The 70,178-nt window shown below is 38.8% G+C and overlaps 4 protein-coding genes and 4 long non-coding RNA genes across 15 annotated transcripts; 5 read left to right on the forward strand and 3 right to left on the reverse strand.

The window, feature by feature from the left end:
* Window positions 1-3,739: 3,739 nt before the first annotated feature.
* Window positions 3,740-13,440, reverse strand: LOC126600163 (uncharacterized). Of its 2 annotated transcripts, XR_007615371.1 has the most exons (3): window positions 13,297-13,440; window positions 12,841-12,918; window positions 3,740-4,853 (listed from the first exon to the last, which is right to left on the reverse strand). It is a non-coding gene; the product is annotated as an uncharacterized LOC126600163 (long non-coding RNA). The 2 variants fall into 2 exon arrangements; XR_007615370.1 differs by lacking the exon at window positions 3,740-4,853 and having other exon boundaries at window positions 12,588-12,918.
* LOC126600162 (DNA glycosylase/AP lyase ROS1-like) lies at window positions 11,313-21,677 on the forward strand. 3 transcript variants are annotated; one of them, XM_050266712.1, is made up of 20 exons: window positions 11,313-11,659; window positions 11,760-12,289; window positions 13,334-14,998; window positions 15,088-15,495; window positions 15,762-15,852; window positions 15,935-17,282; window positions 17,380-17,459; window positions 17,604-17,688; window positions 17,764-17,855; window positions 17,938-18,006; window positions 18,139-18,175; window positions 18,258-18,340; window positions 18,670-19,191; window positions 19,481-19,517; window positions 19,627-19,690; window positions 20,031-20,170; window positions 20,299-20,364; window positions 20,461-20,575; window positions 20,662-20,700; window positions 21,267-21,677. In XM_050266712.1, the coding sequence occupies exons 2-20, from the start codon at window positions 11,920-11,922 to the stop codon at window positions 21,380-21,382; spliced, it is 5,427 nt and encodes a 1,808-aa protein (XP_050122669.1). In that variant the 5' UTR covers window positions 11,313-11,659; window positions 11,760-11,919; the 3' UTR covers window positions 21,383-21,677. The 3 variants fall into 3 exon arrangements, with proteins under 3 accessions (XP_050122669.1, XP_050122671.1, XP_050122672.1); XM_050266714.1 differs by having other exon boundaries at window positions 11,763-12,289; XM_050266715.1 differs by having other exon boundaries at window positions 11,314-11,455; window positions 11,763-12,289.
* On the reverse strand, window positions 17,263-18,785 carry LOC126600165 (uncharacterized). Its single transcript, XR_007615373.1, has 2 exons — window positions 18,652-18,785; window positions 17,263-18,459 (listed from the first exon to the last, which is right to left on the reverse strand). It is a non-coding gene; the product is annotated as an uncharacterized LOC126600165 (long non-coding RNA).
* A 1,483-nt stretch (window positions 21,678-23,160) lies between the features above and the next one.
* On the reverse strand, window positions 23,161-23,721 carry LOC126600164 (uncharacterized). The gene is made up of 2 exons (XR_007615372.1): window positions 23,557-23,721; window positions 23,161-23,467 (listed from the first exon to the last, which is right to left on the reverse strand). It is a non-coding gene; the product is annotated as an uncharacterized LOC126600164 (long non-coding RNA).
* Window positions 23,722-35,396: 11,675 nt separating this feature from the next.
* LOC126600166 (salutaridinol 7-O-acetyltransferase-like) lies at window positions 35,397-38,983 on the forward strand. Its single transcript, XM_050266716.1, has one exon. The coding sequence runs from the start codon at window positions 35,834-35,836 to the stop codon at window positions 36,506-36,508; it is 675 nt and encodes a 224-aa protein (XP_050122673.1). The 5' UTR covers window positions 35,397-35,833; the 3' UTR covers window positions 36,509-38,983.
* A 923-nt stretch (window positions 38,984-39,906) lies between these two features.
* On the forward strand, window positions 39,907-43,998 carry LOC126600167 (uncharacterized). The gene is made up of 3 exons (XR_007615374.1): window positions 39,907-40,634; window positions 42,977-43,260; window positions 43,355-43,998. It is a non-coding gene; the product is annotated as an uncharacterized LOC126600167 (long non-coding RNA).
* A 3,763-nt stretch (window positions 43,999-47,761) lies between these two features.
* On the forward strand, window positions 47,762-50,534 carry LOC126600168 (uncharacterized). Its single transcript, XM_050266717.1, has 4 exons — window positions 47,762-48,206; window positions 48,822-49,203; window positions 49,347-49,910; window positions 50,037-50,534. Exons 2-4 carry the CDS (start codon window positions 48,823-48,825, stop codon window positions 50,283-50,285), a joined length of 1,194 nt encoding a protein of 397 aa, XP_050122674.1. The 5' UTR covers window positions 47,762-48,206; window position 48,822; the 3' UTR covers window positions 50,286-50,534.
* Window positions 50,535-53,381: 2,847 nt separating this feature from the next.
* Window positions 53,382-60,699, forward strand: LOC126600169 (serine/threonine-protein kinase CTR1-like). 5 transcript variants are annotated; one of them, XM_050266720.1, is made up of 16 exons: window positions 53,384-54,060; window positions 55,187-55,488; window positions 55,576-55,717; window positions 56,164-56,267; window positions 56,663-56,701; window positions 56,804-56,871; window positions 57,939-58,325; window positions 58,479-58,519; window positions 58,608-58,676; window positions 58,787-58,887; window positions 59,041-59,125; window positions 59,239-59,337; window positions 59,597-59,665; window positions 59,745-59,876; window positions 59,978-60,072; window positions 60,160-60,699. In XM_050266720.1, exons 1-16 carry the CDS (start codon window positions 53,560-53,562, stop codon window positions 60,266-60,268), a joined length of 2,343 nt encoding a protein of 780 aa, XP_050122677.1. In that variant the 5' UTR covers window positions 53,384-53,559; the 3' UTR covers window positions 60,269-60,699. The 5 variants fall into 5 exon arrangements, with proteins under 5 accessions (XP_050122679.1, XP_050122677.1, XP_050122675.1 ...); XM_050266719.1 differs by having other exon boundaries at window positions 53,385-54,060; window positions 56,663-56,871; window positions 57,939-58,064; window positions 58,167-58,325; XM_050266718.1 differs by having other exon boundaries at window positions 56,663-56,871.
* Window positions 60,700-70,178: the final 9,479 nt, after the last annotated feature.

Consider the following 70,178-nt stretch of genomic DNA (forward strand, 5'->3'; position numbering starts at 1 on the left):
CAAAGGACATTAATTCGATCCCACCAACTAACACTTACTAAACTTCACAACATCTAGCGCTTACTCGCTCTCTCTAACACGAACTTCGAATATTTCAAATAACTTCAATAAAGATGTGACTCTGCCCGTTATTCCTAAAGAACGCATGTCGCACAGTGACATCACCAATTCAGATCTTACAACTCAAATCACTTAAATCTTTTCGTTTCACGTTAGATACGACTCTGCCCGCCCTTCATAGGGAACGCATGTCGCATAATAACATCACTGTTTCGGGTCTTCAGTTGGTCTTAACCAACTCATACCACAAGTATTTTTCGTTTCCCAAAACTCGTATGTAGATCCGACTACGCCCGTAATTCCTAAGGAATGCATGTTGTAGAGTGGCATTACCATTTCGGATCCTCAACTGGTCTCAACCAACCTTCTTCTAACTGAGATTTTCTAAATCGCGTCACTTCAATGTAAACACTAAATCTTCCCGTAATTCCTAGGGAACACATGTTGCAGAGTATCGGTCTGATGTTGAAAGTCATCAAACAGTCCATTTCTTCACCGATGAGGCATAATCCCGACACGAATTTTCTTCATCTTCAATAAGATGTGACTAATCATGCAGAATGAGGGTTGCACAAACGTGTCGAAAGACAACAAATCCGGAAGTCTTGACATCTAAATGACGTCATGACCGACACATTACTACAGTAAAAGAAGATCCTAAATATGCTTTGCACAAACCACATTCTGATACCAAATTGACAAGCCTGACCCTGATATTTTCTAAATACTCGAGGTAGGCACGTGCTGGCCAACACCCGAAGGTGACGAAGCCATACTAACATGCATGCAAAGTAATGAACATAAATAAAACTTGTAAATTTAATTATAATGAATAAGCAATTGTGGATCGTGTTCAGAGCATACAACTAAATCGAGACATTGGAAAGGAAATAATATAAAATTGAATGAACAAAAAGATGGGTCCTACACCGAGAGGACTCGAAGATGCCAATGCGGGAATGTCTTGACACCAGGATTGTACGCCTCGATTCTAAGTCATGAGGGGGCACAAAAATTAAACATGAGCGGACCAAGTTGATTTATAAAGTGTAAATATAATTTACTCATAACACGTAACCATTAAATCATGTTTTTCATGTATGCGTTTCTACTATTAAAACATGCATTTTAGAAGAGGTCCACTCATAGTTACTTCGCCGCAAACTAGCGAAGACGGAAACGTCACAATAAATGTACCTAAGCACATAGAGGGTCCAATTAATAAAACACTATCAAAATGATTGAATTTGGGAAAACAGACATCAAAATGGATTCAGGACGTCGAATTACCCTAAGAAAGGTCACGGGTAAATTTTGAAAAACTTAATAAAAAGTTAAAACGAGAATATTCCATCCGGGTCGGGTCAAACGGGCCACTGAGTCAACGGGCAAGGTCAGCTGGGCTGGACCTAAAACTGAGCCAAGGGTTAATGGGTCTAGGCCTAAAACTGAGCCAAAGGTTAATGGGTTTGGGCCAAGTTCCATTTAGGTTTGGGCTTAGGTGGTTAGGGCTGAGCCGGGTAGTTAATTGGGTTGGGCCCAGGGCTAGGTTTTGGGTTGGGTTCAGGGTGGTGGGTTGGGCTGCCTCGGGATGGGTCTGGCCCGTTAAGCTCGTGGGTCAACGAACCTATCGAAGGAAAAGGTCGGATTTCGATTGGGAAACTCTTAAGCTCCGATCGAGCTCAAATCTTAACCAAACCAAGTCATTCCATATATCAAAATGAAGCCCGGAAGACCAGGAATCGAACCATACCTTTGGTTCCCACAGTCGTGCCCGGAGTTGGCCGGAAAATGGCTCGAAGCCACTGGATACTCGCCGAAAGCCTAGAAGAATACTTTTCGAGCTTAACTATAATCAAATCATTCCAAAATCGTCTCAAACATCACCTAAACACCCTAATTAACTCTATCTAGGTGTAGTTATGAGTGGGATCGACTTACCTCAAAGGAAGAACACGTGCATAGTGATTGTGCACAGTGCACAGTATAGAGAATAAGAGAGCGTGAGATTGAAGAGGTGAGGGAGAGAATGGAAGGTCTGAGTGGTAGTGATGGTGGTGTGATGGTTGCTGCCTGTGTGTGTGTATGTTTATGTGTGTGAGTTCGCCGGTGAGGAAGGAAGAGTGAGGTCGAGAGAGTGTGTGCTATGGAAAAGGAAAGAAAAAAAAGGAAAGGAAAATAGGCCGAGGACAAGAATCAAGGGTGAGCTCCTTGGGCACACCAAACCAATTAAGGCAAAAAATAACCCAATTAAAAAATATCTAGCCCAAGCACAGGGAAATTACGAAAATACCCCTTCATTCTGTAAATTTCGGGATGGGTTGTTACAATATCCGACATAGATTCCCATCTTTCGTTGAGGCCCTATTTTTGTACGTAAGGGCGGCGAAATCGGCACATAGACTGCACAATTAGAAACTCGCAGATGCAATATGTCGGGTTCGTATCTAGTAACCAACTAAATGGCGCTATATGGTTGGGTCGCAACAGGCTTCAGGCGGACTAACATGGCTGTGTGCAATATTGCATGGCCCCAAGCAGTGATCGGGAGCTTGGTACGTATGACCAACGATCGAGCAATCATTTGTAAGCATTTAATGAATGCCTTTGCCAGACCATTTTGGGTGTGAACATGGGGTACTAGATGTTCAACTTCGACCCCAACCAACATGTAACAATCATCAAAAGTTTTAGATGTGAATTCTCCAACATTATCCAATCGAATAGATTTGATCAGATAATCAGGATGGTGAACCCTGAGTTTGATAACCTGAGCCAACAGTTTGGAGAATGTAGTGTTCCTTGTGGACAACAAGCACACGTGTGACAACATGTGGAAGCATCGACCAAACCCATAAACTATCTAAATGGTCCGCATTGAAGGTGAATCGGTCCACAAATGCCCCCTGAATCCGTTGTAGAAAAATGGAAGGATTCAAATGAATCTTGTCATAAGAAGGCTTAGTAATAAGCTTTCCCATTGAACATGTTTGACATGCGATTCCTTGAATCGAACCTAAACTTCAGGTTAATAGATGCCCGTGTGATGATTTGAGGAGACGGTGCATCACTATTCGTCAAAGATTTCCCAAATGATCATGCCAAATTGTAATTTCGTGCGTGGTCCCAGAGGTAGGGTCGGCCATATAATGGTTCTCTATGAGGCATATGGTCATAGTATACAGACCACTTGGGATACGCTTCATCTTCTCTAGAATACGCTTCTAGACATATTCATAGAAAGTTATGCATAGAAATTCAACTCCATTTTCTAAATGGGTTTCATCGTGGTAATTGTTATCTTTAATGTCCTTAAAACTCAACAAGGCTCTTCCGGAACGTGGAGAAAAAAGTGTCTCATCAATGGTCAAGATTGTACCATTTGACAACATTATACGTGCCTTACCGTATCCTTCGATTAGGTTGGATCAGCCTGAGAGGGTTGTCAGATGTGCATTATTAGGTATGAAGTTAGTGAAATAGATGCGTTCATACAAAACGGTGTGTGTGGTTGCACTATCTTCCAGACAACTAATTTCCCCACTAGTCATATGTAAAATGAAAAATTAATTTGAATCGATCACATGCATAAAAGTTCTTAAAACAAATATCCATTCAAAATAATTTAAGTATTCAAGGCCGAAAATTAATTAAAACTTAATATCCAAAAAAAATCACCAACAAATAATCCAAACATAAAGGAAAATTGTTCAAAATTAACCAAAAACAAGGAAGGGGTTCGGCCACTACTATGGAATTTGGCCTCATTGTCTTATTTTAACTAGAAAATAAGTTTATGTCTAAGATTCTAATCTTTCATAGGTGTGGTATCCTCTTGAAAGACAGAAACCACCATTTTGGTGCTCTCCGGTTCATCCACTTGCACAAAGTTTGATTCAAACTTCTTACGACGAGAATGATATTCGGCTATAACCTTCTGGGGAGCTCAGCAAACACAGAACCAGTGGTCCTTATAACCACAATTATAACACATATCTGCATCCATAGTTTCATGTGCTTTACCCTTATTCTTGAAGTTTGGCGCCTTGAGAGCAAGGTTAGGGCTCTTTTGGGCTTTGTTTCCTCCCTTAGATGGGTCTTGGCTCTGTTGAACTTGACGGGATGGCTTCTGGCCGCCCCTACCACGCCTCTTTTAGTGTTTTGGGCGTTGGTTCGTGCTATAGTGTGCTTCAGGCACATCAGTTGTCCTAGTAGGTCAAGCTTGATGATTCTTCATCAACAGCTGATTCTGCTTTTCAGCGAGAAGTAAAACAGAGATCAAATCCAAGAACTTGGTAAACTTCTAAGCTCTATATTGTTGCTGCAGGACAATATTAGTAGTAGAGAAGGTCGAATATGTCTTTTCCAAAAGATCATCTTCGGTCAAAGTTTCATTACAAAACTTAAGAAATGATCAGAATCGACAAACTTCAGAATTATATTCATTCACAGACTTAAAGTCTTGGAAATGCAAATGTTGCCAATCATGTCTTACTTCCATTAAGAAGATGTCCTTTTGGTGATCAAAACGATCAGCCAAAATGACCCATAATGCTTGTGGATCCTCCTCAACAAGGTACTCGATATGTAATGCGTCATGAATATGTCTTCGGATGAAAATCATGGCAGTGGCTTTATCAGCTTCGCCAGCCGGGTTGTCCGTCTCATCTTTAATGGCAGGATGCAAATTCTTTGCAGTGAGGTAGAGTTTCACATCTTGGACTCACTTGAGATAGTTCTTTCTAAAGACCTCTAAAGCAGTGAAGTCGAGTTTGTTCAAATTTGATATGTTCCTATCAAAAAATAAGTGGACAAGATATGGTTAGTGCAATGGAGAAAAAAAAAATCAATTCATTCACATAGGAGTAGAACATTCAGGTTCTAAAAGACATGTATTGGTTAAAATTCACATGAAAAAGCTTCGGGTTTTCATGAGTGATGTTTTTAATGAAAACTTCAGGTTTTCAAACAAGGCATGTTTATAGAAGCTTCAAGTTTCGAAATAATTATAAACTTCAAGTTCATATGTTCCTTCAGATAAACGCAAATATATATATACATAAATATACAACAAGGAAATATGCAAATAGAACCTCAGGTCTATAATTATAATTGAATTAATTATTTGGACCTTGGACCAAAATTAAAGTGTGGGTGAAAAAATATAAAACCCATTAGGCTTAAAAATAATTAGGCAATTAAATACGAGGCCCAAAATAAAAGGCCAAAGCCCACGGGTGGGCTAATGAAAATAGGTGTCGTGCATCCCACGCCCAAATATTGAACGGGTTTGGTTTCGGGCCGAGTAGACATGCAGGCCCAACATCACAAAGTAAGCAGTTATATTCGCAAGCCCAAAGTAGAAGCCCGTGAAAGGTGCGGATTGGCTGCGATACGACGCATGTGAGAGACGGCAGGAGCCCAGATAGATCTCGGGCCAGATCATCATTAAAGTCTAACGGGTTGGTGATGTGGGTTGAAACTCACGGCACAAGCATGCCCAATAACATGGGTGATGTGCGAATAGACCGAATGGAAATTGAGGCCCATGAAGGCTCAGGTTGGGACCTTCAGGCCACCCCATTAACACTGGGTGTGGTGATCCGCTGAAATTAAGTCGACGACTCCATGGTCGGTGCAAGCTATAGTTCATCGGAGAACCAAGTTTTTGTCGACGGAGGTGAAATCTCAACATCGGGGTAGGGAGAACCGAAAGAATTCAATCGAATTCGAATAAAAACTCATGAAATTCTTCTGGAATTTCGAGAAATCGTTGGTAAAAACTATGAGTTTCGTCCAAATTACACGACTGCCAGTCGTGTTTCGTTGGAAAAATCAACGGGGAAGACCTAGGCTTTAGGCCGAGGGTTGGGACAGTGGTGCCTCAATGCACCGTTATGATTTTTGGGCTTGCAACCTGGGTTTCGATTCTGGGCTGGGCTTGTCGAACCGTTGCAGGTTGCTGGCTTGGTGCTATCGACTTGCACGATTTGAGGTGAGGTGTTCTAAGAACCCTAGCTTTCCCAATTTCAATTTTTTTTCAATTTTTTCAATTCAATTCAAATATTTTAATGCATGGACATATATTTGATGCAATTCATGGCACTATCAAATTCACATAATTCAACAATTATGAATATATACACAATTGATGTAGAATCTCAAATTCGAAAAACGTAAAGTTGGGCCATGCATTATGGTGAATATTCGTGCTATTAGGGCTGCAAAAATATCGAGATAAAAACCGTTGTTTTGGAAGAACCTGATTGCATGATGATATGGATTAACTGGTTTGATGCAATAAAAGCTCCAACGTCAGATTCCTAAGCACATCGGTAGAAACGTGCTGATAACGTGTTGTAGCCTATTTTATCTGACTAAGGGGAAAAGGCTAGCAGCAAGGGAAGAGAGAAAGGAAAGATGTGTTTGTAGAATCGTAGGGGAATGTGTGTTAAGGATGTGTTATCCACCCTACGTGGTGCCTTTATTTATAGTAATAAGAAGGAGAGGAAATCCTTCATCCCCAAGGAATACAAGTCCATATAGGAAAGAATAACTATATCCAATATAATCTAGGATTTACACAATCACACTTAAACTAGGAAAGTTCACAACAAGTTTAAAATGTGTCTAATTATATGTACGTGTATTATAAACTAACAAAAAATTTATGTTGTCACATGTAAGTAATGTGTTCGCATTGATGACAAAAGTTCCAACACAATGAGTGACGTAATCAATAAAGTACGAATAATTATGTTTTATATAAAGACGAGTGTTGACAATACATATTTTAAATTGTGCTGATGACTACTATTTTAATGATTCGTGTTGACAAAGTATTTTCAAACAATCATTGTAACCATCATGTCAAAACGACCGGGCTCTAAATTTGGTGCCATCAAACAAAAAGAAGGATTCCAAACCAATGAAATGGTACACATATTGATGAAGTAATGGTCTTTTTATGTAACACCATTTCAACTTCTTTCCAAAATGGTTTCAAGTAAGAAATAAGGAATGAAATTTCTAACAGACTTACTCAAACTATTTCTTGTTTTAATTGAGAAAAAGAAGAGGTCGGATTGTGTTTACATGAAATTAAACAACTAGATTTTGGAGTTTTACAAAAGAGAAAAAGAAGGGGAATATAAAACGTGAATCTTACTTTTATGAAGAAATACAATATGTATTACATGATACAAATAATTCATGTTATTTTAAAGTCGTTCTACTTGCATGGACATCGAATGTCAAATCCGCATTTACAACAAATCTCTAATGTGTTCACAATGACGACAAAAGTCCCAAAACAATGAGTGACGTAACCAGTAGAGTGCACACAATTTTGTTTTTTTATAAAGACAAGTGTTGACGATACATATTTTAAATCGAGAGGACGACGATTATTTCAATAATTCGTGTTGACAATGTATATTCAAACAATCATTATGACCGTTATGTCAGAACTACCGCAGTCAAAATCTTGAGCAACCAAACAAAAAGAAGAATCTCAAACCAATGAAATGATACAAACATTTAGATTGTCTAACCCCACACCAACACAGATATTTAATCCCTAACCCTAGTAAAAAGTAGGGGAATCCTCCAACCAAGTTGCATATTTTATTTTTCACTTTTGGCCATGAGTGTTTGGATAGTGTTCTTGGGTACCTGTCGAGTTTTGTTTGCTTCCCCCGCCCGAAAAACCTTACAACCAAAAAGCACGACTGCAACCAATGCATGCCACTTTTACTTTTTTGTTCGGTCGGCATGCATGACACTTGCACCCAACAAAACACCAAACCCTAACCCTAATTTCAGTTCCATATTTATCCTCATCTTTTCAGTAATTTCCCTAAGTCAGCACGGCACTACGAAATAAAGTTGTCACCTACGCGAATTTAATTTAACCAAACTCAGTACGAAAAGACATAAATGACACTGAAAATACAGAAGCAAAGAAAGGAGAGTTCTCAGGGCTGGTTTGGTATTACTGTGCTTTGAAAAAAAGCTACTGTGAGAATAAGCGGCTATGCTGTGAGAATAAGCGACTGTGAAATAAATTAGCAGAGTGTTTGGTAAACTTTTTTGTAAAAGTGCTTTTGGAAAAAAAAAAATCTAATAGTGGGTCTTTTCATTAAAGGAGCACTATAGCTCCGTGTGCTTTGAAAAAAAACCAATTTTTCAAAGCTACAAATAACAGCTTCAGCTTTTTCCTTTGATTTCAGCTTATTCTCACAACAACTTTCAAAATAAGCCATTTTTTTTCAGTTTACCAAACACCTAAAACCCTCACAACTTTTTTTCATGAGTGCTTTTTTTTTAAACACCTCACTCCCAAACCACCCCTCACTGTCTCCTAAACACAACCAGCCATATGTTATTATATCAATGAAGGAATACTTAAAAAAACTTTCTTTCGCAAACAATGCTACTATTACCGTCTATTTATACTATCACACAAATAAAGATAAGAACTACACACGTTGACGAATCTTACTTCTATTAAAAAAAAAAATATATATATATATATATATATATATATATATATATTAAGTGTAGCGTTACTCTTCTTCCACATACATAAAAATCTATAACGTTTAGCCCCGTATACCAAGTCCATTAAAAAATCTTTCAAAAAAAAAAAAAGACCGCAAATACATGTAACTCAATTGGTTACAAGTATTCACTATTACAGACCAATGTCGAGTTCTGATTTCTCTAATTCCTCTATCACCTAGTCAGAAAAAAAGAGGACACGGAAACTGTGACACTTGTCACGAAAAGAGGCATGTAGCATGAACATAAGGTGGTGCGATGGGTGATTGTAGCAAGCGCTTTTCAAGCAGAATAGTCAGGACAGAAACTTGAAAAGAGGGGAGATAAGATTCTTTGAAATGGCCTTGGAGTCGAGAGTCACGAGCGGTGACCGACAGATTTGGGAGTACGGTCAAGCAAATGGAGGAGTGAGAAAGTAGAGAGAGAGAGAGACAGAGATGACGAGAAACGATTGGAGCACTTTACTCGCATGAAAACCATGTGTTGCGGTTGCTGGCAAAAGAGCAAACCACCAAAATTATATTTCACATTTCTTCACACACCTCATCACCCTTAAATTTCGGTTTTGATCAAATGGGTTTTTGTATCTTAGCTACCAAAACCCTATCCCTTTCTCATCCAAACAAAAATAAATAAAAGAAAATATTTTCCAATGAATAAAAAAACCAACCAAAAATCATAATCCAGTTAATTACCTCTTAAAAGCAGTTTTCAAAACAAATTGATACACATCACGAACAGTAATAAATTTTATATTCAATTCGCATAAATAATAAGTTTGATATTTAATTATTATAAATTATTTATTGCACCACGTGACTCAATCATCTTATAAACAAAAACCACCTGAAATATGCTAGCATTTATATATATGTGTGTATTAAGATGCTTGTATGTGATGTGATGCAGTGATAGTGCTTATGAAGAAATGTTAGGTTTGAAGATCCCAATAATATGTTGACAGTTAATGTAGTTGGAAGCAATTGGTTTTTCATTTGTGTGAGTGAAAAAGTAGAGACACTAAATAAAGTTAGTGTCTGAAAAAAAGACGGCGCGCCAGACAAAAGAACATAAATATTTTTGAATAAAAGACGCATGATTAATTAATGCCTTTATTTTTTTATAAAAGAAGCTTCACATTCTTCCAATCATCATAAGAGACAGGTGAAATGAAAACAGTATATATATGTTTGACTTTTGTCTAGCAAAATCTTATTGGAATCTATTGATCATGTGGGACCCGTTTAAGATTTCATCAATTTTAAAACTCAACTATGACCCGTACGACACACCGTTACGTTGATGTTCCGGAAATAAACTCGACACAACTACGTACAAAAAATGCATGAACATATAAACTTTCAGATAGGGTAGCCCTATAATATGGTAGGTTAACTAATCCTCAATAAATCATGAATTATCAAATTAGCACTAATCAAGATTATATATCCTCACACAAACTCTTTAAATTTCTTAACGACCCACCACGGAATGACCATCATGAACCAATTCCACGCGGGCCAAATTCAATCAACACGCAAAAACCTCCCCACCTAGAAAATGGTGAAAAGGGTGCACCATTTTCTCATCCAATGAGGGGACCACTAACGCCGTAACCGATGGCTCCGTTAGCTGGAATCTGCCGTGAGGGTAGGGGCCAAAATAAAGCAAAATACAACCCGCCTAACTAGCATTGTGTTAATCGCCCAATCCCTAACCGTACGACGTCGTATTCATGCTAAGCCGGACCCATTATTGACTCTTCCACGCCTGCTTGTGCCAAGTGTCAAACTTTGGGCCAACCTCGCCCAGTAAAACCTCTTTAATTTTCTGTTAGGTCTCGTGTATCAGTCAGGATTCGACGCTTCACACGCCGTGGTCGTTGGTCCAAAACCAACTTCACATATTACCCCTGTAGTATCATGTAATTACACTACTACCCCATGTGTACGAATTACACTTTCCATTTCCTAACTGATCCTAAACAGTCACAAATGTAGCTCAAGTAATATAAAACATTTATTACTGTACTCGTGGTCCTAAGTATGATCCAATGTCCTATGTATTAAAAAAATAATTATACAGAGGGCCAACCTGATTTGTGGTATTTGCCCTTTTTTTTTATTCAAAAATTTTAGGAGCAGAGGCTACCCCGTTTTAAGTTTGGGCATACCACAAGCCTTCGTGAGAATTTGCAAACAAGGTCTTAACTTTTTTATTTTTTTTATTTTACAGATCATCACCAAGAGAAGTTACCGACAGTGAAAACTCAAATGTCTTTTGAATTTGACTCAATTAAATAACGAAGATAATATATTTTTTAGTGCATGAAAATCAATTAGTAGTAAGTCTAGTGTATTTTTCTCCACTCAATCATAAGAGGTCTCAAATTTAACCTACCGAAAAGACGACGGCTATATATAAACATATATATATATATATATATAAACACACACATATATATATATATTTGAGTGAGCGTAATACTTAGTCGTGCATGCCGTGATTGCATGGCTCTATGACACCGTGAGTAGATTATAAAGTATTTGTTAATTAATGTACAAATACACAGAAAGAAACAGAAAAGTAAAGTAAAATTAGTTTATATAATTTCGTGTTTAGAATTATTATATTAATATAATAATATTAAAGACCAAGTCGTTTACCGGGAAAAGGTGTTATCAGTTATATCTATTGGTTCCATGGGACTTTGTGTTGTTTGGCTTCTTTCTTCTCTCTTCACATTTCTCTCACTCCCTTCCTCAATAACTTTTCACCATTTTCGATTCTTTCTGAGAGTTGAATGAGATCTGGGCAGTCACTTAAATTCAGGGTAGCTCTATAAATCCTCTCTGTTTTTGCTAATTTTTTTAAAAATATTTTTCTCTGTTCTGAAGATTTCACCAAACAGCAGAGAATAAAGTGGCATTATCCGTGGAGATTTCTGTTTTTCCCATCTTATTCAATAAAACTGAATTTTCAGTGATTTAAAGATCTGAATTTTTTCAACCAGATGCTGCTGGGTGTAATGTTTTTGGTGAGCTGGGTAAACTCTGATGGTTTGTTGTGTTGTTAGCTCAAAGCTGGGTTTTTTGAGCTGAAGATTCTCAAAATTTGCCTTTTTTTTTTCTTTGTAGCAGGTGATTCGATAAAATGGGGAAGAGAAGGATGAAGAAATCTTGATTTCGAGAAATCGAAATCGAAAAATCCGCCTTGGGGAGAACGGAATTGAGCGTGTTAGAAGAAATCTAAGAACTTAACAGGTGGGTGGGTCCCTCTGAAGGCAGAGGGATCGGTATGGGTGAAGAGGGAGGAGATCGGAGTTCTTGCTGTTGGATGCCACCAACACCTTACAGGCCTATTGTCCCAAGACCGGAGCCCAAATTGCAGCCGGAGATTGCGACGGCCTCGAGACCCTTGGCCTTCGGGGTAGAAGAAACTCAAGAGAATAGAGTAGTTATAGACTTGGATCCGGATCCGGAGGAAGAGAGCGGGTTTGTTTACCATGGGGCTGGGGCCGGAGCCGGAGCCGGCGTTGAAAGTTCAACGGACGCTTATTTTTGCCGCGTGGCGCAGTGGAGAGACGTTCCTTGTAAAGAGCTCATGATCCTTGCGGTGGCCTCTGCAAATGACGGGAGTGGTGGTGCAGTGCTTGGAGATACTCAGCGTAAGTGCAACCAATTGAGTTTTAGTCGTTATTTGTACCACATTTACTGATCGGGGCGAATGACGGCGCAGGTGCGAACTCACGTGTGTCCGGATCCACATCCGACTCACGTGCGTCTCGACTTACATCGGGCCCACGTGCGTCTGGCCCTCTAATTATTGGAGGACAGTTGACGCACGTGTTCTTTTTTCTCCTCTATTAGGAGAAATTCTTGGATACGGACATATGCCTTTACCACCCACGAAAATAGTGGGCCCATTTTCTCTCCCTTCTCACGTGATGAGAGATAAAAACACACTAAGGTCAACTAACTTTTCATAGGGTTGTTTAGTGGCAAATGAGCGGAGAGACTTACATGTATACTGCTTTTTTCTCTCACGTGAGGAGAGAAGATAGATATAAAAAGGGTACTAACCTGGTTGCAAGGTGAGTCCCGTATAAAGCTTTATACTTGATTTTTGCTACGAACTCTAATCTTTTACTATCTTACACCTCAAGCAAAGCATTTTTAAACAAATTCATCAGTCTTGAGAAGTGGAGAACATAGTTACCGTAGGAGAAGCAAACTCGGCAGTCACTGAATTTAAGGGTAGGATAGCCGCCTTAGCGTGGACAGCCAGTTGAAGTGACTACAAATAGCATGAATATGATAGTTGTCAGAACAAATTAAACATCCGAAATGAAAATATTGATAACAAGTTATAGGATTGTTCAGGATTACGATATCCAGAAGATAGTAATGACCGCTAGATACACGCATTATGTATGATAGAACAAGTAATGAGCCAGTTTTCACACGTCATATGTCATATATTCTGACTGCAATAATGAGTTGTGTATTGATATGTCGTATGAATTTCTGATTCTCGGTATGAATTTCATCTTGGGGAACAAGTTCTCCATGGTTAGTTGATTACCACCAATTTTTTTACCAGATTTCAGATTTATGTTAATTTTAAGTGCAACTCTATAAATCAACAACAAAGTTTGTAGTTTGTTTTTGTTACCTTTCTGATCAGTAGATGAACCAATGTTTCTATGCAGATGAATATTCGTTCCCTGACAACCATCCTTATGATCTGAATGTTCCACCTCCGACTACATATGGCCAATTTGCACCTATAACACCAGATAAGTCCATGAGAGTAGACAGTGTTCAAATGTCTCAAATTCCGAGCTCCAACGCAGACGATGGACGAGGCCAGGAGATAGAAGAGCAATGGGATGCTAATTCTGCGACAATTAACATAATTGATCTGGAAAACAATAAGGATATAGAAAAATCTGCCGTGGATTCATCACAAGCTACTTTCTCCACGCAGCTCCAGGAACATTGCAACCCTGACAAGGAGGTGAACATCATTATAGACTTGAACAATACACCACAACCAAAACAAAGAAGGAGAAAGCACAGGCCGAAGGTGATTATAGAAGGCAAGCCAAAAAGAAACCCACAGCCTTCTGGTTCTATGGAAAATCCAAAACCCAAACGTAAGTATGTGCGGAAGAGTACACTCGAGAAAAACAAAACTCCTCCACCACAGGAATCTACAGAGCATATTGATTCAAATAATCTGAAGCCTCCGAAGAGATCATGCAGAAGGACTTTAAACTATGCCGACACAGAAGAAACAATAGATGGAATTTCCTCAAGCAAGTCTTTCAATGTGGGTTCACAATCACAGGAGATGAATGTTGGCACCGATGGAGTTCAATCAAATTCAACTGGACCGTGCAGGAATGAAGTTGAATTGGTGGCAGATAACACCCAAGCAGGCATAGCCCAAGATCTCGTCCGTTCTACAAGCCGAATGCTGAAACATTACTTGTCATTGCCAGACCAGCAACCTCCAGTCACACCACAACAAATTAGAGGTTCTACTACATATGTTAATTCCCAAAAGGAGGCTGCAGAAGAAAAAGGACAAATGAGCACTTGTAGTGGACAGGCAAACACTGCACAAACCATGTTGGATTGTGACACTCGATCATCCCAACGAAGTGCAAATGATTCCACCTGCAGCACAACTACAGTTCTGGCAACAGAAGAAGAGCAAGCAAAAAGATCAGAGAGAAACTATTTGAATGCTGTTGAGCAAGCATATCCTAGAACTGGAAATTTGTTCGGGGCTAACTATAATAATTTGCCGGCATACTACAATGTAATGTCCTGGGTGCATTTTCCATACATATACAAGAAGAAGAGGACCGACAAGGCGCAAAATTCTACCATACCAAGCACCTCATATCGTGTGACTATGGCAGAAAATGTATGGAGACCATCGACAGCTGGCTACTTGACTTCTGGTCCTCAAGTGAATGCTGATAATTTTTCAACTGCACTTGGAGAAGCAGGAAAAACCCCTCAGGAGAGACCGCAAGGTGTTCACCGTTTCCTGCCTTTGTATCAGACAGAGAGGTCAACAAAGAGAAGATCTAGTTGCCCTACAAGGGTCCGTGACTTAGCTTCCCTAACCAGAACACCAGAGCACATTCTGCACAGAACCTGTCTCGTCAAACAACCACCCACTGATGGCAATGGTCAAAGAGTGAACCACTTTGACGGATCTCAGACATGCATTGACGCGCTAGTCACAGACGTCGGTGCAACACTCGCAAAAAAGAAGAGGACAAAGAGAAATCCACTTTCCAGTTCACAACGAGGTCTTGTAATATATCAGAACCAGCAATCTTTCGCCACTGCATCAGGTATGTCAGTACATTATTTATTCCTGTATGCAGGTTGTTTCCAAATCTGCCAAGCAGCTTTCGTAACTGTACCTGATCATCAATCGCAGGTGTTCCTCCAGAAGTACCATTTGAACAACTGCTTTCTGCTATTACTGAGCACTTAAAATGTTTGAACATAAATAGAGAAAATAGCAGCAGATTTGCCTATCAAGGGTATAATGTGATCTCTTCTTATAAGGCACAATATCAAGAGCACAATGCACTTGTTCTTTATAGAAGAGATGGCACTGTTGTACCATTTGATGGTTCTTTTGATCCAATTAAGAAACGTAAAGCACGACCTAAAGTTGACCTTGATCAAGAGACTGATAGAGTATGGAAGCTTCTGCTGGAAAATATAAATAGTGAAGGTATTAATGGAACAGACCAGGAGAAAGAAAAATGGTGGGAAGAAGAGCGTAGAGTGTTCCATGGACGTGCAGACAATTTTATTGCACGAATGCATCTTGTGCAAGGTACAAATTCTTTCATTTTCAGGGAATTCATATTAAGCGTATCATTTCAAATCTTATCTCATGACTACAGTTTCTACGCAGTGCAAGCTACTCGATGAAAAAGAAATATGCATTCTGTATATTCATGTACTGACCATCATGATAGTCTCAAGAACCTTGGGAACTCTCATGCATATGCATTATATACAAATAGAACGCTATTCTTTCAATTTTAGATGTAGGTTACAACTTCATATTCTAACAGTATAATATTTTACTTTTAACAGGTGATAGACGCTTCTCTCCGTGGAAGGGATCAGTTCTGGACTCAGTGGTTGGAGTTTTCCTTACACAAAATGTCTCAGACCACCTCTCTAGGTAAAGTGCCGTTTCTATAAACTAGAGAATGACATTAGATAAATTCCAAGTGAGAAACTTTCTAATCTGTACCTCCTTACAGCTCTGCATTCATGTCAATGGCTGCACATTTTCCCCTGAAGTCAAGGAGCAACGAAAAATCATGTGATGAAGACGTTGCGAGCTTCGTAGTAGATGAACCAGAAGTGTGCCTTAGTGAGAATTCAAACCAGCCAGGTTGTGACTGGAGTTCCCTCACGTTCCATGATGCTGAGCATAGTGAAGAAAAAGTTGTCAATGGAAATGAGAACTCTGGAAGCACTACTGAAGGTATCTCAACAAATGAAGCAGAATGCAAGCTATCACATCCATCTGAATCTGGTCCGGGGTTGTACCCTAACTCATTAATGAACAAATCAACCACCAAGATCACAAGAACAGGATCGTACCTGCAGGAGGATATGAGAACTTATGATGGAGTTTCATCTCAAAATTCTGTGGATTCTTCAACTTCACAAACTGTGGAAAAGACAGGATCATGCGAGAGCAACTCAGAAACAGAGTATCCACCTAATAGATGTGAAAACAGCAGTTTAGATCACTCCACTTCGTTTGTGGAGCTTTTACAGAGGGCCGAATCAAGTATGCTGCATTACAGTCTCAAGGGGACCTATATGTCCTCTCATGACACATCAAACTGTGGAGGTTACCAACCTGAATGTATGCAGCATAATGATCAAAGATGTGAGATAAACAGAGAAGAAGCATCCCTAGACCCTTCCAGTAACTGTTGTTTGAATCTAACCCCCAACCCAGGAGTACGGCAAGTTGAGTGCTTTGATTTGTTCGCAGAAGTAACCGAGTCTTCTTATACATCCAAAAATAAATGGGAAGACAGTCTGAGTGAAAGAAGTGTACTAACAGCAGAATCTCCCAGTCAAGATACAATAAATAATAAGCTGACAGCAAATGTTCAAGAAACACCAAGATGTTCCAGAAATTCGTCCAATAACATTCAGGCAGGCAATAATATGGCCCAGTCTCAACTCGGGTGGGTTGGGAACTTGAATAATGTTGACATACATTCTCAGGAGCAAAACAATAAGATACAGCAAAGTCGCTTGAACGTTTCTGGAGGGACCACAGATGTTAGGCAGAAGGCAGCAGAGTTGGGTTTAAATGAGCAGAGTAATTCAGTAAGCAAGGAGTTCACTAGTACAAATGCTGCTACCTCCAAAACAAAGAACAGAAGAGCTGGAAAAGAGAACAAAGATCAACAAGATTGGGACAAATTAAGGAAACAAGCAGAATCAAATGGAAAGAAAAGGGAAAAGACAGAAAATACAATGGATTCCTTGGACTGGGAAGCCGTAAGATGTGCAGATGTTAATGAGATTGCCCAAACCATCAAAGAGCGGGGAATGAATAATATGCTTGCAGAACGAATAAAGGTAAAAGTAACATTAAATATCATTCTGAAATTTTTCAGTGAGCCCATTACACATAGAAAACCTTATCAGCTGAAGTTGATTGAGAAATTTTGTGCAGGATTTCCTTAACCGACTGCACAGAGAACATGGTAGTGTTAATCTTGAATGGTTGAGGGACGTTCCACCTGACCAAGCAAAGTAAGCTTGCAGGATTATTCCAACCCATTTCTAATTATTAAAAATAAACTCTAAAACTAAATCACTTACCTTGCATGTCATATATGTACTGAACATGCATTATGATTACGTGGTTTGCATTCCATAACTATGTGGTGTCTATAGAGAGTATCTGCTGAGCTTTCGTGGATTGGGGCTGAAAAGTGTGGAGTGTGTGAGGCTTTTGACACTGCACCATCTTGCTTTTCCGGTGAGTATATATTAAAAATATGATTGACCAGAATAGATGCAACAGATCTCAATATATATAGTTGTACCTTTGAAGGTGGACACAAATGTTGGACGTATAGCTGTACGGCTTGGATGGGTACCCCTTCAGCCACTGCCTGAGTCACTGCAGTTGCATCTTCTTGAATTGTGAGTTTTATGAGCCTCCTCCATGTTGCTTTTGCAAAGCATATCCAATTGGCACTGGCGCTGATATTTCTGTCTTTTATAGGTACCCAGTGCTGGAGTCCATACAAAAGTATTTGTGGCCACGACTGTGCAAGCTTGACCAAAGAACATTGTAAACACAAAATCAGATAAAATCTTCACATTAGTACACTATATTGTATTTATAAGCTTGATTTTGGAACAGTTGCTTTTCCATGAAAATTGGATACTAACTGGACAAAAACATTTCAATATTTGTGAACAGGTACGAGCTGCATTACCAAATGATAACATTTGGAAAGGTATGCCATCTTATCATTTATGTGAAGTGATTTGTCTTCACTTTCAGACTAAGAACGAATAAAATATCATTCTTTGACACAGGTCTTCTGCACTAAAAGCAAGCCGAATTGTAATGCATGCCCTCTGAGAGCAGAATGTAGGCATTTTGCGAGTGCATTTGCGAGGTTTGCAGTTCAATTGTTCCATCCCTTGCATCTAAAAGCCAATCTCCATTATAGTTCCAATAAATAACAAAACAATTTTGTTTGTCCACCACCAATTAGATCCCTTTGGGATGTTAAGCCTGATAAGTAAAAGATATAGGGAAAAATGGTAAGCATGCACGTAGTTAGAACAAAAAATGGAAGGTCTCATGAATCAGATTATAATGTAATAAAAAAGTGTGTACAAGAACATCAGATGTCCTAATGCAAATCTGCCTTTAACATTCTCATAGAACGTACTGTACGGTAAGATTATCTGATTTGTTACTTACAAAGAATGTTGGATGCAGTGCGAGGCTTGCCCTGCCGGGACCAGAGGAGCAAAGCATAGTGAGTGCAACTGAAGACAGAACTACCCATCCAAACCCTGCTCGGATCAACAATAGAATGCCCTTGCCCTTCCCTCAGGCAACATACCAGCAATTGGAAGCAAGTCAGAAATCAGAAGTAAAATCTACAGCTGGTCATTGTGAACCTACAACATACCATCAATTGGAAGTAAGCGAGATATCAGAAGTAAAAGCTGCAGTTGGTAACTGTGAACCTATTGTTGAAGAACCAGCATCACCAGAGCCAGTGTGTACACAGATATCAGAGGACATTGAGGACTTCTGTGATGATCCTGATGAAATTCCTACTATTAAACTTAACATTGAAGAGTTCACTCAGACTTTGCAAAATTATATGGAAAAAAACATGGAGCTTCAAGAAGGTGACATGTCAAAAGCTTTAGTCTCTCTGACACCAGAAGCTGCATCTTTACCAACTCCCAAGCTTAAGAACGTGAGCCGATTGCGAACTGAGCACCAAGTGTAAGTAGGAGCTTTCATCTCTCCAGTAATTCAAGAAATATCTTGCATGCAGGATTTTGGTATTACTAGGATTAAATGGATGTTTTAGTAATCCAATAAAAATCATACAACATCACTCTGTCCAAAACTATATTGATTGTGCATCCAAAAAACATAACATCTTCCAAAATAAAGGCAAACATTTGGAACAAAAGCCCTACAACTTTCTACACCATGATGATTGTGATGAATATTATCACATAAAGCCAAATATCTTATATGTTACTGATTCTTGTTCTTCACAATGCAGCTATGAACTTCCTGATACGCACCCTCTTCTAGAAATGGTTAGTAATACCTACATATCTATATAATAACATTGTTTAACAACCCCTTCTTTCTATAAGTCCAATAAGTATCTATCCCCAATTTAATATCTGCCTTTGTTTAATACAGTTGCATATGGATAAGCGAGAACCTGATGACCCGTGTAATTACCTTCTGGCTATTTGGACTCCAGGTATGCAGACGACAATAAAAACCAACCACTATAATTCTTAAATCTGGCTATCTAATTTTCCTCTTTCACCCCCAAGTTCTCAACCCTCTTTGAGAGTTTAGCCTAGAACAATCTTCCAAAGTGGATGGCATAGCCTTATGAAACCTGACTGTCCCCAATGTCACAGTGACTACTATTATCATTTGAACCACGAATAAAAACTGGTTTAAGATCAACACTAGAGACATGGCATAGAGCATCTCTACGTTTCTTGGTGGGATACTGCCCATAGTTTATACCTATTCTCTTTTTATATATGTTTACTAGGAAATTCCACTAAATGCCTTGATGTTCATACCAGGTGAAACTCCAAATTCCATTCAACCACCAGAGAAAAGGTGTGGTTCTCAAGAACTTGGCAAGTTGTGTGACGATAAGGAATGTTTCTCATGCAACAGTTCACGGGAAGCAAATTCACAAACAGTCCGAGGGACTCTCTTGGTAAGAATAAGCTAAACGAAACTAACCATGTATAACGTTTACTGCTATACAAAAGAACTAAACATTTGTCACACCAATAGAAGAAAAGACAACAATGATCAGTGGTTACTTGTTCTGATCATGAACAGATACCATGCCGAACAGCAATGAGAGGGAGCTTTCCACTTAACGGAACCTACTTTCAAGTTAACGAGGTGAGATACAATTTCATTCGGCTCAAGGTGTTTCACATCCTTAAGGCATCTGTTTCACGTTCAGGTGATATTGATAACAAATACTGTCCAATGTAGGTATTTGCCGACCATGATTCGAGCATTAACCCAATTGATGTTCCAAGAGCTTGGTTGTGGAAGCTAAATAGGAGAACCGTGTACTTCGGAACCTCGATACCAACAATATTTAAAGGTATAGATTCTGAAATATTATGCTTTGATCTGTTTTTAAATGTTTCTAACAAAAACACTCAATATTCTTCTTCTTCTTCTTGCCAGGGTTATCGACACCAGAAATTCAGCAATGCTTCTGGAGAGGTATGAGAAAATGTCACTTACCCATTCTGTGTGATCCTAGCAGTCTTCAAATGGTTATATGTATGCACTGGCCTTAGTCTATTGTTGAATTATACACCCATTCAAAACCTTACTTGTTAGAAAGGAACATAAGACCTACTTCCCTTGGAATGTTGCAATTTCTAACACCCATTCAAAACTTACTTGTAAGAAAGGGACATAAGACCTTCCTTGGAATGTTGCAATTTCTAACATCTTACCCAAAGAGATAAGGATATTGTAATATCTTCCTCCTGACATAACCTAAGACACTACTAATTTCTAAGACACTACTAATTTCATCTTCAGATATTAGTAGATTACACTTTCATAACTTAAAATGACAAATGCTGAACTTGCCCAAGGAAGGGATCTACGGGTACAAAGACTGTTTTCAACAAACTGGAACCTAAAGCATCTTATCGCTAACTCATAGAAAAATCTGCTTTATTTCATTTTTCTATTTGACTCGGTCTTGTGGCACAAACTGCCTCTGGGCAAGTCCATAGCAATTTCTGTTTGCTCAAAGCAGCTGGTGTTTTTTGCAGGATTTGTCTGCGTGAGAGGATTTCACCAAAAGACTCGAGCACCGCGCCCATTACTGGCCCGACTGCACTTCCCAGCCAGCAAGTTGGCCAGAACAAAAGATAAGAGAGAGGAGTAGCCACCCAGAAGTCTCAAAGCAAGTCTATAGAGCTGCAGATAGCCCACATTGAGCCATCCAGAAATTTCAAAGCAAGTCTATAGAGCTGCACATACCCCACATTGAGTGGCAAAGCATTCAAAACTTGTAAATTGGCTCATGTAGTAAAGAGTCGAGTTCTAGTTTAGTGGTTTGCTCAATTGACTGAGAGGGAATTTAGCCCTTTGTGTAAAAACGGCCAGGATACCATGCGGCTTTATACACTAGCTAGTTTCTTGAGCAAATTTAGTTCAAGGTTGTGAGATTAGTATCCAAAGATCCCTCCCCCCTTTTCCCTAAAAATCAAAATAATTAGCAAAAAATGGAAATTCTTTTAACTCTGTAGGGACAGGAGACATGAATCTGATTTTACCTTACAGAACGTCCAACCCCTCCCCCATATCCAGCAGAAATCCTTCTACTTCTTTCTAATCACACTACCCAAAACACGACCAATACTACACACCTCAATAGGACAATTAAGAATAAAAGTGATCTGCATTTTCAGTTTCACTTCTACATATCATGCAACAATGGAAAGAAAGACAGACATTGGGCCCTGTTCTCTCTAGGGAATCACAAATATCAACCCAACCAGAGCAATACTTCATGAAAGAAAGCGAAACCGAACCGTGGGAGGAGCTTTAGCCTTCCAAACCAAATAAAAATGGATCGAAAAGGAGATATAGATCGGTAGTCAACTGAAAACCCTCCTAAATAGTTGCTATTTATACAAGAAAGAAAAGCCTGAATGACTAGAGCTTTCAGCACCTTCTATAGAAACCAGGTGTAATCAAAATGACATTTCCTAATGATGAAAGTGAAGGAAGTTGAGGTTCCAATCATAAAACCAATTAACATCGGGAGATTGATCCAACTCCTTATAAGCCCTTGCACGATTTCGTAACTTTCCGATGTAGGACAATACTTGGCATCCTCACATAAAGCTCCGGCCTACAGAAGCCAAAAGCTAAGCAATTTGGGGAAGAGTTTACTCACATTCATCCCAAAACCTCATTCTTTAGCCTTTTGTCTCCAAAAGATTTCCGAATTTTAATCCTAATTTTGTTCTCTCACTACCCCTTCTTCATTCAAATAGTTTTCTTCTTCTATCAAATTCATTCCCCAATTCTCCTCCTACTCCATTTTTGTGACGTCAAAAAACCTCGTTCAAATCCCTCCCACCTTGTTCTTCTCTATCCCTCTGTTAGAAGCGTTCCAGAAATGTGTGCGATCGAGTAATTAGCTCTACGAACATCATTTATATTTCTACAGAAGCCAAAACCTAAACAATTTGGGGAAGAGTTTACTAATGCTCACATTCCTCCCAAAACCTCGTTCTTTAGCCTTTTGTCTCCAAATGATTTCTTCTCTGAACACTACTAGCTCTTCAAATTTTAATCCTAATTTTGTCCTCTCACTCCCCCTTCTTCATCCAAACAGTTTTCTTCTTCTATCAAATTCATTCCTCAATTCTCCTTCTACTCCATTTTTTTACATCGAAAACCTCATTCGAATCCCTCCCAACCTTGTTCTTGTCTATTTCCCCACCACCCCATTAAACAATTGTCTAACTTCCTGATACTTAAAATTTATCCAAGCTTAAAAAATGCCTCAAATGTTAAATTCAAGAAGTTCCAGATCTATGAAACATTTCCCCGATACTCACTGAACATTTCCTAAACTTCTGATGCTTAAAAATTTCTCCTAAATTGAAATTCCTCATATTTTAAAATGGAGAAGTTTCAGATATATGAGTATTTCTTTTTTTTTTTTGCCTCGACATTATTCAGACAAAAAGGATATGTATTACTACCGGACTCAAGTTCCGATTCTTCAACGGATCGATTAACGGTGACATATTGGAAATCGATACAATCGAACATGAGCAAGCAAATTTCAAATCGCTAAAGATGAAGAGGCAGAAAAATGAAACCGACTGCGATTACAGAGAAAGAAAATCAACTACAATAAGTCGAATCAAAGCGTACCTTCGGATTTGAATCTGCTCGCGAGCCGCGAGAGGTAGATTATAGATTCGGAGACTGAACAGCGCTCTCTCTAACGCTGATTAAGATGCAGATGCAGAAAATATGAAATCGAATGCGATTGCAGAGAAAGGAAATCGACCATGACAGTATCGAATCGAAGCGTACCTTCGGATTTATATCTGCTTGCGAGACGCTAAGAGATGGATCGTGGATTCGAAGACTGAAGAGCTCTCTCTCCTCTCTCTCTCTCTCTCTCTCTCTCTCTCTCTCTTCAGTCGCAGATACAAAGGGGAGTGGAGAAAGAAACGCTCCTTTGCCGCCTAACCACCATTTTCCTTTTCGGTTTCCCTCCCAAATTTCCCATATCTTTCCTTTTGTGATTTTAAAGCGAGACGCGTGACGTGGCGAGCTGTAGGCTGTTGTGGAATTACTCGATTGAGTTGTGTAACGCGCGCGCACATGCACATGTGATCGGATTTTTTTTTTTAACAAACATGATAATCTATATTAAGAAAATTAGGTAAGCTAAATTTCACAATGATTAGTAATAATGTGAAAAATTGGAGAGGGTATTCCTCACAATAGGCTAGCAATAATGTGGTTCAAATTCGCCTTTGACGAAAATCAAACATAAAACCTCTTATTTATTAATGAAAGGAATATCATTAAACCGTAGTAAATATTCAAAACATTGTTATTGTTTTCTAAAATTCTGATTGTGCACCTTAAATTTTTAATATTTGGACAAAAGTACATTTGTGATATTAAATATTAGGAATTGTTATTAGCACTTCAAAAATCTCATTCTACACTCCAAACTTTCTATATTTGAAAAGAAAAATACATTTGTGAGGAATGTAGAATGAGATTTTTGAAGTGTCAATAACACTTCCCTAAATATTTTGAGTGACAATAAATGTTCTCAATATGTATTGGGTTTCATTTTATGTTAAGCGTTTTGGGTTCAAATTTTCTATGTACATTTGATTCTATTTTAGTCTATCACATTATGTTTATAACTTGAAAGATATATTTACTTTTGTTATAGTTGGTAGGGGTGAGCACGGTTTGATTTGGTGTGGTTTTGAGTGAAACCGAAACCGAAATCGAAATTTTTTGCGGTTCAGTTCGGTGCGGTTTTGAAGCCAAAACCAAAATGAAACCAAACAATTTGGTTCAGTTCGGTGCTGTTTCAAACGATTCGGTTTGGTTTTTAAGAAAAAAATGTACAATTTGCAATTTAACATATTAATAAGCATTTCCCAGTAGCAATAGGAAAAAGACATTTGTTATATAAACAATTAGCATGTTGCATGCAGTTGTGATGTTAAACATGTTTGTGCAACATAAGGGTGTCCCGTACAAGGTATAACATAATACAAGTTGAATAACTTTGAATTCATTAAACGTGAGCGAAACTTTCATACTAGAATATGTGCTATCATGTTTCAAATGAGAGGATTTCATTAGATCATTGTTCGACTCTTGATAACAAGATTAGTCCACCATTGTACATATATGTGTGTGTGTGTGTGATGGTATAAAATAACAAAAGTCCTTCAAGTTAATGAACGAAAGAAAGTGATGAATGATGATATTCTAGTGTGGTTGAGTCCATACTAAGTGCATGGATTCTAACAAACAACCAATTAAAAGATGAAATTTAATATGGACATTTAATTAAATGTTTATTAATATTTGCGGTGCGATTTGATTTCGGTGCGGTTTTCAAAAGCCAAAACCGAAACCAAACCATTTTCTAAGTTGCGGTTTGGTTTCAAAACCGAAACCGTTTCAAAACCACAAAACCAATTCGTTCGGTGCGGTTCGATTTGGTTCGTGTTTCGGTTTCAGTTTTCGGTTCTAAGTGTCCACCCCTAATACTTGGGAAAGTCATATTATGAATTTATCCTAATTTAAAGTCAATATTGCACTATTGTTCACACTTATATATGTCGATGCAAATTTCCGTGTCTTCAGTCTTGACGAAAATGTACCTGCAAAACAATCAACACATTTGATTAAAGACCTAAGCCTCACGCGCCCACAAGGTGTGGGGGGGTTAGGTCAACAGATCTCCGATGCCTAAGTTAGTTTCTCTAAGAGAGTAAAGTGTTTAGGGCTTTTTTAGGTTGCAAAAGCCCTCCAAAATTTGGTAGAAAATGGGGTATTTATAGAGCTAGGGTCGGCCATATAGTGTTTAATGGAGATATATTCTCTAAATATTCTCAGGATATTAAATAGGAAATAATATCTTGAGATAATGGTGTAATTATCCCAAATTTATTTAAATTGTGATTACTTACTTGATTAAAGTCAATCTTCAATTAGGAAAGTATTAAATATAGGATTTTGGTAATTAATCCTTATCTTTAATTCCTTGCCAAGGGCAAGTGAGCTATGGGCAGTCGTATTCAGCTGCTGAGACCTCCAAGGGTGTGAGCTGCACGTAGAAGCATCTGAGAAGCCTGCCAATTTATTGAGGGCAATCTTGTCTTTCTTGAATAAAAGTCCACGTGTTGCCTCTAGAATATTTGGGATAATTTTAGGCTCCACAAATGCCCCCACACATACTGTGCTGCACGCAGGAAAAAGATTGTAGGTATAGGAATCCCAAGCTGCTTAGGCTTGCAGAATTGTTTCCCAATTTGAACTTGATCTTCTTTCTTGATTTGGAGATAGACTTATTCTAGGAAAAGGAAAATAATTGCCCCCAATACTATTTAATTCTGCCTTAAGTAGGGGATTAAATAAATTTGGAGAACAATCATTATTCCAACAAGGAAGAGAAGCTAGAGGAAATTTTTATTTCCCCTCCCCTAGCATTCTTCTTCTCTTACCCTTGCAAAGAGTTGTCTCTCGTTGTAGTTCTTCTTATCCGTGCCACACCAAGGTAAGAAAATTTTGAATTTTCTTCTTCTTGAATTTTTTTGAGAGTCTTGGGACTTGAAAAATTGGCTTGGTGGGGGCCGTGGGTGTGGGTAACACACGGCATGGGAGCCTCGGGGCTACTTGGTGGCGCAACACAAGTCGACTAGCGTGGGCAAGGTAGACGACTCGGCTCGGGCCGAGGGGATCAACGCGTTGAGGTGCGAGGAGACAGGCTTGAGCCGGGTCTTCAAGGCTGCTGGGCACGGGCCCATGCAGGCGAGAAGAGAGGGAGAAAGACCGGCGTGGGCTGACTTTCTTACGTGCGAGACCTGGGCCGAGAGGCTTGGGCCTACCTTGGGGCGCGAAAGAAAGAGAAGAATGAGGCACGGGCCTCTCCCTATATGGCGTCTTTTCCAAGAGGTGATCTGCTCCATGAAATACGCGTCTGCTCAGTGTTCCCCAAATGCAGTTTGTGTGATAGTGGGGTTCTCGAACTTGAGTAGGTTCTTTGATCTTGGCTTTACCATAAATGAGTTTTGGTACTTTTTTAAGATTGGCCATAAGGAAGGTGTGAGGCAGCTGAGGTCTTGCCATAAGTTGTTCGATGCTTCTAGCAAAGGGGATCATAAGTGGGCGAGAGATACCTTAGAGGTAAGCAGAGAATGAGACTATGACTATTCTCCTAAGCTGTGTGTTCCAACTACCTTTATCAGTGGTAAGTGAACTATTTCATTCTTGTCTTACTTGAATTTTTTGTTGAGCTATTCCATGACTTCAATTTATTGATTGTCTTTCTTGCTTTGCATAGATTCGGAGTTTGGCTCAACTCCCAGGATCTCGGCAAATATGAAGAAAGTGCACGTCGTCTTGGGCATTCCTGCTGAGTACCGTGAGTGGCGCTGGCTGCTCAGCCCTTTTCGTCTGGAAGAATGATGGCCTGCCTCCGATGGGAAAAGATAAAGTGGATAAAAGATGAGGTGTTAGCTCGCCCGATCGCTGCTGTAAAACATGCTGCCAATGAGGGTGGAAAGAAGAGATATTCCTCACCTGCTTATGAGCCTTTGGTCGAGAAGAAGCCAATAACTTCCTCCGCTGCTCGTAGGAACTCGTCTGCTGCCGAGAAGCTTATTATTGATCTAACTTCCCCCAATGAGGTGAAGAAGACCGTTGAAACTGAGCCTATGAAACCTGCTGCTCCAAAGGTGACCGCATCCATCGCTGAGAGACTTGCCCAGTAGAAGGGTTCGGTAGGGTATTCGGTGTCCAAGTTTATATCGAATCGTCTGTCGGGAGCTAAGTCTAGATCGGCTTTTGAGAGGTTCGTCGTTATAAAGAGCGGGAATGTGGATTTTTTTTTGTTAAGGTAGCGTCTGGGCATGTTCATCCTTTTACCGTGATTGACTCGTCTGCTAAGAAATGGAAATCTGCTCGCACGGGCAGTTATGAGAGCTCCACCGAGTCTGAGGTTGGAGAATTTCTCAAGGTTTGTGCGCTGATGAAGGCTGACCTGCTTGAGGACGTCGATGTATGCGCCAAGTTTGTTGATAGTGTTAGGAAAGTTGTTGTCCACTCATACTCTTTTGCGAAGCGTCCTACCTATTCGAGGAAGTCTTCCCTGATTGTTACAATGCATAAGACTTTGATCCTGGCAACTGAGTCTATGCGCATTGATTAGGATGCTGTCAAGTGTGCTAAGGGGGCCGAAGTGGCGTTGGTGGCTCAGCTTCGCTTGGTTGTTGAAAATATCGAGAAGCTCGAATATGAACTCGCCGTTTTGAAAGGGTATGATGTCTATGCCCCTACTTCTTTGCAGTTGGAGATCGCTCATCAAAAGGTCGCCTATTTGAATGTTAGGCTTAGTGCGACTCAAGCGATGTTAGAAGCTGCAGATAAGGAAATCAGTCGTGTTTTTCTGGTGGTCGATGACCTTGAGCGTGTCAATTCGGAGCTACGATCTGCTTGCTTTGCAAAGGAAGATAAGCTTATCTTAATGCATGATGAAATGTCTCGTCTCAAGGAGGTTACCAGTAAGCTTGAGTGAGTCCAAGGAGATGGATCTGCAAGGTGCTAGCGATAACCTGAAAAAGGAACTGGACAAGCTGCAAGGTGCTCACTTTGGGCTTATTGATAAGAATACGCAGCTGAAGAATGAGAAAGCTAATCACAAAGTGGCGCTTGCTTTTTGTTAGGTTGATTTCTACAAGCTTGGCTATGTAGACCATCTTCAGGGTATGCCGTGAAATTATAAGTTTTCCCAAAAGGACTTTGAGACTTTTTCCATTTCTCCAGTTGATTTGCTAGATTTCTCGTTTGAGGCTGTCTTTGGTGGAACAGTTGAGGGTCAGGCAGTCCAGGCAGGGGCAGCTAAGGATTAGCTGATGGAAGCTTCAGCTGCTAGGAATGACATGGATATTGAAGGCATGGCAATCGAGGAACCAGTGGTTGCGCAAGCTGCTAAGAAGTAGTTTTTTTGCTTAGACTTAGGAGTTTTCTTCTTTTCCTTTTTGTTTTGCTTTATTTGAACTTTGCTGGCCTTCGAGCCAGTTTATCAATTTGCTAGAAATTTAATAAACAATTTTCCTTGTTTTTGCTTCATCCTTCTATTTCGCCATGTCTTTTGCAAAACTTTACCGTATGACGGGTGGCTCACGCGGTCACTTTAGGCTTCAGTTTTGGCTTTGGGGCTTCTAGAGCTTTACCTGCGAAAGGAAGAAATGCAAGATTTCCAACTTATATAGCCGAAGGCCGAACTAGTTGTCTCTATAGAAGGCATACGAGTTCGCGTAGCTACTATAGCTGTGAATCTCGACTTTGGGTAAATCCATGAGCTTTAGCCTTCCTGGGGCGTATTGCGAAAATTTTTAACCTACAGAGCCAGCAGTCAAACACGTGTTTCGCGTAGAAAGCAAAGGAGTTCTTGTGGCCACTATGGTTGTATTCCGACTTTCAAGTGGCTTCTTAAGCTTTAGCCTTCCCAGGGCATGTTCCGAGATTTTTAACTTATAAAGCAGTTGACCAGACTCATGTTTCTCGTAGGAAGCAGAAGAGGTCCGTGTAGCTGCTATAGTCGTGACACTCGACTTTAGTGGCTTCTTGAGCTTGGACCCTCCCAAGGCATGTTGCGAGATTTTTAACTTATAGAGTCGTCCATCGGACTCATGTTTCTCGTAGGAAATAGAGTAGGTCCGCGTAGTTGCTATAGTCGTGACACTCGACTTTGTCCCAGCAAAACTTAAACCATAGACCATCGGTTGGAATTGCTGCTTGTAAATAAACAGGTGTAAGTTTCAGCTTACGAGCTGCCTTGGACTTTTAACCGTCGGGTTATCGGCCAGGTGTCTTACTTACAAAAACAGACGACTAGTGTAAACATTTCAGGCTTTATTCCTAGCTCTCAGAGGCATTTTTTGGCATTAAGTATAGGTGAAGTCGCTCTTCAAAAGCCATATCCTTCCGAGTTGCAGCTTTGATCATGTAGGTCGCTTAACTAGTATTGCAACACTTTAAAACCAAGCCGCTTCATGAAGATTTGCATGTCGAGGACGGACCATCTTGTCACATGAATTCTTTCATGGGCAAGGGTCCTGCACTTATCGTCTCTTCCGGTTAAAGACCCAAGATCCCACGGAATTAAATCCTTATGTTGGCTAAGTCTATTCCAAGGGAATGACTATCATGGAAAATTCTAGGAGTCGTCCAACGTAAGTAGTCGTTGCATTTAGGGGAAACTAAGCAGTCATACCACCCATCCACATCTGGATGTTCCAGATTAGTTTACCTTCTCATGCTGGAGAGCTTACCCAGTTGGGTGTCAATGAATTAGTTTACCCTCTCACACTAGAGAGCTTATCTATATGGATGTCGGGAATTAGTTTATCCTCTTACGCTAGAGAACTTACGCCATATCTACGGGTAATGGGTGTTTTCTGCTTGTCACGAGGTTGGTCAGTCTATTTATGCATTTGGCCCAAACTTGTCAACAAATCCTTTAATCTTCGTTAAAGATAGAGGCTTTTATTAACTTTGCTCGTATGCAGTAATGGCATAACAACTGATAATCATCGGCATGCGAGGTCTTGTTCGTCGAGCTGCTTGAGTCTTCAAACTCTTTCGTCTTCAAACTCTTTCGTCTTAAACGGGGTCTAAGAAATGGTGGAAGGTCACACGTAGTACTTCCTTAGGTTGTAGGCATTCCACTGTTTGTTGATTTTTTTTTTGTCGCTCATAGTGGTGAGGGTGTAAATGCCTCTTCCGCCTACTCGGCTGATTTTGTACGGACCTTCCCAGATGGAAGCCATCTTTTTAGAACCTTCTCGTCGGGCAGTGATGAAGACTTTTCTGAGAACTAGGTCTATTGATTGGAACTGCCGGATGTTTGTCGTCTTGTTGTAGTTGGAGATGAGCTGCTGCTGATAGGCCACAATACGGGTGATAACCTTTTCGCGTTCTTCCTCTGCCATGTCTAATTTGGTAGCCATCTCATTTTCGTTTTGCTCAAGATTCGGCAGTACAGTGTTGATACTTGGCACCACGATGTTGGGAGGAATGATCGCCTTAGAACTATACATCAATGAGCTTGTCTTTTGGTGGTGCGATATGCTTATAGAACATCGGGGAGCTCATTTGGCCACTTACCCTTATTGTCTAATGGTATAGCTCATTGCTGCTCAGATACCACCATATAGATGCATAGGTCATCCGCTGCTTCTGGTTTAGATTGCATTCGTTGGTAGGTCGTTAGAGGAATCAGTTGAGTGCAGCTACTTGTCAGGTCAGACCTTGGATCTCCTTCAAAGTGGTGGAGGACTTCATATCCAAGTGTCTATCTGAATCTTCATCTCTTTTAAACAAGGTAAAATGTGGGGGGCTGAACTTCCGCGATGGCTCCGTCTGCTCGATCTCGTCTACAAAGGGTGACCTATTTAGGTTGGCCACGTCTCTTCGAAGAGCATCGTCGGTAGTGTCAATGCACTAGAAGCCGCACAGCTGGCTACAAGCCTTTGTACTTCCTCCTGGATTTGTGCCTGGTAAGGCAGTGGAGTCTTTAGCTGCCCCCGATGTTAACCTGTTGGTCTATTTTGCTCTTCGACATGTCCTGCTCGTCCATGTTGTGGTTGCGGTGCGCATGGTTTGCCCTGCGCTGCTCGCCGTCGCTCTAGGCAAGGGTTGCCAGTAAAACTTGAGTTGGACTACTCTCGTGCTCTTCTCTAGACGTTATGCGGTTGCCTACTTCGTTGCCTCTTTAAAGGATCTTCTTGTGGGCCTAACCTCTTGTGGAAGCTTTGCCTAGAATGTCCTGAGTGCTCGTCGGAGTGCAGACCCAACCTCGAATGCACACTGACTCGTGAGCTGAGTCGGGAATGAACGCTTTTATGTGCATTTAGGTAAGAGATGACGTTTCCTCGATGACCCAAATAAAAATGCACACTACTTGAAAGCACGGTTCGTGGTAGGCTGAGCAGCTCTTTATCAGGATGTTGCTGGAATGAGTTACGTTCTTCTGCCCTTGTCCTACTTCGGGACACCTCGTTTGGGGTGCGCTGCATCTCGATACGGTCAAGGAGTTGGTTCACCAAGGTGGTCTGTTGCGCGAGGGCGTTCGTCAAATTAGTGACCTGCTAGGGCAGGTGGTGCTTGCCATTTGGATTGGAAGAGTGTGGATGATGGGCGTCTCTATGTGTGGTGGAAGTATAATGGATTGCAGGTACAAAGTTTGAGCCCAAAATGGGCATTCATGTAGAAAAGTGGGGTATAGGTAACCTTGAATCGATCGCAAGACCTGTGGTCGGAATCTGGATTGCTGGAGGTGGCCTTGGAATGGATTGGGTCGCAGACCAGGTCATTGGAAAGAGTCACGGGGTGCGTTGGACCAGCGCTTGCTCGCCTTGGGCTTGCATGGCCGTAGACCCTCCTGGTCGTTGGGCTGCCACATCATGTCCTGCTGGCTGAATGGCTTGGCTTGGGCACGTTGAGTTGCCTGGTTGGCAACAGCTGCCGCATTTTGGGCTCGAGTATGGGCCTGCTGCTGCATTAGGTTGGGCCTCCTGCCTAGGGTTTGGTAGGGTGCAGAGTTGTAAGGGCATCGGTGGTGGGAGTGGCGTCGTGGCTGCTAAGTCACAGTGGTGATGGTGGTGGCACGGCTCCACTGTGGTTGGGCTCCTCCTACCGCCGTGTTGAGCCTTGAGGACCTCTGTCGTAGGGCTATGTCCTTGTCTTCACTCTCCGGTCCAAATCCTTACACGTATAAGGTTTCATTCGTCGTAATTTCTGAATTTCTTACAATTGTATCCTTTTTCCAGGGATTGATCAAGAAACTTTTCTAGGAAAAATTAATTGATACGATGTGTGAGAAATTCAACGTAGCAAAAAATTCAAGAAACTAATGCAAGAGGTTTCTTCGAGTATTTTGAATCAGTTCTCAATGAAAGCACCAATTTGTCGATACAAATTTCCGCCGTCTTCAGTCTTGATGAAAATGCACCTGCAAAACAATCAACATCTTTAATCAAAGACCTAAGCCTCACGTGCCCACGAGGTAAGGGGTTAGGTCAACGGATCTCCGATGCCTAAGTTAGTTTTTCTGAGAGAGTAAAGTGTTTAGGGCTTTTTTAGGGTTGCAAAAGCCCTCCAAAATTTGGTAGAATATGGGATATTTATAGGGCTAGGGCCGGCCATATAGTGTTTAATGGAGAGATATTCTTTAAATATTTCCAAGATATCAAATAGGAAATAATATCTTGAGATAGTGGTGTAATTATCCCTAATTGATTTAAATTAGGATTACTTACTTGTTGGAGTCAATCTTCAATTAGGAATGTATTAAATATAGGATTTGAGTAATTGATCATTATCTTTAATTCATTGCCAAGGACAGGTGAGTTGTGGGCAGTCGTATCCAGCTGCTGAGACCTCCAGGGGTGTGAGCTGCGCGTGGGAGCATCTGAGAAGCCTACTCATTTATTGAGAACAATCTTGTCTTTCTTGAATAAAAGTCCACGGCCTCAAGAATATTTGGGATTATTTTAGGCTCCACAATATAATAGGAGTGAATTTGTAATATGACATGCGTCAGTTCACTAAATTAAAATTATTTTTCCAATGTATTTGAATTATATTAAAATAGGGTAAATTACATTTTACCCCATCAGGTTTAGAGTCGATTTCAATTCCTTACAACATCTTTAAAACATTTCACTTTCATACCTCAAGTACTATTTTATTTCAATTTCATACAACCGTTAAAAATTCTGTTAAGTTAACCGTTAAGTGATGACGTGGCAAATATGAGGTCCTCATTCGTGTTGATGTGGCGGATACATTTATGCCACGTGGATAAACACTTAATAAAAATGTTAAAATATTAGAATAATTAATTAAAGAAAATTATAAAATTTATAAATAAATAAATAAAGGGAACTTTAACGACAAGCACCTGGTACTGTTCACTTTAATGAAAAACCACATTTTTACACTAAAAAGTCAATCCTGGTGCTATTCACTTTACCCTTTATTTTGTCCTTATCATTAAAACTCAAAGTTTTCAAGCCCTTTTCATTAGTTTTCCTATAAATAAAACCCAAAAGTCCCTTTGTCTTCCCCACCCCTTCCCTCCACCAGAGCCCATCCCCCCACCAGAGCCCATCCCCCTAACACCCACGCCTTTCTCCCATCTCGCATCACCCGAGCCTCCCCCGCAACCTTCAATCTCCATCTTGCTTCAGATCCGTCAATCTCCATCCCAGAAGCCAAAAACTGGAAAAGTTCCAAATTTTCCCACACTCAACAGAACACAAAGAAATCCAAACATTTCCTACCCATTTTCTCTCAATTTCCCTCTAACCAAACACACCCTGTTGTCTTTCGAAAGAATATGCAAAGCCTACCCATTCAATTTCAAATCCTCAAAAACCCAGCAAAACTAAAAAACCAAAAAACTAAAATATCCAAAATTTTCCCCTCACCCTATATCATTTTCTCAGCAACCAAACACAACCCAGAATCCCAATTAAAAAAAAAAGTCTTTCAAATCAAAATTCACCAGCAGCAACCCTCAAAAGTGCTCTCCAGACCCTCATATTAGTCTGCTCCGAAACCTTCATCTGAACTCTCACGACCTCCTAAATCGTCCTGGTCCACTAACTCTTCCCCTGGCTCACTGAGTCACCGCCACCGAGTCTCCTGCCAAACGACGACTTCAAACCCAGTGCCTTTTTGACCCTGCTCGCCATTGACGACAGGAGTGAAGTCAAAACACTCCAGTCGGTCTTCTCGGACTGTGGGATGTAGGTGATAGGTTTGGGCTCGGAGATCCGGCAGGCTTTGACTAAGATCTCGTATACAGTTTCCCGGAGCTTCGAGTCCGAAAGAGAAAGGGGCTCGAAATTAGGGTTTTTAAGAGAGCAATTTACATTTAGTTGGGTGAGCTTAGGGTTTTTGTACAGAAGCACCGCAGCTTCAATCGAAGTCCTAAGACGGTTTGGATTCCGGGTGTGAGATGTGAAGAGGGAGGATTGGGTTTCCAAGGAGAGATAAGGAAAGGGAGGTGAAGAGAATGTGGGAGATGGAGGTGGATCGGGGGAATGGGTTTTTAGGTTTCAGGGTTTATTTTTTTTTAATAGGATAAATTATTATAATAATTTAAATGCATAAAACATTATTATTTTTGCCACGTGGCACACATTTGGCAGCCACGTGGCACAAATATGGCAGCCACGTCAGCTCTTAACGGATCAATGGATGGAAAATGTAACGGATGTATGAAATTGAAATAAAATAGTACTTGAGGTATGAAAGTGAAATGTTTTAAAGATATTGTAAGGAATTGAAATCTACCCCAAACTTGAGGGGGTAAAATGTAATTTACCCATTAAAATATTCATGTTGTTTTGTTAGTTATTATCTAATAATTATAGGATGTCAAGATATCAAGTTTAGTGGTACCTCACCATAATTTTCTAGTAAGAAACAAAACTCTTACATGTTCAAGCAAACTTAAGTGTAGTCACGCTGTTTAAAATATGTGTTCCTTGTGCATTCGAGTTAGCCAATCCCAAAACACTTGTAGAGAGACCGAAGGCTGAAAGCCAAAGAACGAAAATCAGCAACTTGCCACTTAGTGGAAACATAAACCTGAAAATAGGTAAACAGCAATGGTGCCACTGACTGAGTGGAGACAGCAATCATGCCACTGTGAGTGGACATATGAGCGGAGACAACAATAATTTATTCATTCAGTCATCAGCACAGGAACCTCTCTGTAAACTTCACACACTCCAGCTTTCTCTCTCAATAATTTACACACACTCCAGCTCTCTCTCTCTCTCTCACTAATTTATTCATTCACTCATCAGCTCAGGAACCTCTCTGTAAACTTCTCCTCCACACACTCCAGCTCTCTCTCTCTCCAGTTCTCTCTCTCTCTATCATCTTCTCCACTCCTCACTCTGTTAGTTCTATACAACTCATCCATCGCCTGGGGACTGACCTTGGGCTTTTCAGCTGCCAAGCAACTCCAGAATCTGTTCTGATCAAACTCAAAGTTGTAACTAAGGAGTTTGGAGAAAATAAAAAGATGATCAAGGTTGAAGTAATTCACAAAGAAATTATTAAACCATCCGCTCCAACTCCTCACCACCTTAGACATTTGTGCCTCTCCCTTTTTGACCAGATTATGCTTGAACTGCATGTGCCACAAGTTCTCTTCTATCCTAGCAGCAGTGATGAACATTCTTTGGTCGCTGAAAAGTCCGAGCTTCTAAAGAAATCATTATCTGAGGCCCTCACTATCTGCTACCCCTTTGCAGGGGAATTCAAAAATAACGTTTCCATCAACTGCGATGACCGCGGAGCTCTATTTCTTGAAGCCCAAGTCAACTGTCCCATGTCCAAGATCCTGGACAAACCCGATTCTGAGATCCTAACACAACTGATTCCAACTCCTATGCGTTCCAAACAAGCACAAGTAGGGCATCTTGTACTAGTCCAGGCCAACGTATTCGAATGTGGTGGATTGGCAATTGGCGTCAGCATTTCGCATAAGGTCGCTGATGCCTTAGCGAACAGCAAATTCATCGAAAGCTGGGCTGAAATTGCCCGCTGCACTGCCAGCACTACTGACCATCACGTAGTACTTCCTACAGAATTTGGTGTTGCAGCTACTTTGTTCCCACCACAAGAATTTTTTAACTCACCCCTTCGCAGAAAACTTACAAGGAAATTTTGTGGTTTTTACCATGACGAAGATTGAAGAAAATGAAGTATACGATCTTCAAACCTTGGTTGCAAAAATGAGGAAAAGCCTTGAGGAATTTAAGGTAAAATATGCCAATGAAATTAGAGGGGAGGAAGTAGTTCAATTCCTGAAGGAGTATAGTGAGCTCCTTCAAAAGGATGATGTGGACAACTATATGTGCACCAGTTTGTGCAGGTTTCCCTTCGGCTCGGCCAATTTTGGATGGGGAAAGGCATCATGCATACGCATCCCTTGGAATGAAGATTTCAAAAACAAAATGTTATTGTTGGATGCAAGTGATGGTATTGGCATCGATGCATGCATAACACTGAAAAAAGAAGATATGGTCATGATTGAAACCAACCAGGACCTGCTTGCATATGCTTCTCTGCAATTGACCATTTCTGAGAGGTAAATCTCGTCTTATCTTTCTCTATAATTACTTAAAAAATAAAAAGTGTGCTTCCCGAAGTCATTGGAGATTCAAACTATAAATATCTTTCAAATGACGGGAAATAAAATGCAACTAGACTAAGAGCTAGTTGCGAGTGTTGTTGAGCATTTATAATTTGTTTGGATGCTATGTTGTAACCTTTGGTGATTTCTTTTGTTGCTTTTGATTCCACAGTTTCCTTGTTTTGTGTGAACAGTGAGTAATGTATTGCTTTTATTATCGACTTTATTTTTCTTTCAATAAAATGGATTTGTTTTGTTGTGTATACCTAAGAAAATATAGACCCCTAACAAAAAAAAAAAATGAAAAGAATGCTGAGAATGCTTTTCTATGAAAAAAAATAAAATAAGATAGACTGACTAAGAATGCTTTCAAGTAATTTTTATTTAATTCAAAGTTCATAAGTAAACATAAGTGTGAAAATCGCATCTCATCATGATTTGTTAAGTGCATTAAGAGCATTTCCTTTGGTAAAAAAATGAATCTTGAAAAGTATGCAACATGATTAACTTTTACCAACGGAAGTTGTAGTAGCTAGGAACGAATATTGTGGTGGGGCATGTTGAACTGTGTTTGTCTAAACTACGAGTCAAAGTAAGCTATTTTTAGATCTGTTCTAAATTCTGGTAAACAACGGGCTAAAATGATTTGACAAAAATTGAGAGTAATTTTATTTTATTCTTATTTAACGGAGACATTTCATGGAATGACCAAAATGATTGATAGTGGACAAACTCAGGGATCAGTTCTATCGATTTTAAATCTCAATGACCAAAGTGAGGAGATATGTCAATCTCAATAATCATTAAGCTATAAAAACATAAATTAAATGTGAAATTCTCAAGTACCTATGATTGAGCTAAATGGCTAAAACCTGACCCTTCCATTGTGGCCAGGTAGGACCTAGACGGTTGGTGGGTCACGATTTTTTACTAGATTTTTAAGATAGAATTTCTTCTATGACAATGACTTCATCACTAATTTAAGGACATAATATGTTGAAGGGTGTAAAGTTTCACATCATTTTTAATTAAATACAGTTTACGTTAATTGGTTTTGCTGCCAAGTGTATTGAACCTTTTGTAAACTGAAAAAATACTAAATTGCACTAATGATTAAGTTGGAAACAAACATTGAAGTTTTATTTATTTTTGGTCAAAAATAAAACTTCATTAATGAAAGGGGAAATACAATTTGCTGAATAGACCTAAGCCTAAACAAAACACAGAACCCTACACAAACAAAGCAATACATAAAATAGAAGACATGCCCAAAAAGTAGAGCTACAATCCAAGACACAAAGGGATGTCTACACAAATTTAGGCTCACAAGCAACAAAAGAAAAACAATAATAAAGCCCTAATCTCTAGCAGCAAAACACCAGTCACCACCGCTGCTACCTCCGCAAAGAAACATATCGCCCCAAATTGGAAAAAAAAAAACACCCAAACCAAAAGATAGACTGAGAGCATTGTGCAAAACCAATCCACTAACAATTATAGCCTCCACAATCACACATGCGAGAAAAGTCACAAAGCGTAACAGAAGGAGGGGAGGATGAAGGACAAACATCGATGTTGATGTTGATTAGAATGTTTATATATAAAGCCAACAACTACTTTTGGGGTCACAAGCTTCACAAAAAATGAGTGGACAAAAATGCCCCTTAAACAAAAAACTTCAAAAACTGCCCAAAATAATGCATCAAATGTGGCAGGAGTATTTTCATCATTTTAATAGCGTTTTTGAGCATTTAGACTATTTCTGAGAGGTAAATATCGTCTAATCTTTCTCTATAATTACTTAAAAAATAAAAAGTGTGCTTCCCGAAGTCATTGTAGATTCAAACTATAAATATCTTTCAAATGTCGGGAAATAAAATGCAACTAGACTAAGAGCTAGTTGCCAGTGTTGTTGAGCATTTATAATTTGTTTGGGTGCTATGTTGTAACCTTTGGTGATTTCTTTTGTTGCTTTTGATTCCACAATTTCCTTGTTTTGTGTGAACAATGAGTAATGTATTGCTTTTACTATCGGCTTTATTTTTCTTTCAATAAAATGGATTTGTTTTATTGCGTATACCTAAGAAAATATAGATCCCTAACAAAAGAAAATGAAAAGAGTGATGAGAATGCTTTTCTATGAAAAAAATAAAATAAGACTGACTGACTAAGAATACTTGCAAGTAATTTTTAAAACTAATTTTTATGTTTATCGAAAAGAACACAAGATTACAATACGTGTGATAATATGATGGACAATTGGGTTGATAAATTCTATTTTAAGTAAACTCATATAAAACGGGTTCACCACCACCCGAAAACCCCTGTTGTAAAATGATGGCCCGAAACCTACTGGATTCGGATCGATAAAGGCTCACAGTCACGAGGAAATTAGAGACTAGGATAGAGAAAAAGAGGGAGAAAAGAGGCATGATGAATAAAGGGTAAAGGGAGAAGATGAGTTGATTTCGTCAATTCTGCTTCACCGTGAGGGAGGCATGTGGGCAATGGGGGATCCAAGATTTGAAACTTAGGTGTCCCAACATTAAAGGTTCACGTTTTTTAAAGAAACAAAGCACATAGTGCGTTAAAAAAATATCATTTTATTCAACTGAGGCATTTCGTCGAACACTTAGTGGCCTTATTGACAAAACCAAACCATGTTGCCTATATGTCAACAAGTTACGATATATGTTGAAGCAATCTGATCAATGCTATCAAGAATATATGTCGAGTGATGTTGATGCAGCCTATCGATATATGGGTACCAAACAATCGAAGGGTCTTCAAATGACCTTTATATGCGTGTTTTCCACCCTCCGACTAGTCCTAGGTGGTTCCAATTTACATCCACCCTTGCGGTGGGTGGAGTTCAAGAATTCTTGTTGTGGTGTGGCTTTTTTTACTTATCCATTTTTGTTTCTTATATTTTGTTTTCTTAAGTAAATGACTAAGGGTATGCTATCCACACACCACTTTTTACTTCTTACATACCCACTAATTTTCGACTTTCGAATTGAATGAATTGAAGAAGATCAAATGACATAAATTAAGAAGGGATATGTGAGAAGTAAAAATGAGTGTGTGGATATCACACCCCAATAACTAATGTTGATGTGGGAAAAATATGATTGGCTAATATCATTTTAATGTCATCTAGACATCACAATCTAATAATCTAGTGTAATCTAAGACTAATATCAAAGAATAGAAGTAAAGATAATTATGTGAAAAGCATCTTATCGTTATAAGTTAAGGGGAGCTAAAGTGGTATTTGAGATTAGGAAAACTCTCACTTTAGTCTTGATAATAAAAATTGATAAAAATGATCCGGTCGTGAAAATTATTTTAATTTTTACGAGAAAAATCTGCCAATCTTCTAATAACTGTTTTATGTAGTATTCATCGGGAAAAAAATAAAAAGAAGAAAGAAAGAATGTCATAACTCATAATCCCATCATAGCCAATTACACTGTTACCCTCCGTTGCCTCGCCTAACTCTAAAATACCTTTTCGGCTAAGTCAAACCACCAGCAGCAACACGCCTTATCTCACTCTAAGCTCCCTTTGGTTCTCTCACTTGCCATCCTTCCAGTTCGTCAAGTTCGGACCTTTGGCTTCACAAGGCGAGACAAAGACGGCAGAGACGGTGGAGAATGAGCTTCAGGAGGTCGAAGAAGTTGAGGTATTGTTTACTTATTTTATTTATTTTTCCTAAAAAATATTTAGAATATTTTATTTTGTTAAATTTCAGAAATGTTTTGAGTTATGGATTGAGAAATTGCAGTTTATCAGCAAACTAGAAAGCAGACTAACATGAGATTTTATTTATTTATTTATGGACCAATTGGATAATGTTTTTTTTTTTTTTAAAAGAAAAGATTTTTGCACACAATTTTACTTCATTTGCATATATTGTTTGTTTCTGACATCTGAATTGAATAAATCAAAGGAAAATGATGAATAAAAAATTCTGAAAAAGAAAATCCTTCCTAAAATCTTTTGAAGATGAGAAAATAGGACTTGAAATGAAAGTGGCTTATTTGTCTGAAGAACAATATTTGACTACTTAAAGATAAGTAGTAACTCCTACTCAAAATTTCTCAAAATTATTCGTTATCAATTTATAGAACTTCGTGTTTATAATCAGAACAGTTCATATTATAAATCACCATATAAAGATCATCTCTGTGAAAAATCAATTAAAACTAAGGTCATTAGTTCATCAAACAATTTAAAAACAAATGAACGGTATTGGTAAAAGCATTATGAACCGTCTATGTATTTGTTACAACAGATTGACTAAACGATCTTAGTTTTAATTTATTTTTTGCAAAGATGATCTTTACAGTGTGATTCATAGTATGAACAGTTTTGATCATAAGCACAAAGCTTCGTGATTAAAACACTAAGAATTTTGAGTAGGAGTTCATATTCATCTTTGAGTAGCCAAGTATTATTCTTACTCCCTATATTACCAATTGGTTTTATAGTGAAACCTCAATTTTTTTTTTATGATATCAGGGCATGTTGTTCCACGTCTGAAGTCAAACGGTCACACGTGTTCCAAATCGTCATATTGTGTTGTTCACTTGTTAAACTTGAAAATTCACCACATTGAAATGAGCGTGTTAGAATAAGTTCCATATTGATGAAAGAAGGACCTTACAATGAGTTTATAAGAGATTTGACTACTCCTTATATTAAACCAAATGAATTTATAATAGAACAACAACTTCTTGCACCCTCATTAACCTTAAATCCACATATATCCTTTTACTGGATGCATCAATTACAGTAAGGCAAGTGAAACCATCGAGAATGGAATCGAGTCAGCTTAAAGACAACATATTTGAGTCAATTTCAGTTTTGAAACATAAATTGTAACTTCATTTGTACGTCAATCAATGAGGTAGTAAATTTTGGTGGGTGTGGCTGTTTCTGATGGTGGGTGTGGCTGTTTCTGATGGTGGCCTATTGTTGTCAACTTTCTTTTCTATTGAGATAACGATACCGCTTTGGGGGAACCATAATTTTTTTTTTTAACTTTGACCAAACGAGATAAATTTGTTGATATGATAAAAAGAAATTACATTTAGTTAGAAGAGACATAAATTTTACTTTTCATAGAACAAGATAAACAAAATACAAGAAAAAAAGCGGGACATACATCTTAGCCTTCTTGAAAATAAAAATACAAGAAAAAGAGGGGCATAGACTTTACCTCTCTTGAAAAAGAAGAGTAATACTACGAAGATTAAATTTGTAAACAAAATTTGCAAACTAAATAATGTGTCATCAATAGAAATAAGCACGTTTATCAACGTTTAGGTAATTGTTTAATCATCATCTTTTATGTCATTTAACTTATTAAATTTTGTTTGCAAATTTAATCTCTCTAGCATTATATATTTGTTTTTATGTTGTTATAACCTGATCGGTCACTATTTCTGTTAAAATATTCATGTTTAAGTTGTTATTTTAATATTAATATAATAAAATACCAAGACAAATGCTTGATGTTTAAGAGGCCACATCTACCAGCTTTAGTTGGGAAGAAAGAGTTAGGCCATCTCCAACCGAAGGGTCCAAAAGGCTGAAAATAGCCTGAAAATCGTCTCCAACTTAGGGCCGGGCCAAAGGGTTCGTAAACCCCATGGGACAAAAAATGGCCAAAGGGCCAACCAGCTAACCCAACCTAGCCAGCCAGCTAGCCCCGGGCTAGACCACATTTTCAAACACAACTGCTAGCTGACATCAGCGTGACACCAACTAGCAACGGCTAGCTGACGTCAGTTACCGTTGGATTTGAATATTTAAAAAAAAAATTATTTCCGACCAAAATTTTTAATTTTTTTTTTAATTCTCATTTTTTTTCCCATAAATACCTAAACCATTCCTACATCATTTGTCACATAATTTTCACAATTCCGTACTATCTCACTTAATTCTATTTTCTTACCTCTTCCAGTAATCTTTCCTTCAAAATTTTCAATAATTTTCAAATGGCCTTATCTGCAATGAAAGGTAGGGCTTGGACTCGAAAAGAAGATGAAGTTCTTTGCAGGGCTTATAGATGGGTCTCGGAAGATAGTGTGAGGGGGACTTCTCAAACAAGTGATTGTATTTGGACTCGTGTATCTAAAAAATACTATGAGTTCTACGAATGCACAATTCAACCGAATACCCGAAACCACGAGAGTTGTTTTTCAAGATGTAAGAAACATTTTCATCGAAGTTTGAATAAATGGTATCAAGCACTGATAGCAGCCGCAAGTAAACATAAAAGCGACGCCAATTACTACGATGAAGTAAGTGTTTTCACAATTTATTTTAAATATTTAATTATATTACATTTAATTTCATAAATTATTTTCCTTTATTTTTTGTAATTATATTTTCTAGGTACGCCAAGCGGAGGAATTGTATATGGATGATAGCTCGAAACCCTTTCAATTTTCCGGTTGTTGAGAAATTTGTAAAGGATGGGTGTTATTTGAAGATCCACCTCAACATATAGTAGGTCCTATGTTGTTAGGAACTCAATCCTCAGCTGTAGATGGGGATCAAGATGAATCTCTTACCATTCAAGAAACAAGGGTAGAAAATCCGTCTTCGAGTGAAGGCTCTATATCTAGGGCTATTTGACGAAATAAGTCCCAAAGGTTGAAGGAAAAGGGTAAGGCAAATGATGATTACGCTATTCAACAGGAAGTGGCGGCCTCATTGCGATTAATGGCGGAGCAAAATGCATTTGCCACGAAAGAAAGGAACTTAGACATGAAGAATATGCCAAACAAATACAAGAAGAGATGGATGATAGGAATATGCAAAAGAACACTTCGGATTACACTCTAATGAGTAAGGCCCATTTTGATAGGAAAAAGAGGAAAATTATGACATGGCGGCATTTGTTTATCTCCGACTATACTCATACAATGACGGATGATGAAGATGATGTTGATTATGAACTTTAAATTTAAGTTGTTGTAGTTTTTAAATATAAGTTGTGGTTTTAAAATTTAAATAATAAATTATGTTTGACCCTATGATCATTTTGCTCTCAGTTAGAGATGATTTTTTGTCAAGTTATCTCCAACTGACTCGATCAAATGGTTATAAGCTAAAAATAGCTCGTTTTGACACGAAAACTATCTCCAATCTAGGGGTTAGGCCAAAGGACTTATGGACCCCGTCCGGCCAAAAATCTCAAAACAGGCCAACGGGCTGGCCAAGATCAACCAGCCAGCCAGCCCGCCCTCTAGCTTGCTTCATCTGCTCGCATTGGGGAACCCCTTTCGAAGTGTACCTGCTTTTGATTGTTATTGTAGGTTCCTTTTGTACAGATTTTACAGATATAAACAAAAGTGTATATTGCAAAACAAAACACGGCAATTTTACAGATTTAAACGGCAGCTCTGAAAAACCTCTCGTTATGCACAACACATAAGCAACATCAAGGTCCAGCTCAACTGATTTCTGTGGATCATAAGGTGAGATACAGAGAAACATCACCCAGGAAAGTGCCATTGTGGTCACCGGCTATAACTCTGGCTGGAACTTCAAAGAGACCCAGAAATGGCAGCAACTCTTATGAGCGATTGTGCAGCAACGGAAGCTTCCATTTCAGCGAGTCTCCTCGGCAAGAACAGACGACGACGAGTGTGGTTGTGGGAGGTTCAAGTGCTAGTCCGAGTTGTTGTGTGGAACCCAATAAAAACAAAAACAAAATTGCTAAAAGACAATTCAGATTAAGAGTGGGAAGCTTATTTAATCAAGTATTAGTCAATAAATTTTTTTTTTTTTTTTGTGGTGTACATTGCACCTGCTGCCTCGTATTAATTAATCGTTTTTATTTAAAGATTATTTAGCCAAAGGTACAAAATTAGCCATATATCAATGGTCCCTTTTTTTTTTGGATATTACTAAAAAATATTTAGAGTAATTATGTCTAGCTCAATGAAGCATGTCACATTAGAAGATGATTATTGAGGTAGTTTAATTTAAGTAACCATATTAATAAAATTAAAATAATAAATTATGTTTACCCTATGACCTTTTGGCTCACAGTTGGAGATGGTTTTTTGTCACAAGGTTATATTTGGCCTATGGCCCTTTGGCCCATCGATTAGAGATTGTAAGAAATATGGTATGATATTGTTGATTAAAATATTAATTTATTGTAGGGTTATATGGCTATAAAAAGCCCTCTGGCCTCCTTCAGTTGGAGATAACCTTATTTGAGTGTCTTATTGACGTGCATCCAATAAGAATTGAACTTACGAATTTGTCAATTATGTGTTAATAGACAAATCAAAGCAGTGAACAAGTTAATACAATACGTGCATCTAGTAAGAATTGAACATACTGATTCGCCAATTATGTGTCAACAGACGGATCAAAACAACGAATAAGCTAATTCGAAAATTATATATATAAATATGGATTTGGATCCCTTCCGGATCCAAATTGTGGGGATTCTCACATCTTAATAATTCATCGTTCATCGTGCGGTCAGAAATCATTTGACTTTTTTTATTTAAAATTAAACAAAAATGGTACCTAATTAAAACTGACCGCACAATGTACGATGAACGGTTAGGATATAGAGATCCTTAAAATCTCTACAAAGTGAATTTGGAGAGGATCATCTTCCTATAAATATAAATTCATGTTAGTCTTTTAAGGGGGCGTTTGTTTACCCTTCTTAGCCTTCACTGGGTTGGATTGGATTGTAATCTTGTGTTTGGTGGCTTGCTAGACTAGAGTTAATGAGATTAACTGGGACTTGCTTTCACTAGAGGCGTCACTAGCCGGTCCTTATGAGTCCCCCCAAAAACCACAAGATTAGCTAGGAACTTCGCTTCGTTGTGCTTGATTCACCTCCTCGACCTCGATTTTGACGGCAAAGACTTCGGGCACGACTTCATCTCCGACGCCAAACTCATCAACTGCAATTTTTTTTTTTTGGATAAAAAAGAAACAAAATCTGCAAATTCCCGACGAGCCCACATCTCAGATTTCCCAACAAACCCACAACCTTGATTTCCCGACGAACCGACGAAAGAACACTTGGTCGATATGCAGAAATGGGTTCTCCATTTTCTTCGATTGAACTTGAATCAGGCCAGAAAACAGAGAGATCGATCTCCGCCTGAAGAACTTAAGATCCGAGAACGATCTTCGCAATTTGAGATCTCTCTGCTTACCTGCAACTCCAGCTCATGCGTCAAGCGTTTCATATTAGGTGAAACAAAATAAATACAAACGGAGAGAGGGGAGAGAGGATAGTGGTACAAAGGTGAAACGGCAGAAAGGGAGGGGGCGGAGTAGAAAAGGAGGAAAAGGGGAGAGTGGAGGGCAACACTGGTGGAGTAAACAATGAAAAACAAAAAATTGAGATGTATAAAGATTAGTGAAGAAGATGACTCTAGAAAAATGGAAAATGACAAAGAAATAATAAATATTAATTGACATAAGATTAAATTAATAATAAAATATCAATAGATATAGATTAAATAATATAATATTATAATCCGGCTTCCTAGTCCGATACTGCAACAAACGCTTCACTAAGCTAGTCCAGCTTAGTTTAGTCTAAGCCAGTCCAGCTTAGTCCCTGCAACTAATCCAGTTCGAGACAGTCCGGTGCAACAAATGTACCCTAAAGGACATGGACAAAATTGCCCTCACCCATACCCTTGATCTTGATAGTTTTATTTTTTATTTATTTTATTTTATATATATATATATATATATTCTTTAAGGGGGCGTTTGTTTGCCCTCACTAAAGTGTACTGGACTGGACTGAACTAAGAGTTAGTCCAATCCCATGTTTGTTCTTGACAGGGATTAGGTTTAATGAGACTAAGTCTCACTCGCTTCGACAAAAACGCTCACTAGGGGGTTTTAGCGAGACCCCCCGAAAAGGAGCGGACTGCTAGTCCCTACTTTTCCCGATATGTGCTTCGCTCCCTCCCTGCTTCGCCGTCCTTCCCTTCCCAGAATTGAGCTTCGCCATATTTCCTCTCCCAGAAAAGTTAGAAACGTCTATCAGAGAGATAAAAAGAGAGAACAATGGAGTCGACATGGCTTTGCTGACGAGAGGAGCATCAAAAATCGGGTAGGAGATTTCGGTTCCGTCTCTGTCCCCCGAATCCAACCCCAATTAAAGGTTGTTCTTATCCAGAAATTTGTAGGAAAAACGAAATCAAAATATGCGATAAACCCAGAAAATATCAAAATCTGTGATAAACCCATAAATCTGTGATATGGGATTTCGAATTACAGAAAATATCAAAATCTGTGATAAACCTAGAAACATATTACCTTGGGTTGCAGTGCTCTTCTCCAGAAATTTGTAGGAAAAAACGAAATCAAATTTGGAGCTGTAAAACATAAATTATAGTAGAAAATTGATATGTGATTTCAAATTTGCAGTGCTCTCTCTGCTTTGAGGAACAAGAAGAAAGACCTGAAGGTTGTTGTGTTGCGGGAAAAAAGATAGAGAAAAGAACTGATGGGGGACGAAAGGGGAAGAACTCTCCAGAGAGAGAGGTGGAGTGTCTGCTTTGGAAATAAAAAAGCAAAAGGTTGCTTTAGTAATAAAATATTATTGAATTAATAATAAAATATTATTAGATGTGTATTATATAATATAATATTATAATTATTAATTATCCTGTTTTTAGTTTCAAACTGCATCAAGCGCTTCACTAAATCAGTTCAGTTTAGTCTAGTCTAAGCCAGTCCATCTTAGTCCCTGAAACTAGTCCAGTCTAAGATAATTCTGTGCAACAAACGCTCCCTTAAAAGAACTGGGTATCCACCATTTTCAGAAGACTCACTTAGTCACGCCTGACCACAACTTGATCTTGATGGTTGAGTTTTGCAAGATGGAAGCCTCAAAGGCTCAGAGTCGGATCGCAACGGCTTATTCAATCACATATTTCTCATGTGAAATACCATCATACCCTCACCACCCCGCCATACTCTGATCTCGATACGACGTCGTCCGGCAATCAGTGATAGATTTCGTAGCTGAACCAGAACTAGCCTTCAAACAGGCCACGTCAGCAAGTCAGTTAGTCGTTAGTTAGTTGCTGGGATCGAGCGGGAAGGAAAGGGAGAGATTATATAAGTGCACCGAAGGTGTTTGAAAGAATGTCGCTGAGAGAAAAGATAGAGGCAGAGGCTTCATTCAAGATCAGCAAGAAACACCCCTTCATCTTCGCGGCACACTCAGGCGGAAAGAACGGTCAGTTTTTCGGAAGCTTTAGAAATTCTGCAAGATATCCTTACAGGCTTACACATTTTTCTTTCATCCTCCAGAAAATGTTTATATTTCTTCATGTCTTTTCAAACCATTGAAGAAATCAGCAAGTTTAGTAGTTTTCTTGTGTTTATTCATTGAATTGTTTAATGGGTTTTCTAAAGATTGCAACTTTCCAGTTTTTTTCGGTAAGAATATGGACTTAGATAGATGTAGAACCAACCCGTTCTATAACTTTCCACTCTAAGTTTGCGAATAATCACGGGGTAAACATGTTGTTCTTGGACCTTGGTATAGATAGATTTTCCCGGTTTTCCTTTTTCTTTTCCATTGAATTGTTTCTTGTTTTGGAGAAATTTAGAAGGTTGTCGTGTTTCGATCAAAGTTTTAAATTTTTAGAGTTGGCTTGAATTGGCCCTCAATGTGCTTGACTGGGATAAATTGTTCGTAAGGATTGAGCATGACAAGATGTGGCCTTCTTGAGTCTAGTTTTATTTTTCTCATGCCTTTTTTTTTTCTTCGGTTTTCTGGGATCAATCCTAGCTGTGCACATGAGAATAGCTTAAATAGTTTAGGTCTTGATATCTTGTGTGAATATAGGATGAAGAATTTGATGGCGTCTTTTGAAGCGGTGGCTGGCAATGAACCTGGGAATCGCAGTAGCAGAGAGGAGCCAGTGCAAAGCAGTGATGCTATGAGGAAGCCTCGGATTTTACTTGCTGCTACTGGAAGTGTAGCTGCCCTAAAGTTTGTCAGCCTCTGCCAGATTTTTTCTCGATGGGCGGAAGTAAAAGCAGTTGCCACAAGAGCATCTTTGTGTTTCATTGATCGAGCATCGCTTCCAAAGGATGTGATTATTTACACTGATGGGGATGAATGGTCCAGTTGGAGGAAAATTGGAGATAGCGTGCTTCACATCGAGCTTAAAAAATGGGCTGATATTATGGTTATTGCTCCATTGTCAGCAAACACACTAGGCAAGGTGATATTTCATATTATCTGGAAATATCATTACTTAAAATTGTTTCCTTGTTCTATATTATCTGGTTAATTTCATGTATGAAATCTATACTTTTTACTTTTTTATGTCTCTATATTTTAAATAAACGTCCCATATTTTTGTAGATTGCTGAGAGATTGTGTGACAATCTACTCACCTGTCTTGTAGATGCATGGGACTGGAAAAAGCCTTTGTTTGTTGCGCCGGCCATGAACACCTTGATGTGGAGCAATCCCTTCACCGAGCTACATGTGATGTCTATTGATAACCTAGGAATTTTACTCATCCCACCTATCCGTGGTGAAATGGCTGAGCCTTCTACAATCAACTCCACTGTAAGACTCTTTTACACTCACAAATTCAACAGGGTTGCTGCATTGGATGCATTACAAGACAATGCTCTGAGGAAGCCACGGATTCTACTCGCTGCTAGCGGGAGTGTAGCTGCCATAAAGTTTGCTCACCTCTGCCGTAGTTTCTCTGTATGGTCAGAAGTAAGAGCAATTGCCACAAGTGCATCTTTTCATTTCATCGATAGAGCATCACTCCCCAAGGATGTAATACTCTACACCGACGAAGAAGAATTGTCCAGATGGAACACAGAATATGATAGTGCGCGTCCCGTTGAGCTTCGCCATTGGGCTGATATAATGGTTATTGCCCCATTGTCAGCAAACACACTAGCCAAGGTAAATGTTTAACAATCTTGAATTCTTTGTTACTGGTTTTTCACATGAACTTTGTTTCTTTGATTTATTATCTGGTTTCATGTGTAAAATTTGTATTTTAATTGATAGTCTCCTGTGTTATTGCAGATTGCCCGGGGATTGTGTGACAATCTACTCTCCTCTGTTGTATATGCATGGGATCACAACAAGCCTTTATATGTTGCACCGGCCATGAACGCCATGATGTGGAACAATCCTTTCACAGAGAAACATTTGAAGATGATTAGGGATGAACTCGGAGTTAAACTCATCCTTCCTCGTACAAAGAATGGTGCAATGGCTGAAATTGATGTGATTGACGGTTTTGTAAAAGACCGTTTACCAGACAAAATTTGATTTGCACCGTACTACCGTAGAATTAGGCAGGTGCATGTACTGTGTTTAGGTATGCGGAACTAGGCGAGACGAATCTGCAGTTGTAATTGGGATTGATTACTTGGTTTCAGGGTGTGATCACTTTCTGCTTAGGCCCTAAATATGTTTCCCCTCCACATATCAGAAGAAAATTTTTCTGATCAGTTTGAATGGTAGTTGTATACTGCAATATATGGTCCTTTAATGAGATGCAAGTCCTGTATGTCGGAATTCATGTGTACGAATACAATTGATCGTAAGAGTACCTATAAGGCAACGACTTTGGGTATGTTTACTTACATGGTACGTGGATGAGAAGGAATAGGTGTGATAGTGTACGAGGAATAAGTAACAACCACACTCTATGTTAAGAGCAGTTCCACCGCGTCTAAGGCCCCCTAGGGCTATCCACTATTTAATCCACCTTATGAACAGTAACTGTCTTTTGCATCTCCACCCCTACATAGAATAGCCCTGACAATTAGTAATAAAATATTAATATTTTTTCCTCACCCAATCCATCAAACATCCCAATCACCTTTCCCTTTTCCCCCTAATTTGACCGGTTCTTCCTTTGTCTCTCTCCCTCTTCTTTCCATCTCTCTTTCCCCTTTTCCCCTCATTTGACCTTTTTTCCCTTCATTCCACCATCATCATCTCTCCTCTTATCTGCTTTCATTCCCTCCCTCTTCGGTTTCTCTTTCCCCAATCTTTGTCTTCCTCTTCCACTTCCCTTCTCTCTACGTCTCTCCGGCGAAGATATCACACATAGTGGCAACTACTCATAGAGACTAGAATTTCTCCCCAATTTCTACTCGTTCTAAGTCCCAGCCATGAATCCCGAATAGTGAGTTCAATTCGACAATTCTTTTTTTTATTTTTTTTATTTTTTTAAATTTCTTGTTTGATTTATTTGATGCCGATCAAATTTGATCATATATGCGGTGGTTTTAAAACCACAGTTTTATTGGAAAATTTAGTTTAATTTAATTTTCTGAAATTGATTCTGTATAGTTGATGTTTTTTCGTTTGAATTGAGGGTTTGAGTGTGTAGATCCAGGTCAAATGAGGGGAAGGAAGACGGGGAGATGTCAAGCTCGGCGCATACACCGATGCCGCACATCAGCCATACGTCACACAACCTTCAGGCTCTCGGGCGAGCGATTCCTGTCGGGCCTCTCCCTCGGGCCTGCTCGGGCTCCCTCGCCAGCACACGCTGGACCACCTTCCTCGGCTTATCTGACCCTGTTTGAGAGCCAGTCCATCGTGCTATTGCCCACGGTGGAACTGCTCTAATGAGATCGTTCATTTTTCAGGTAGGCCATACCCAAAACCTATGAGACTCGCTTATTTTTTCATTATTTGAGTTGTCAGTAAACTCGTGAACAAGAATGATACCCATTCTTTCTCATTATATTATGGGGTGTGCTATCCACACACTCCTTTTTACTTCTCACACACCTCTTGTTAATTTATGTCCGTTGATATTCTTTAATTCATCCAATCTGACGGCCGAAAATCAAAAAGGTGTGTGGGAAGTAAAAAGGGGTGTGTGGATATCACACCCTTATATTCTTTGTGAATTAACATATTATTAGTTGTTACCAATACTCTGTGTGGGTATAACATTTGTCACATGACCTCCACTCACTCGTACAGACATATATTATAACATTTGGATTAGTAACACAAATTTACAATGTTATTATCATACTAAAGAATAAGAACGCTTAGAAGGGAAAGAACGCAAATAACTACATTAAATCATGCAAATATTTCAGGATTAAAGAAGAAGCGGCCGCATTGGCTCATAAACCTACGTCATTGTCGTATCTAGCAACCTACGTCGTTGTCGTATCTAGCAACCTACGTCGTTGTCGTTTCTAGCAACCAAGCCTTTACTATCATGTCTTTCTTTCCTAAGATTTGGGAAGCTCGCAGTGGTTTGGACCTGATTTGTTGGAAATCTGAATTACACCACTATTCGCTCTGCACTTGGCTAGCTACTCAGTGTTTAGACACTACAAATTGTGTGGTTCCAAGTGTCGTTGCTCGATTGAGATATGCAGAGCGGTGAGAACTTCAACCGCCTTTTTTCGAGTTATAATTAATTAGATCATTAAGAAAGGAAAAGGATCATCGCCGGATCTTTTTCCTAGAGATCATGTGATCGTGACCGTTCATCATTCATTGTGCGGTCAGAAATTATTTCAAAATTTAAAATTTAAAATTAAACATAAATAGTACCTAACGAAAACTGATCACACGATATACGATGAACGATCACGATCATGGAATCCCTTCTCCAGAAAAAGAATCCGACGATAATCATTTTCCATTAAAAAATACCAAGCAAATTCAATTAAAGAAAACCATAATAACAAAAGAAACTGTTTCCAAAAATAAAAAAATAAAAAGAAACAAGATGCACGCATAGAATTGAACCCAAATTAATTTTTTTTTAAATAATGCATGTACCTCAAACTAAATAAAGTTGATAAAATCACTGGATTCACTACCCAACGGCCAACTGTCATAACCCTATAATTAATGATCCCCAAAAACCCAATTAAATAAGTCTTACACTATGTTTAGATGAAGAAATTTAAAATTACTAAAGAATTTTAAAATGACGAAAATTGAAATGACAAGATTTTATTTTCAAGAATTTGTAAATTTTCTTATTTGGTTAATTTAAAAGAACAATGAAATTGAATACTGAATTTGTTATTTTTAAACTTTAAATCATAGAAATTGGGGAATGACACTTATTTATATGGAATTTGAATTTGGGAATTGGAGGTCTCAAATTTCAAGTTTTTTTTTTTCACCCCAAAATTCTAAATTTCTATGTTTATGAATCCAAACAAATGAATTTGTGCATGTTAATTTATAAATTCTGACTTTTATCAAAATTCTAAATTTATTTCCCGCGTCTAAACATAATGTTAATCATAAAGAAAAGGAAAGAATAAAATTCTTCGAGTAGAGCGTGTGAAGGAAAAAACAATTTTAATTAAATAAATAAAATATAAATAAAATTAAAAGAATAATATTAATTACGATGACGCCACCGAATGAAACCTCACTGTCGCGCTTTCGCTTTTTCTCTCTCCGACTGTGGAAGCTTCTAGAGAGAGAAACTCAGACCTTCTATGTAGAGTCCTCCGAGTCCTCAGACTTTCAATTTTTTTGAACGATGACGGGTTTAAGAATTTCTAGGGTTTTCTGACGAACCGATTTGTCCCAAATCTCGATGGAAATGCCCGGTAGGAGATCCAACTACAAGCTTCTGAGCCAAGTCCCCGACGACCAGACGGCGGCGTTTTACGAGACGGAGAGCAAGAACAAGGGGAAATGCGACAGCGGGCTCGATTGGGTAACCGGAGCCGATTACCGGGCGAATCAGCAAGCGATTCGTGCCGGGAACCCGTACTCGTCGGCCTGGTTGCAGAGGCAGTCGAGTGGGTTCGGGTACGTGCCGGACGATGTGTTCAAGGTTAGTGGTGTAGGGGGTGAATTTCGAATGAAGGGTGTGCATGGAGCTGTTGCGATCACCAGCGGTGGCGGCGGCTCGTCTTCTTGGAAGAGCTGGGCTCAGCAGACTGAGGAGAGTTATCAGCTGCAGCTGGCTTTGGCTCTTCGGCTCTCATCGGAGGCCACATGCGCCGATGATCCTAACTTCTTGGATCCAGTGCTCGATGAATCAATGTCTAGGACATGGGGCTCCGTTGACGCCATTTCGCATCGGTTTTGGGTAAGGTTTATTCTGCTTTTGACGCCATGTTTCATTAGTTGCATGGTTTGCTGCCTTGCTTTGTTAATTGAGTCGGTCTACGTTCACTAGCGCTGAGTTATTTGTTTAGTGTGTGAAATATGTTGTAGACTGGTTAGTTATCAACGGAATGGCTGGAGTGATTTCTGAATATTTTTGTGAAGACATTATGCATTTCTTCATGGAATTTGAATTCACAAGCTGCATTATCTCATTATTGCTCTACATCAAACAAGAAAACCGGGTTTGAATACCGGGTTTGAATTTTCGCACTCCATATTTGGCCCCAATCCTATCTGAATCCTATTGAAAAGCTAACCTTTATCTCAAATATCCTATTATTTCATTCTTCCACACGCTCCACATCAAACAAGAAAACAATATTTCTGATTGAACCAGATTCCATTTACAATCTAGCGTATTGGTTGAGCGAGCAATTGATCACTGAACAATGCATGACCTCATGTTAACCAAAAATGGGGCAATTCTGACATTATATTATGCATTCTATTTCTTGAAAAAGGGTGTTGTATATACTGACATACTGTTTGATCCTATGTCAGATTGCAGCTCCGTTTTTGAGTGGATCTAGATAACATCGTTAAAAGTAAAACTGATCTACCAGATTCACAAAAATGTTATGAAAGAGAAGATAATCAGTAATATGATGCATTTTTGGGTCTAACCTTACGATAACTGGGATTTTGATAAGTTCCTGTTGAAGTTGCCAATGAATCAAGAATCACATAGTACAATCGTTTGTATTGGAAGTTAGGTTTATGTAATAGCTATAACGGTAATACACTTATAATTATACATGTATATAGGTTTGCAGGGAGTAGTTTTCTCATGTAAGACAGTATGGTATGCTATGTTGCCAGACTGGATCAAGTGAAATCATGTTATTCGTCAAATTTACAACCTAACAACGTTACATGTCAGATATCTAAAAAGAGATTATTTATTCCATTTCTTTCTTCCAACCCAAAATTTCTCAGAAAGATATTGGAGTTTAGAAATGATTTTGAACAACTATGTTCTTACAAATGGTTTATGTTTTGTGGTGATAGATGAATTAATCCTATCGTATTGATATGATGTGCAACAGGTGAATGGCTGCCTGTCGTACTTTGACAAAGTGCCTGATGGATTTTACCTAATTCATGGAATAGATCAGTATGTATGGACTGTGTGCACTGATCTGAAAGAAAATGGTCGTATACCATCAATTGATTCATTAAGGTCTGTTGATCCTGGCATTGGTTCAAGTATTGAAGTGGTTTTAATTGATCGACGTAGTGATCCCAATCTAAAGGAGCTCCAAAATAGGGTTTTAACCATTTCTCGTACCTGCATAACTATGAAAGAGATTGTAGATCAGATGGCAAAGCTTGTATGCAATCGCATGGGGTAAGTCTTCTGTATCTTCTGTCCACATCTTTCTAGGACATCTATGTCTGCCATTCATATGTAACTGAATTTTGTTGCTATCACAAGGGGTTCAGCTTCTGTAGGAGAGGATGAAATATTGTCCATATGGAGGGAGAGCAGTGATGATCTGAAAGATTGCGGATCTGTAGTTGTTCCAATAGGCAGCCTTTCTGTTGGCCTATGTAGACATCGTGCTTTATTATTCAAAGTAAGGATCCTGTATGATTTGATATATTTACTTACCTTGGAAGAAGTCTATTTAACTTGATAATTGGTACGTTAGAGCTATTTTTTTTCATGAAAAGAGGGAATTGTTCTCTTTTATTTGATAATAAATATTTTTATTTTTTGTTGGTGGGAAGGCTTAGTTTGATAAGGACAGAGAGAATTTAACCCTTGACTTATATACTAAGGGAATTGTTATTGGCACTCCAAACCTCTCATTTGGCACCCCAAATTTTCTATATTTAGAAATAAAAATACACTTGTGATGGGTGCAAATTGAGATTTTTGGAGTGTTAATACCAGTTCCTATATACTAATGGCAATCTTTATCTGTTAATTATATTTCTTCTGATTCATAAGTTAATATTATTCTTTATTCATTTGATTACATTATGATACTACTAACAAGCTCCGTGTCTATCTTTGAAGGTTTTGGCTGATACAATTGGTTTACCTTGTCGAATTGCCAAAGGCTGTAAATGTTGTACAAGGGATAATGCCTCCTCTTGTCTTGTTCGGTTTGAGAGGGACAGGTATGCTATTATTTTTTAACTTTTGTGTTTATCAATAGTTCGAATTGGTAACGCTGTTTACTTTTAGAGCTGCCTAGTGCATAATTGCAAAAATTATTCAAGTTACGCTTTGGTAAAAAGTTATTCATCATATTTGTATCTGTTTGAATTTCTTTGTCTATACCTTTAGTTTTCTGTCGTTCATCAGCCATTGCCACCTTCCTGAACAAGCCCTTGAGCCTGCTTTGCACTGCCTTCCTCCTTTGTGTTAAAAAGTTATATAGGAAAATGAGCATGGTCAAATTAGAGTTGGAGAGAATATTTCTCTATTTGGAGAATCAAGAGTGTCCCAAATTTCATTTCCTTGTTATCAAACTGGTGGAGACATCTGATATGGTGTATTTGTTTCACTTCAGGGAGTATTTAGTCGATTTGATTGCAAATCCAGGTTACTTGTGCGAGCCTGATTCCTTGCTCAATGGCCCATCATCCATCTCAATTTCTTCACCGCTGCACTTTCCAAGACTAAAACCAGTTGAACCTACTATTGATTTCAGGTTACTGGCTAATCAGTATTTCTCGGACTGTCAATCGCTTAATCTTGTTTTTGATGAAGCTTCTGCAGGTAATTGTTTGATTGTCAAAGCAATCATATATATATTTACAAAAAAAAAAAAAAAAACTGAAATGCTGATCATATAGACATATAAACAGAGAAATGGTGTCATATGTGATCAATTGCTGATTTGTTTTATGACAATCTGTTCTTGAATAAACACAATTAGGTATAGACATAATTATAGGATGCAGGTACAGTATGGTGCAGAGTTGCAGATACTTTGATCCAGAAAATCCTAAAAGAAAACTTAGAATGTGGTTTGATGCATTACTTATATTATGATTACAATTGCAGAACCTGTAATAAAATATGCAGACACAGTTGTGACTGTCTCTATGGACATGCATACACACATTTCCATGCATGCTTTGACACATACATTTAATAAATCTACTGTACAGGCTCTTCCACAATAAATAATCTTTTTTATTCTAAATTTTAGTTGCCTGAGATTAATGCAAGCGTGCCTTCCCTAGTAACAATAACTTGGAGGTGTCTTATGCTACATACAAGAACTTTCTATGATACCCTCTGCCTGAAAGTAGGACATCAAAACAATTATATGGTGTGCTGATGCTTCATTTAGTTTGACCTCATTTAACTCTTCTTTATTGATTCTTTGGGGTTAGGATAGATGCATATTAATGTCAGATAACTGCAGATGGTTTTGAAATTTTTAGAATGGAAAATTGAACGTTGATGATCTAGTTGCAAATAAGTGAGCTTTATTTTCTGTTATGCCTTTGCACATGGTTCAAGTAGTGGGTATGCCAGTTATATTTACATTGGGATCGTATAAAACGGCAGTTATCTATTAATACAACTCCAAATTTCCTCATCTATTCACCCTTGGCATATAGAATTCTAGCAATAACTATGTTATGGTTATGTTTACATTGAACTGTAAATTAGTATTCATCATCAGCTCTTTTGGATTTTCATTATCTGTTAAACCTGTACCTATAATTCTAAGTGATAACTATGTTGTGGTCTTGTCTATATTTTGTCCTGTAAATTGGCATTCATCTGTCATGACGATTCTAATTCACCCATGGTGCTTTCTATCATCACAGGAAGTGCTGTTGATGAGGACAATATGTATCCTAAACAATTTGATAGGAAGAGTACAGAGGGAAAAAACCTTTTTTCAAGTTTCAGTGGCTACACCTCTGCACACGCAGAAATTCCTGAGACAAGGGGTGATGATAGAAATCCCCAATTGTTTAATCGTTCTCAGAATATTGTGCACACACCACCCATGGTAAATGTTCCAATCCCTCTAACGCATATGCCGCCTGTAGGGCATAGAGATGGCCCAAAGGTGGATACAATTACAGACTCAAGGTTTGTTGAGGGTGTTCGACTGGTTCCTAGTAAACCAAGTAAAGAGCTCGCACTCAATGTAGGGAATTTGGACATCCCATGGAGTGATCTCGTAATAAAAGAGAAAATTGGTGCAGGTATGTTACCTTCCAGTTTCCTTCCATTTATGTTACAAACCTGAAAGCTTATGTAATATCATGAACATGAAGAGCTCATATGCCCTTCATGTACTTAATGCAGTTCATAGTAGTTAGTTTGAGGCTGTAAAAAATGGCATTGTGCATTTGCAGGTTCTTTTGGAACTGTTCAACGTGCTGATTGGCATGGCTCTGTAAGCACCTAATCTGTTTACACTCTGCCCTCATAACTTCTTGTATAGCCATTTATTCATAATACTGATAAAAAGTTGCACATTTAAGGATGTTGCTGTAAAGATTCTTATGGAGCAAGATTTACATGAAGAACACTTTAAAGAATTTTTGAGTGAGGTACATGATGGCAGAATGTTTGGACGCATTGAATTTAAGTACATAATTGGTTCCAGTGTACTTTCTTTGTCTTGAATTTGAGATAAGCTTCACCTTCTTTTGTCTGATAGGTTACTATAATGAAGGACCTGCGGCATCCAAACATTGTTCTCTTTATGGGTGCAGTTACCAAGCCGCCAAACTTGTCCATAGTCACGGAATATTTATCAAGGTTTTGTGATGTCCTCTTTTTGTACCCCTCCCCACACTGCCATCTCTACAATAGGAACTTTCATACGTATTAGACATTTATACCATGTTAAGAGATTTTTTTATTTTTTTTTCAAATGGTTTAATGATCTGAATTGTTGGCTCTTAATTGCAGAGGTAGCTTGTTTATGCTTTTGCAGAAACCTGGCGCAAGGGAGGCATTGGATGAGAACAGCCGCTTGAAAATGGCTCATGATGTGGTGTGTATATGAAGACTTCTTATTCTTCTGTAGCATCTTATTCTTCCTTTTCAGTTTTTATATTTTAGTTTCTATTCACTGTGTGCTTGTACATGATCTGAAAAATTTCACAGGCAAAGGGAATGAATTATCTTCATAGACACAAACCTCCCATCGTTCATCATGATTTAAAATCTCCAAATCTGTTGGTAGACAAACATTATACAGTGAAGGTAAGGATCTCCTACAGCATTTAGTTTGCTTATGCTTTGAGCGCTTGTAATGGACCATTGATTTTCATTTAACTGGTTACTGAGCTTGGTGAATGATCAAACTGCTACATGATTTCTCTAGGCTCACAGGAGTTTAATTTTCAGTGGCTCGTGCTGGACTATAAGTTATGTATTTGAAAATGAACATGACTAAGTGCGCCAACATTTGTTTACTTACTGCATCGTTTACACCATTTTTCTTGCCTGTTTTGTGGTTTAGGTTTGCGATTTTGGTCTTTCCCGTTCAAAGGCAAGCACCTTCCTTTCCCCAAAATCAGCTGCTGGGACTGTAAGTGTTTTTTAACTAGACAAGCAACCTGGAAGTTACAATTATAAGGTGATTGAAAATTCCCCTCTATTTTCTTTAGGCTGAATGGATGGCACCAGAAGTCATGCGTAATGAACCGTCAAATGAGAAGTCAGATGTTTACAGTTTTGGTGTAATATTGTGGGAACTCGCAACATTGCAACGGCCGTGGGGTAATTTAAATCCACTGCAGGTTTGTGTTACGATGATTATGCTCTTGTAGATTAGAAAAGGGAAATGCGGAATATCTTTTAGACCTGATGACACATAGCCTTTCTATTCTATGTTCCGTAGGTTGTCTCAGCTGTTGTGGTTTATAACAAAAGGCTGGACATTCCGCATGATGTGAATCCACGTGTGGCGGCTATAATTGAGGCTTGCTGGGCCAAGTGAGTTTGAGACTCTAATTCAATAAATTAAACTGACTTTCGTACAAAAATTTCCCGGTTTTCCCTAATAACAAATTCATGCTGCAGCGAACCCTGGAAACGACCTTCATTTGCTAGTATCATGGAATCTTTGACGCCATTGATAAAAGATCCTGTGACTCAACCTAGTCATGCAAATATGCCATTACTCACCTGAACGGGAACGAGTCTTATTCATGCACATAATACACCATTCTTTAGAGAACCGATGTGTGGCGGGCATATGTGCTGTTCATATTCTCGGGTATGGCCATTACCTCAATATGTATTCTTGGTTTTAGTTTGCTTGGTCAGTTTCCGGTCCAATGAACTCGTATGCATAATTTCCGATGCTTGTTTGTACATTTCTGTTCTTATCGCCGATTCAGCATTTGGATTCTTTAACCAAATGAAGGAAACTATGAGTGCCAACAGTGTCTGCATTGCCGCCTCTTCTCGCCGTCATGGGGAAGTTGTATAATTTCTGTTTCATAATTTTGTACATAAAAGAGCGTTACTAGAATCGATTACATCTTTCCTAGCATGCTTTGTTTGGCACTTTAATGACGTTGTACAAAAACGTGAAAGCTAGTCACTCAATTAGCAGCAGGTTTTCGGTTGTTGCTACCCTAGTGAAATTGAAGAAAACGAAATTAGAAAGAGCTAAATGCACAAATCTTTTAGCGATCTAATTCGTCTTCGACAATTTTCCACCTTTTTTTCGTTCTGCTTTAAGACCTAATTGGTGGTGTTTTCTTTTCTTTTCCTATTTTTTGAAAAAAAAAAAAATACACCACAATCTCAAATCAACCCTTAGACCTACTCCAACCCTTAGTAAAACTCAAATTTTAAGCTCTAAATCCACTCCAACTTGCTACAACCTACCACTCTAACCTATGGAGCAAATATGAGTTTTAACTCAAAATTCATTTATGAGACCAACTCCAACCCACGAGGGTGTTGTCGGCCTCGTCATTAAGCCCAACGGCTTTTTCTTCATCTATGGCAAGGATTAATTAGATCCAATGGCTCTTTTTGTAGCCCCACTCAAATTTCTTCTTCTTTTTTTTTTTTTTTTTTTTTCAGTTTTATATTTATAAATTCATTGAATCCAACAGTTGAGATCTAATACGATTAAATTCAATGATAAAAAAAGAAAGATCTAACGGTCCAAATTTAAATACAATGGCTAAAATAAGATCTAATATACATTTCTATCATGTATTTCATATTCTTCTATAGTGTTTTATGAGTTTCATGGTGTTGGTTTAGTGATTTTTTAATATTTATAGGAATCTAAATATTTTTAGGTTAAAATATTCATAAAATTAATTAGGATAGTCTACATATATTTTTTTAAAAGTTAATTAAAAAATTAACCTAAATTCATTCTTTAATAATTTTGGGCTAAAATTTTAGGTCATAAAGGTTGGAGCAGAAAAACTGTTTTTGGGCTAAGAATTTTAAGTTTTAGGTCAAGGGTTGGAGATGGTTTGAGGCTAATTTAGGTCAAGATTTTTCCTGGGTTAGTGGGCAGTCCATCAAATATGTGTTTTTTTGTTTGTTTAATATTTATAAATTCAATGGTTAAGATCTAATATCATCAAATCCAACAGTAAAAGAAAAAGATCTCACGGTTCAAATTTAAATTCATCAGCTAAAGTAATTAAAATAAAATCTTCATATTCTTTCATAGTATTCCACGAGTTTTATGGTATTAGTTTAGTGATTTTTTAATATTTATTGCAATCTAAATATTTTTAAGTACAAATGTTCATAATTTTTTTTAAGTTAGTTTAAGAAAAATATTATTCTAACTTCATTTTTTTAATAATCTCGGTGTGGGAGGATCAAATCTGGTTTCGACTCATGGGCCAATACCAATCACCCAAAGGGATGGTGTTGTGCAAGATAAACTATGAGGATAGCCCACAAGGAATATACAGACGCACGTGTCTAGATAACTACCTCCACTACGGAGGACCACTGAGGAAGTGGGAGAGGAATACATGTAGTGGTACTTGTTCTCAAAACATGCAATCATATTACAAAGGACCACTAAGGGAGTGGGGGAGGAAGATAGGTCGTGGTACTTGTTCCCTAAGCATACAATCCTATAAATATGGAAATGAGCCAAAGAACAAGGTACGCAATTAGAACCCGAGAGAAACCAGAGAATAGAAAATCAATCGACTGACTTGAGCATCGAAGTATCACTTGCAGGTACCCTGCCCAGGCAACCTACGGAGAAAGACTGCTCGGGGACACCTTTAACGAATGATTCGGTGAAAGTGAGGATTGTGGTCAACAAATCTGTAGAGTTATATTTCTTCCAATAAGATATTTCACTCCAATAGTTGGCATCGTCTATGGGAAAACGAAACAAAATCAAGTTATAAACATGACTAGATCCACACAAGAAGTTCTGAATCCCTTCGGAGACGCAGGGACTTGATCGGTGCATGCGAGGTCTCAATCCCAAAATAGTGAACCCAGTCTCGCCATGGAACAATTTAGAAGCCTAACTAGGGAATTGCATGAAACAAAAAAGACAGCAGATGAGGCGTTGAAGAAGGCTGAAGTGAGAAACGCAATGGAAGATGTGATCGGCACCAAGAGATAGCGTGTAGAAGAGGAAGATAAGGAGGGCAGCTCTAGTAATGCGCCATTCAACAACCGTGTTGAGGTGACAAAAAATCAAGGCGAAGAGGATCACAAGGGAAAAGGATAAAAAAAGGTAAAAGATGTTGATTTGTGAGAACAAATTGAGAAGATTGTGAAGGGATACAAACCACAGACCCCGGCGAAACTTGCCTTAGAAGTGGCCAGAGGGATCCGCAAATTGCCGTTCATAGAGAACATCATGAAAGCTAAAAAACCTACCAAGTTCACCCAACCAAAGTTTAAGCTATTTGAAGGCACGACTGATCATGTCGAGCACATTTACCACTTCTAACAGCATATGACGCTTGAAGGAGACGATGAGGCCCTCCTGTGCAAGTTGTTCCCCTCAAGTCTTTCAGGATCATCTTTAACTTGGTTCAGACAACTGAAACTGAGGTCTATCGGAAGTTTCACGAAGCTTTGTGAAGCATTCATATCTCAATATGTCTGCAATCGGAGGCCAAGAAAAGATGTGACGATCTTGTTCAGCACCAAACAAAATGTTGGCGAAAGCCTCAAAAGCTACATTACTAGGTTCACGGAAGAGATGTCCACCCTAGAAGAATGTCATTCTCACACTGTCTTTGGCATTCTGAGAATGGGTGTTGTTTGAAACGAAGATGTGTTGGTCATTAATCAAAACTCCACCACTGGACATGAGGAATGTGATGGCCCGAGCTGATGGAATCATCAGACTAGAAGAAAAGAAGAACTAATCCAGTCAAAACGGTCCACAGCTATTATTGCTACATCTTCAGCGGGCACTATAGTGCCTAGCTTAAAACCCACGACTCAACCGAGGCAAGAATGAAGATTCTCACGTGATCCGAAAGATGGGTTTAATGAAAGATCTAAACCTGATCGCCTACACACCAAGCTGACAGTGAGCCTGGGCAAAATTTTCCATAAGAACAAGGGAAAATGAATCTTTTGAAGGAAAATTTTTGTCCTAGCTAAGAACAAGTAAGAACATTTGAATACATATGCAAACTAGTAACAAATTAAAGTAGGCATGCATTAAAAAACAATTCATAAAACCCATGACTTTCAAAGCCTAGTGAATGGTGAACCAAAAGACTCTTTAACAACATTAAAGAGAATGAAGAATTTAAAGATTCTTTACCCTTGAAGCTCATCCTTGTTTACACAAGGGATTCACCCAAGTGGAGGGCCTTCAAGTCACCTCCAAGCTCCTTGGATCTTGCTTGTGATTTCCTTCTCCTTTTGTGCTCCTTTGGTCCTTAAGAATGTGAGGAAATGATCTCCAAAACACCAAAGGTTTGGTGTCTCTAAGTCTCCACACCAAGGGTGAGGTGTGAAGATGAAATGGATGACTTAGAGAAGAAAAGATTGCTAGATAAAATCTCCTCTAAGTGGCCGGCCTCCTTGTTTAAAAAGAGAGAATATGTTTCACCTCTTTTCTACAAGAAAAACCCTAATGAGAAAAATAGCTATAAAGTTGCTTTTATAACACTTTTCTTAGGTGAGTGGCAAACTTGCAATTAAGCAAACCTTCACCCTCTCCTCACCATGGCCGGCCTATTTGTTGTGATTGGGCTTATTGCCCATTTTGTTTTAGTTGTCATACAACTTAAACATAATGGGCATTGTGGACCAAAACACTTTTGGGCCCCGAAACCCAAAACCAACTTAAAAGCCCAATACAAACCTTTCGTAAAATTAATTAACTAATTAATTAATCTTGACCATTCTTCAATTAAACCATTGAATTGCATATCCATTTCATTTAATTTCTTCACTTTCATCCTTACTCGGTGTACGATCCATTAGGTTCCATTTAGCGAGGTAGTGGGTGATTGTTACTCTTAACGATCGATTGTGAATTGAAACCACATTTCAATTCTCCCTTAAAATTAGTGTTTGCTAATCATCAGGGCTTCCACAAACCATGAGTGACACCTAGCAGCATGTCATGGTTACCCAAGCTAAGTAGAATTGGTTGGAGAACCTATCCAGTTACAACTACAATGCAATACGGTCCTTCTCTAATACAATACTCTTAATCACATTGTTTAAGTGATAGTTTGTTTCATGTCTACTATCCAATGTGATACATCTCCATATGATTCTTTTGAATAAGATTTGGAACAAACTTCCTAAGTCATATTCATATGCTTTGGCCAAAGACTCTCGAATCACATCTTAGAGTATTCTCCTTCCACCATGGAAGGTTAAAGATCCCTTGTTGTGCATTCATATGCCTACATGACTAGATAGCTTGACCCCAACAATGCCGTGGACACTCCAATGGAATGCCTTTGACATGATCAAAGGTCAATGACCTAACCATTAGACATTTATAATGCCTCAGGTCAAATGACTACTTTGCATATTGCAACTATCGAGTTCTTACATGACATGTATGTTCGAACTCTCTTTTGATCGTGATTCAGTATACTCGATTACTCTTTCGAGCACCTATGTGTTTGTCTTAGTGTCCAACACCAAATGACTTGAGACTAGTCATACTCACGCTTGAGTCAACATAACATATACTAACCTTAGCGGATTGTCAATGCCCAATTGGCAATCCTATGGCTAGGAATGTTTTAGGAATGAACATAAGAGAAAGGTCTCGATAATCTAACTTACTTAAATCACTTGTCTCTTAGATCAATTACATCCCTTGGATTCCCTTATTGCTTAAGCACATGATACAATAAATAGTGATTAACAATAAACTTTGCCTTTCATTAAACATATAAAAGTTTAATACAATAAGTATTCCAAAAGCTATTACATCAAATGAGTGGCTTTGTGGGCATACTTCCAACATCTTTTGTGCACCAGCACCGATTCAAACGCCTCTAGAGAAACGAGACAAGAACAAGATGTGTGCTCATCACAATGACTTTGGTCATGCCACCAATGATTTTCAAAGCCTAAGGAACCAAGTGGAAGCTATGCTGAAAAATGGGATGTTATCACAGTACCACGTAGAATCAAGAGACGAACGTAAGAATGACGGAAGACTTAAAGCAGTAACAAGAAACATTGGGGCAGACGATAGGTTGTTGGATATCAATGTCATACATGGTAGACCCTAACCCCCTGAAGGACACGAAACACTCTCGATCACAAAGATCATTGCCAAGGGTGATGAAACTCGCATTTCTTTTTGTGAATTCAGGTCTCCAAGCTTGAGATGAATTATTGGAACAATCGCCACTAACCAAGCCGAATGTGGGAGGAGCTGATTTCCATTGCATGGGTTTAGGGGTTGTGCCGAAGATAGTCGGCGAACCAAGTCTGGGCTTTTTGGGCCTATCCGTCAGAGAACGTTTATCTGACTTGCCTACAATTATAAACATTGGAAGATCACGAGGAGGCGATGCAACGCAGCGGGACGGGGTGGGGGAAGGTCAGGAAATGGTGAAGCCATTGTAGAAGAATAATTCGAGTCAGAGTCCGTGTCCGTTTGCCCTATCTCCTCGTCTTCTTCTCTTTCGTCTCTTTCTTCTGAGCCCTCAGTTTGGGAGTCGGTGACAAGTACAAGAGAGTCTACGTTAAACTGAAGCTCAATATCAAGAGCGAATATGGACTTAAGCAGGGGGTCTGAAGGCAACGACCAGTCTACCAAATAGTACGAGAAGTAAATGATAGAGTTGCAGAGATAGGTGATTTGAGTACGAGTGTTAGCAACTTCTCTAGAGCTCCATATCTTTCTCGTCACAAACCTCTTTAGCCAACACTTTCGGCCTTTGGAGAGTATCTGTTTGGGACAATCTGATAAAGCTGCAAAAGAAGCTCATGGTAAGTTATGTTTACATATTTATCAAAAAAATGATAGCAGAAGTAAATTTATATATACCAGGTTTATGGCTAAAAGTAGAAGGGATGGATAGTTGAGACAGCTCGGAGACCTTCCAATTCCCTGAAATCAGAAGAGGGTGGTTTTTCCAATCTCTGGCTCTCGAGGGATCCAATGACAAGAATTTCTTGCGATACCTAGGTTTAAAATTAAAGAAACTAGTTTCACCCTTAATGGTAGTCAAGTTTAAGAGATAGAGGAAATCTCTAAAACACAAGGATATCCCTAGTTTCAGTCCTAATGCCAGAAAGGTCGACATAACTAAGTAAGAGTTCGGTTCAGTTGCATAAGGTGAGTATTTGTGAAGAATAAGATGAGGTGAATCATGGGATGGAGCGGGAAGCTAATGGCCTCTAAGTGGTATGGAGACAAAACGGTACACCCGGCTGGGATGCTGGAGCCCGAATACATGTTGGCTCTCGCGGGAAACAAGCTGAGGTGCACGTCATCTGGAACATGACATTGGTCACGAGCCTTGATGATTTCAAAGTGTGATTGAGTACCACCATATTTAAACCAATGTGTATGTCTCGACATGAGGAACAAGATGGGAGACTTACTGGCCGAAATTGATTCGAGAAGATAAGAAGAGGAATTAGTACCTGTAAGTGGAATGAAATATTCCCACATGAGGAGTTTGAAATGGAAAAAATTACCTGTAAGCCAAGAGGCCACTGTGAAACGAGAAGTCACAAACTTAGTGGAGAACTGAATGGAGGAAGTAAGAAAAGCGGGAATAGGGGAAGCTCAATTTATAAAAAGAGAAATGAGTGCATATAAAGTTTGGACATAAATTTTCAACCCTATAGAGGATGGATGAAACTCCAATTGAGAGGACAAACGCTATAGACAACCTAATGGATGGGATAAGACGTGTGAGGAAGGTGTCATTTTCTCATATATATTTCAGTGTGTAGTCATAATCTAGGTCACGGAAGACGTAGATTTGACAACGAGAGCGAAAGAAGAAAGCTTGTTCCGAAGTTGGAGAAACGCGCATGATGATAGAACTTAACGGGGGAGGAAATTATGAAACATGTTGAGCCCTAGGTAATGATGCATAAATATGTATATACATATGTGCATAGAGATATATATAAATGTACAAAAAGTGTGTGCAGAGATACGCATATTGGTGCACATAGATATGCACATGGGTATGTGTGTGTGTGTGTGTGTGTGTGTGTGTAAAGGGATTGGATACCCTGGGAGTCTAGCTCGCGACCTAGAGGCAGTAGAAGAAACTAAGCTTTGGAGCCCCCCGCGCGCGCGCACACACACATATATATATGTATGTATATAATATATCTACATATATATAGAGAGAGATGTAGGTGTACAAACTAGGCGTGCAGATTAGACGTTCGGCCTAGACGTGCAGACTAGGTGTACAGCCCAGTATTATAGGTTATATGTGTGAGGAGGAAACATATATGGTAAAGATATATGCAGATGTGTAAGTCATGTAAAAGTGTATGTAGATGTGCACGTCATCTAAGGGATAGAGATTTATAATATTTATATATCATGAGAAAAGAAGAACATCTAGTCTGAACAGGTACGAAGAAGGAAACAAACTAGGTGTGCAGACAAGATGGGAGAAAGAACTATGTAATAAATATATATATATATATATATATATATGTGTATAAATGTCAGTCAACTTTCGTAAATCCACTTTGGTAGACCATATATTTCATAAATTATACGAAGGTGTCAGTCCACTTTCGTGGGAAGGTGTTTAGGTGTCAACCCTCATTCTTAAATCCACTTTCGTAGATCATACGAAGGTGTCAGTTCACTTTTAAACCACGAAAGATGTCAGCCCTCATTCATAAATCCTCGTTCGTAAATCATACGAAGGTATCAGTTCATTTTTGTGGGAAGGTGTTTAGGTGTCAGCTCTCGTTCGTAAATCCACTTTTGTAGATCATATGAAGGTGTTAGTCCACTTTCGTAAACCACGCATCAACCCTCATTCGTAAATTATGCAAAGATGTCAGTTGATGTTCGTAAAGTATGTGAAGGAGTCTGTTGGCTTTCGCAAGTTATGCGATTGTCGACTTTCTTATATTATGGTTTAGGTGTCAGTGTCAGTAAATTGTGCGACAGTCCATGTTCGTAAATTTTATGGAGATGTCTATTGACGCTCGTAAATTATGCAAAGATAAGACAGGGCGAAGAAAGCTAGTAGAGCATCTGTAAGTTAGGCGAACGAAATGAGGGCTTTGGTAAATTTACCCTCAGTAAATTTAGCCTTAGAAAAAGTAACTTCCACAAATCTGGCCTTAGCAAGAAGTGCTTAAAGTTTTAGCTTGGCTTAAAGAGTATAGTTTCAAGGCCTCATGTGATAAAAAAAACTCAGTTTTCCCCTATTTTACATCCGTAAAAAAGGGAAAAATGGGGCATTGAGGGAGGATAAAATCAGGCTTTGACTCATGGGCCAATACCAATCACCCAAAGGGATGATGTTGTGCAAGATAAAATGTGAGGAAAGCCCACAAGGAATATACAAACGCACGTATCTAGATAACTGCCTCCACTACGGAGGACCACTGAGGAAGTGAAAGAGGAAGACATGTCGTGGTGCTTGTTCCCGAAACATGCAGTCATATTACGAAGGACCACTAAGGGAGTGGGGGAGGAAGATAGGTCGTGGTACTTGTTCCCCAAGCATGCAATCTTATAAATATGGAAAGGAGCCAAAGAACAAGGTACGCAATCAAAACCTGAGAGAAACCAGAGAATAGAAAATCAATCGACTTGAGCGTTTGAGTATCTCTTGCAGGTGCCCCACCCAGGCAACCTACGGAGAAAGACTGCTTGGGGACACCTCTAACGAAGGATTCGGCGAACGTGAGGATTGCAGTTAATAACTCTGTGGAGGTATTTCTTCTAGTAGGAAATTTTGCTCCAACACTTAGGCTAAAAATTTAGTCCAAAAAGGTTAAAGCAAAAAGACTATTTTTTGTTTATAAATTTTTTGGATTAAAAGAATCAGGTTTTAACCCAAAGTTGAAGATGATCTTAACGCAACCTTAAAAGTTTGCAAATCGAATCCCATTACCATTTTTTAATAAATGTAGAGTGTTTATTATAATCAAGCTTTGCTTTTTGTTTTTAGTGTGACAATCACGCGAGATGGTACACCACGTGTTCCTATATAAATAGTGGGATATGTGTGTTAAAAGGTTAATAACTTAAAAATTAAAATTTTTCATCACTTACATAAAAACACATGGTGTACCATCCGTATTTCCATCACAACTAAAAAAATTTCGTTGAATTGTGTGACATATTCGATGTACCTGGCCAAAGTAATATTATAAAATTCGAAAAATGATTATAATATTAAGATTTTGGACCCTCTTTCGGCTTGTAAATGATATTTAAGCATTACGTATTTAATTGTCACCAGGTTGTAAATTCCGGCCCGAGTGGGCATTCATGTGACAAGTGTGTCTAAGTTGGCATTCATGCGACAACTGTGTCCAAGTTGGCAATGGCATACATGTGATTAGCAAACAAAAAGTCGTTTTCCTTCTCCTTTTGCCCTTTTGGGCAAGATCTGGCATAAAAGATTGAATTAGAT

Source organism: Malus sylvestris, chromosome 14 (assembly GCF_916048215.2).
Source record: "Malus sylvestris chromosome 14, drMalSylv7.2, whole genome shotgun sequence".
Taxonomy (NCBI): domain Eukaryota; kingdom Viridiplantae; phylum Streptophyta; class Magnoliopsida; order Rosales; family Rosaceae; genus Malus; species Malus sylvestris.

Excerpts from the sequence above, each read along its gene's own strand:
- LOC126600162 (XM_050266712.1), top strand. The coding sequence starts at position 11,920 with ATGGGTGAAGAGGGAGGAGATCGGAGTTCTTGCTGTTGGATGCCACCA. Across the intron at positions 14,999-15,087 it reads ATCTTTCGCCACTGCATCAG|GTGTTCCTCCAGAAGTACCA; the intron begins GTATGTCAGTAC and ends CATCAATCGCAG. Across the intron at positions 20,171-20,298 it reads CAGTCCGAGGGACTCTCTTG|ATACCATGCCGAACAGCAAT; the intron begins GTAAGAATAAGC and ends GATCATGAACAG.
- LOC126600166 (XM_050266716.1), top strand. The coding sequence starts at position 35,834 with ATGATCAAGGTTGAAGTAATTCACAAAGAAATTATTAAACCATCCGCT.
- LOC126600168 (XM_050266717.1), top strand. The coding sequence starts at position 48,823 with ATGAAGAATTTGATGGCGTCTTTTGAAGCGGTGGCTGGCAATGAACCT. Across the intron at positions 49,204-49,346 it reads CAGCAAACACACTAGGCAAG|ATTGCTGAGAGATTGTGTGA; the intron begins GTGATATTTCAT and ends ATATTTTTGTAG. Across the intron at positions 49,911-50,036 it reads CAGCAAACACACTAGCCAAG|ATTGCCCGGGGATTGTGTGA; the intron begins GTAAATGTTTAA and ends GTGTTATTGCAG.
- LOC126600169 (XM_050266718.1), top strand. The coding sequence starts at position 53,560 with ATGGAAATGCCCGGTAGGAGATCCAACTACAAGCTTCTGAGCCAAGTC. Across the intron at positions 58,326-58,478 it reads AAAAGAGAAAATTGGTGCAG|GTTCTTTTGGAACTGTTCAA; the intron begins GTATGTTACCTT and ends GTGCATTTGCAG. Across the intron at positions 59,126-59,238 it reads TGAAAATGGCTCATGATGTG|GCAAAGGGAATGAATTATCT; the intron begins GTGTGTATATGA and ends AAAATTTCACAG.